The 70350-nt window shown below is 40.8% G+C and overlaps 5 protein-coding genes across 10 annotated transcripts in view; 3 read left to right on the top strand and 2 right to left on the bottom strand.

Annotated features, from left to right (window-relative positions):
- LOC307018689 (diacylglycerol O-acyltransferase 2-like) overlaps positions 1 to 5082 on the top strand; it is a 7011-nt gene extending 1929 nt beyond the window's left edge. The window contains exons 3-8 of the mRNA XM_079649045.1: positions 19 to 126; positions 646 to 716; positions 3221 to 3425; positions 3980 to 4154; positions 4383 to 4567; positions 4640 to 5082. Coding sequence (XP_079505171.1) covers positions 19 to 126; positions 646 to 716; positions 3221 to 3425; positions 3980 to 4154; positions 4383 to 4567; positions 4640 to 4794 — 899 coding nt within the window. The 3' untranslated portion in view covers positions 4795 to 5082. The remainder of the gene's footprint in view (positions 1 to 18; positions 127 to 645; positions 717 to 3220; positions 3426 to 3979; positions 4155 to 4382; positions 4568 to 4639) is intronic.
- Positions 5083 to 12516: 7434 nt separating this feature from the next.
- Positions 12517 to 21223, top strand: LOC307018687 (diacylglycerol O-acyltransferase 2-like). 2 transcript variants are annotated; one of them, XM_079649040.1, is made up of 8 exons: positions 12517 to 12663; positions 14063 to 14146; positions 14462 to 14569; positions 15561 to 15631; positions 16383 to 16587; positions 17073 to 17247; positions 20526 to 20710; positions 20783 to 21223. In XM_079649040.1, exons 1-8 carry the CDS (start codon positions 12636 to 12638, stop codon positions 20935 to 20937), a joined length of 1011 nt encoding a protein of 336 aa, XP_079505166.1. In that variant the 5' UTR covers positions 12517 to 12635; the 3' UTR covers positions 20938 to 21223. The 2 variants fall into 2 exon arrangements, with proteins under 2 accessions (XP_079505166.1, XP_079505167.1); XM_079649041.1 differs by lacking the exon at positions 12517 to 12663 and adding an exon at positions 13603 to 13938.
- A 7062-nt stretch (positions 21224 to 28285) lies between these two features.
- On the top strand, positions 28286 to 32577 carry LOC307018686 (diacylglycerol O-acyltransferase 2-like). 2 transcript variants are annotated; one of them, XM_079649038.1, is made up of 8 exons: positions 28286 to 28579; positions 29143 to 29226; positions 29375 to 29482; positions 29901 to 29971; positions 30140 to 30407; positions 30969 to 31143; positions 31937 to 32121; positions 32197 to 32577. In XM_079649038.1, the coding sequence occupies exons 2-8, from the start codon at positions 29145 to 29147 to the stop codon at positions 32349 to 32351; spliced, it is 1044 nt and encodes a 347-aa protein (XP_079505164.1). In that variant the 5' UTR covers positions 28286 to 28579; positions 29143 to 29144; the 3' UTR covers positions 32352 to 32577. The 2 variants fall into 2 exon arrangements, with proteins under 2 accessions (XP_079505164.1, XP_079505165.1); XM_079649039.1 differs by having other exon boundaries at positions 28300 to 28579; positions 30203 to 30407.
- Positions 32578 to 34395: 1818 nt separating this feature from the next.
- On the bottom strand, positions 34396 to 53206 carry srrt (serrate RNA effector molecule homolog (Arabidopsis)). Of its 2 annotated transcripts, none has more exons than XM_079652271.1 (20): positions 53056 to 53206; positions 51977 to 52095; positions 51614 to 51742; positions 51023 to 51220; positions 50327 to 50515; positions 48091 to 48260; positions 46365 to 46615; positions 45102 to 45212; positions 44372 to 44561; positions 43418 to 43581; positions 43267 to 43328; positions 42402 to 42480; positions 40342 to 40539; positions 38860 to 39030; positions 37944 to 38097; positions 37601 to 37794; positions 36953 to 37103; positions 36753 to 36845; positions 34769 to 34879; positions 34396 to 34657 (listed from the first exon to the last, which is right to left on the bottom strand). In XM_079652271.1, the coding sequence occupies exons 2-19, from the start codon at positions 52093 to 52095 to the stop codon at positions 34776 to 34778; spliced, it is 2727 nt and encodes a 908-aa protein (XP_079508397.1). In that variant the 5' UTR covers positions 53056 to 53206; the 3' UTR covers positions 34396 to 34657; positions 34769 to 34775. The 2 variants fall into 2 exon arrangements, with proteins under 2 accessions (XP_079508397.1, XP_079508396.1); XM_079652270.1 differs by having other exon boundaries at positions 34780 to 34879.
- A 4088-nt stretch (positions 53207 to 57294) lies between these two features.
- Positions 57295 to 65454, bottom strand: rnf167 (ring finger protein 167). 3 transcript variants are annotated; one of them, XM_079649291.1, is made up of 11 exons: positions 65314 to 65454; positions 65024 to 65081; positions 63148 to 63270; positions 62984 to 63064; positions 62758 to 62895; positions 62467 to 62554; positions 62284 to 62374; positions 62082 to 62187; positions 61149 to 61242; positions 60858 to 60938; positions 57295 to 59661 (listed from the first exon to the last, which is right to left on the bottom strand). In XM_079649291.1, exons 3-11 carry the CDS (start codon positions 63247 to 63249, stop codon positions 59237 to 59239), a joined length of 1206 nt encoding a protein of 401 aa, XP_079505417.1. In that variant the 5' UTR covers positions 63250 to 63270; positions 65024 to 65081; positions 65314 to 65454; the 3' UTR covers positions 57295 to 59236. The 3 variants fall into 3 exon arrangements, with proteins under 3 accessions (XP_079505417.1, XP_079505416.1, XP_079505418.1); XM_079649290.1 differs by having other exon boundaries at positions 65024 to 65142; positions 65314 to 65453; XM_079649292.1 differs by lacking the exon at positions 65024 to 65081 and having other exon boundaries at positions 65314 to 65453.
- Positions 65455 to 70350: the final 4896 nt, after the last annotated feature.

Here is a 70350-nt window from a genome sequence, read left to right as displayed (position 1 = left end):
TGGACTATGCCTCTCCAGGAGTGGCCTGCAGCCTCTTGATGTTTTACCTCATGTTCACCTCTCTGTGGCCGATCCCCACGCTGTACTTCGTCTGGCAGGTGGTGGACTGGCACACCCCTGAGAGAGGTAAAGGAAATAAAACTATTCAACACCCACGGACATGAAAGTTTAGTTTATTTGCTTATAGTGTCGTGGACAGTCCCCATTGATCAACTGTCACAAAAAACAGTGCAGCTTTAGCCGACATTGCTAATTTCCAGCTGTTGTCCCCGGCCAGATGATAATCGACACCTTTTTAAAATCACAATACATCAACGGCATTAGTTATAAAGAAAGGATGAAAGACAAGTAGATAAGAGGCGAAAGGATAAGAGAGAACAATAAAATGCAAACAACACACGTTACTACATACACATACACATCGCATCACATGACAGTAACGAGGGGTACATGATCAAAGTACCCTCTTCGTTAGCTGTTCCTCAATGTCATACGTATAACAAGGATATTTTATAATAAAGGAGTGACAAAATAAAGCAGATATAATAATAAGACTAACATAATATTGCAGTTTAATTGTATTAATAATAAATATATTGTTTACAGTTAGTGTGTATTATTGAAATGACACACTCTGTCCACCAGGGGGCAGGGAAACATCATTTGTGAGGAACTGGAAGGCCTGGTATCACCTCAGGGACTTTTTCCCAATCAAAGTAAGTTTATATTCATATAAATCTGATTTGATTACAATATGTTGGACATGACAGTGAATCCATGTGTCCCACCAGTAGCATTACTATTTCCAAACAAAAGCCTCCTTGACCTTTAAAGTTAATATTGTAATTGTCTGCTTTGATTCTTTATATATTACATTATATTTCACAAGAGCAATTAACCATAAAGACACAAATTCAGAACAAGTAAATAAGCCATTTATTGTAAGTGTTGGTGCATTAGTTTCAAATGAGCATTCATGACTCTTTAAGTGCTATTTTTGTGACATACATCTATAAGACAAGATCAAAATCATTTTTATTGAGCAATTGCTTTTTAAATCTCTAATTCAGGTTCAGGATTCAAGATCGAAGGCTTTATTTTCATAAAACTGAAGTCACAGGCTCCTCCAACAGTGCAACATGAATATATAATCAGACACAAAACAAATAAAACAGATCAAATAGTGCAAGAGAATGTTTTGAGATGTGCAAGGAAATACAAAGGAAGGTTGTATTTGTGTTTGGTTTTAAAGATCCCCTATTATAATGTTTTTCATCAATATATTATAGGTCTCAGATATATCCAAAACATGTCTCTGAAGTGTTTGACTTGAAACACCAAACAGATCATAGCAGCATCCCATAATCCCCTCGGTTTCAGCCCTGTTTCCAAAGTGCTGATTCTCTGTGTGTTACTTTAGATGAAAATAAGGAGCCACTCCCCACGCCCCTCTGAGAGAGATTTGGTTAAAAAGAACACAAGAGGCGCTTTCACACCAAGTACTTTGCCGTACTTAGTTCATCAGAACTCTTTAATTCTGATTAACTAAAGAGCAGATCGCGTTCACACCGGAATAAGTTCCTGGGGAAGGATTAGGCAAATGAAGTCGCTGACGTCACTTCTTCTTCTTCTGTTTTGGGTTTACTGGCAGGCCGCAAACAACTTCATGGCATATACTGCCACCCGAAGTCAGACTAACATTGATTTCCTCAATTTATAAATTGGCAGGCTCTGTAATTATACCATAACCTTTTCTCCTCTATCACTTAACTCGTCTTTCTATACAGATTTACTTACTTACTATCTGCTCTAGTCATGTCAGGATTAAAGAACAATTATTTTCAGGATTGAATGTTCAAACCAAGGCCTAAAACCTGGCATTTCATAAGAAAGTGTCTAATAAACCAAATGTAATAATGGATAAAATACTACACCAAATGGACAGACACAGATTAAAAATACAAATAAAGTCCCCTGGTTTGTCTCTAGAGTCTAACTGCCATGAGAAAAATCAAATCAATGTTCCAAAATCCTCCACTAGATGTCGCTCATTGTACCAATGCGGTGTATATAATACACAACATATTATTATTCTACTAAAAGGGCTCGCTTTGGCAAAAACCTGATCCATACAGGCAGCCCTAAATAATAACAAGTAACCATCATGTGTGGTGCTATCTGTAGTTGTCTGTCTTATTTTTTGTTGATTTCATATTGTTTTCACAGATTTGTGAAAATGAATGTCCCCCTGCGGACAATACATCTAAACGAATGTAATATTCAATCCCACACATGACGATTGAGAACATAAATTCGTAATTTACCTCGTTTAAAGCACTTTTGTTGTAATACTATGGATTTAGTTGACAGTATTAGCTAGAGTTTCTTTTGTCCAATATCTCGCGGGAAGGTACATTGAATTAGAAGAAGAAGAAGTAGGTAGAAGAAGAAGTAGTAGAAGAAGAAGAAATACGCTAACGCTGCAAGAGGCACAACACTGTTACTCTGTTTTTACTGACGTGTAACATTTTATTTCACCTTGCTCTATGTTTTTTTAACGCACATTCAAAAACGGGAACATTTTCGGGAGTTTCAACCGGATATCGGTCACCGAAAACGGGGACTTTGCCTGGAAAACGGGGAGGTTTTGGTCACCCATCGAGACTGTGTTTACAGCTAAGCACACACGCTAACATTAAGACTACAAGCTCACTTGGGGTTGAGTTTTTTTTACACGTTGCTTGACTGCCTGCCCACATATCTGATCTAAACATAGTAACGTGTATTGGGGAAAATAATTATTTAAAGTTATTATTTAATAATTGTGACATTTATTGTACTTTTTGATGGATGAATGATGCTCAAGGTGAGGGGGCAAAGAATACAACTGAGGGGGCAATGCCCCCTTTTGCCCCCTCGTGGCGCCGGGCCCATCATGAACTAAGTTCTAGTCCCGGATTTGTTAGGTGTGAACGCACATTTGCGGAACTATAATGGAACTATAGTGGGAAAAGTACTCCGGTGTGAAAGCGATCTAGGAGGAGATTCAGGTGATAAAGTGGGGGGTTATGCCAAAATCTGATCAGCTCATTTTCAGACAGGTTTTTATATAAATGGATCAGGACAAAAAAAGTTAATCTTTCAGAATCTCTTTACACAGACTATTTTGCATAATAGGTGACCTTTAAAGTCTCTGTTCATCCTAACTTTTCTTGCTCAGTTGGTGAAGACAGCCGAGCTGAATCCAAACAAGAACTACATTGTTGGTATTCACCCGCACGGCATCATGGGTGTCGGGGCGTTCACCTGCTTCAGCACCGAGAGCTGCGGCTTCAAGGAGCTGTTTCCTGGGCTGAGATCTAACCTGTTGGTGCTGGTCGGCCTTTTTAGGCTTCCACTCTTCAGGGAATATGTTATGTCTACAGGTATTTATGTTCAACTATAGGAGATTTTTGAGACTGCAGTGCCATTGGCGGTTCTAGACCAATTGTACTGGGGGGGTGGGGGGAGGCAGGCCAGTTATTTCATGAGAGGGGGCACTATAAAAGCAGGTTAAAAGACAAAGACAGTAAAGTAATTTTGTAAAATAAACATAAAATACAGTAATTGGCATTTGTTTTTGTAAAGGTATTTGTTTTGGTAAATTTAAGTTACACTGCTTTTGTTTCAGTATTTGTTTTCATTTAGAGTATTTGTTTTAGTAACTTTAAGTGACAATTTAATTAAAAAACATAAATAGTATGCTTTTATAAGGTAATGAACAGGTTAATCTCCACTGTACATCCGGGTCTCTGATTTGACTTAGTTCCAATAAATCGTAATATTGTAACCTTTGTTTTGGAGGGGGGCCACAGGGGGGTCCCTGGTCAGTGTTACGGGGGCACTGGCCTCTATTGGTCCCCCTCCTAGAACCGCCCCTGGACTGCACACAGAAAGGAAGAACATCCATAGTTATTACTGTCTTACTTTGTGTGATCAGGTCTTCTTCCAGTCAGCAAGAAGAGCCTCACGCACCTCCTCACCAACAGGGGGAAGGGGAACGCAGCGGTGATCGTGATCGGAGGCGCTGCGGAGTCGCTGGCCTCGGCTCCTGGAGTCAACATCGTGGTGATGAGGAAGAGGAAGGGCTTCGTCAGGGTGGCCCTGGAGTTTGGGTGAGAGAAAACACACATTAAATACCAGCAGTGGTGGTTCTGAAACAATTTACAACACGGCCAACGACTGGAACTAGGTCGACAGCTTCCTAACTTAAAATGGCGGCAGCACTTATCAAGGTTTTCTGTTACTGTCCACGTCTCTTCTCATTTTCACTCATTAACCAACATGAAGAGACAATACAGTCACAGTTTGACAGTGATATTACCTCTGATGATCTTCCACAGGGCTGATCTGGTGCCAGCTTACGCATTTGGGGAGAACGAGCTCTTTAAGCAGGTGGTTTTCTCAGAAGGCAGCCTCGGGCGGAGGTTACAGGACCTGTTTAAAAAGATCATGGGTTTCGCCCCATGTGTATTCGTTGGAGAGCACATGGGTATCCTGCCCTACAGGAATCCTATCACTACTGTTGGTGAGTGTTTCATCTTTCTGTTCATTAACATGGTGGTGTTTTTTTTTATTCTAACGCTCTGGCTTCTTTCAGTGGGAAGTCCAATCTTAGTGCCGAAGCAAATCAAAGTCACCGAGGAGGAGGTGGACCACTTTCATAAACTTTACATGGAGGCCCTCTCCAAGTTATTCCACGAAAACAAGGTCAGCTGTGGACTCTCTGAAAACCACGAGCTTCGGATCATCTAGAAAATGAACTTTTAAATGTAATAGCTGTTTTTATTTGCTGCTTTTGTGTGGAACCGACACTCCTAAACAACATTGATCCTGCAGGTGTTTTTGTTCATACTGTGAATGTATGACTGTAACTTTTGAAGATATCTCATGTGAATATGTGCCTTTGATTATTCAAATGTAAAGTCCATTAAGGACTGCAGATGGAAATTAGCTAAAATCTGGTATAATTCATCTCTTTTCTGAGATTAATGTATTTGTATGCATGGTCCGTCCTTGTTGAAATAAATACATAATATCTGATTAAGCATGTTCAGAAAGTTGTGTAAACATTGATGTCTTCATGAGACATATTAGAAAAACACGTACATTTCTAATGTTAGGACACAATATCAGGTCTTATACCAACAATCAATTAAAAGAAAACAACATGTTTAAATTACGGCTGTCAAACGATTACGTTTTTTAATCAGATTAATCACAGCTTAAAAATGAATTAATCATGATTAATCACCATTCGAACTATGTCCAAAATATGCCATTTCTTTATGTGTATTGTTGTGGGAATGGAAAGATAAATGAAAGAAGGCGGATATATCCATTTAACATACAGTATGTATGATTATTATAACATTGTTCTGTGTGTCAAAATGAAAGACAGACGACACACCTATCGATCATCAAACCGTGGGGTCTTAATTCATTACGTGTTGATTTCTATCAACGGGGGAGTACTTCAGGAAAGTCGACGGGGGGGGACTAGTGGAGTACTTCGTGACCACAGAGTGTGAACGTTGTGATCAGCTGTTTTAGCGCAGTTCTCCAGTGAAGGGAGGGAGTCTCCCTCCGCAGCCGGTTGGCGTTTTGGCACAATTCCGTTGTACAGACCGACGTTAACAGCAGCCCTGTCTGTGCACATGGAGACCAACTCTGTCGTCCGGTGATCTAACCGCCTTCTGGAAAAGCTTCACAAGTAGGCTACGTCGGTACGCAAATGCGCTTTGTGACACTAGTGACGGTACGCATTTCAGATTACGCACATAACCTGCGTACCAGTTATGTGCACCCCTGTACTACAGCAAAAGTATTCTCCGTCGGGACTTCCTGCAACAACACCACGCCGTTATCTTGATTCTGATTGACCGGAAGATATTATAAAAGAATCTCTATTGAGAAGACGATCACTACGTGACAAAAGTTTTCAAAACCGTTTCTGGTCTTCGGTATTTCCAGACAATTGGCTACTGAAATCAATCTTAGCCTACAAACTGCTGTCTGTGCAATTCTCGGCGCAAGTTGGCGGACTATATTTTGCTTAATTTAACATCATTTCTCATGGTGGGGCTAAGCCATTTCTTGGTATGGGTGTAGCCTACCCCAGCCATACCCTGGCGCTGCCACTGGTGGGATGTATGGGGCGGGCCATTCTGCACATGCGTTAAATGCGTTAAATATTTTAACGCAATTAATTCAAAAAATTAATTACCACCGTTAACGCGATAATTTTGACAGCAATAGTTTAAATAATTACTAAAAGTGAACATCCTGGTATATTTCATGTATTTTGTAGATAACACTGTGCTGCAATTCATACCTGTGACTTACACATAGTTCAATCTGCTGAATGAGCACTTCATAAATGGCCATATTCAATGCTGAATATTTCTCGCACCACTGCAAGGCCTTTGTAGTTTTCTATTTAGCAGCTGTGTGAAGAGAAAGGCCAGCATGCATGAAGTTCAAAGGTTCTGCCAGCAGAGCGCGATCATCTGCTTCACTTTTGCCCCTTTCACACCAACGCGGTTCCAGATCCGGTTCGTAGCTAGAGTCTGATAAGCACCGGTTTCTCCTGTTCACACCGCAGCGGAGCCGGCTCTTTCTTCGTTTATTTAGATGACATCCTCGTCGCCAGCTCCTCCTCTGAAGAGCACCAGGCACATCTCCGAGACCTTTTTACGAGGCTCAACCAACACGGCCTGATTATCAACCCAGCGAAGTGTGAGCTCGGGTTGTCGTCCATCCACTTCCTCAGACATCTCATCAACAAAGATGGAGCCGTCCCCCTCTCGTCGAAAGTGGAGGCCGTGTCCGCCGTTCCCCGACCGCCCACAGCTCGGGCGCTCCGAGAGTTCCTCGGGATGGTGACGTTTTATCACCGGTTCATCCGCCGGGCTGCCCACACCATGCGCCCGCTGTACGAGGCCCTCAAAGATAAGTCCCCCGGCCAGGGTATAGACTGGACGGCCGAAAGGGAGAACGCTTTAGACGCCACCATGTTGGCTCACCCGTCTGACTACGCCGTGGGCGCAGTGCATGAACAATGGGTCGACGACACCTGGCAACCGCTCACCTTTTTCAGTCGCCAGTTAACCCCCAGAGAGTGCAAGTACAGTGCGTTCGACAGGGAACTCCTTGGCCTCTGGTTGGCGATTCGCCACTTCCGTTTCCTGCTGGAAGGCCGTGAGTTCGCCCGCCAGCAACGCCAGCTTCCATACATATGTGGGGATGCCCTCGCCCTCATTGGCACCCTTGTCTTTGCCTGCGACCCCGCCCTACTCGGCCTCTGTGGTCCTTACGCGCCGCGGTCGGGTGATCCTTCCTCCCGGCGCGAGGATTTTGACTATGGGTGAATTCTGGGGGGGCTTGTGTGGTGGGTTTACATAATTCACCCACGGAACTATGGGTGGGGGTATTGCTCCGCACGGACATTTGAGTTAACAGGACTTCCTGTTTTAGCTGGTTAGTTTTCCCGGGCTTGTGTTTGTTTACATGCTGTTTTCATGTGGAATAAACTACCAGCTTTGTCCTTTGACACACCGCCTCCGACTCACGTCTCTCAGCACTACAAGGGAACGATCTTTGTTCAACTAAAAACCGAGACTATATTACCAGTATGCACAAAAACATAAAGTTTCATTTATGAGAATATTACAGAATCTGTGTAGGATGTCATGGAAGATAAAATACTATAAAGTATAAAATCAGCTCGCCATAAACCCGTAATCCCATGGCTGTCACAGAAAAGTAGGCTAAACTGCCAGATGAATATTGGTGTGACATTTTGATTGGACTGTAACTTAAATACCAATTAAATTCAATAAATAAACTAAGACCTGACTGAGAGAGCCTTCACTTATATTGGCTTTATAATGCAGTTTCTTTTTATGAATAGGAGTATGGGAAATATACATGGGCATAGAAATGTGGTGTTTTTTAGCCAACACATGGTCTGTGTGAGGCAGACACGCCCCCTAAAATCCATGGGCTGTTTGAGGACAGTTAAGCTTAAATTTAAGCAAGAGATTAAAGGTGCTTCCTTCTGTAAAAAATCAATCGCTTTATCATGTAAGGGTTATCAGTAACATCGTTGGACTTGTAGCTCCAATAAATACGGGGGACATCAGTGTGTACGGGTCAAAGTATGTCTGCCAGGGGTCATCGCCTTGTACATCTGTGTCCACACACCTATCAGTGATTGATTCAACTGTATTCACAATGGTCAAAGTAATTTGAACTTAATTCCTACAATGGAAGACACACTCAGAGCATTTATTTAAAAAGGACATATTAAGCTCATTTTCAGGTGTATATCAGTATGTAGTGTCTCTACTGTGACATGTCTCCATGCTTTAATGTTCAAAAAGCTCTTTATGTTTCTCATACTGCCTGTGCTGCAGCACCTCTTTTCACCCTCTGTCTGAAACCAGAGCCCAGTCTACTCTGATTGGTTAGCTGACCAGCTCTGTTGTGATTGGTCAACCGCTTAGAGATGTCCCACCCCTTAGCCTATCACTAAATGTGTTAGAGGGCGAGCCAATAGAAGCACGAGTGTGGCCCCTTTAAGTGTCCCAGTAATAGCCCTATCAGTGAGCATGCACACAACCATTGAGATTGTGAAATCTTACAAATACCTGGGTGTTCATCTGAACAATAAACTGGACTGGACTGATAATTCTGCTGCTCTGTACAAGAAGAGACTCTTTCTGCTGAGGAGACTGAGGTCTTTCGGGGTGCAGGGGGCACTCCTTCAGACTTTTTACGACTCTGTTGTGGCATCAGCCATTTTCTATTTTGCTGTCCTCCCTGCTGGACAATATGTCCCACCCCCTCCAGGAGGACACCATGTCCTCACTGTGCAGCTCCTTCAGCGACAGGCTGCTGCTAACCCTGCTGTCTCACGGAGAGATACCGCAGGTCCTTCCTTCCTGCAGCGGTTAGACTGTACAACCAGCACAGCCCCTAGTTGACCCTCCCTCCCCTACACACACCACAACACAGACTATATCACCCCTTGCTGCTAAATACCAATCAACTATGTGCAATATGTGCAATTTATATATGCCGTTAATAACTGTGTAATTTATACCTGGCTGCTAAATCCTTAGAAACGTTACAAGGTGTGTTTTTTGTATTTTGTATTTTGTAAATTGTGTAACTTGCTGCTGTTAAATACCATCAAACTATGTGCAATATGTGCTATATGTGCAATATATACATTATTATATACATATGCCATTAATAACTGTGTACGCATCTCTGCTTCTCTAGCGGACATCTCTCAGTGGATGTCTGCTCACCACCTCAAGCTGCTTTTCCTTCCGGGAAAAGATTGTCCCACTCTTGACCTAACAATCAACATCGGCACCTCTATTGTTTCCCTGACTCAGACTGCAAGGAATCTGGGTGTGACCCTAGATAACAAACTGTCCTTCACTGCAAACATGGCTGCTACAACCCGCTGCTGCAGATACACACTTTACAACATCAGGAGGATACGTCCCCTCCTGACCCAGAAAGCGAGGCAGCTTCTGGTCCAGGCTCTCGTCATCTCACGCCTAGACTACTGCAACTCCCTCCTGGCTGGTCTACCTGCATGTGCCATCCGACCTCTGCAGCTCATCCAGAATGCAGCGGCTCGTCTGGTCTTCAACCTTCCTAAATGTTCCCACACCACGCCGCTCCTCCGCTCCCTTCACTGGCTTCCAGTAACTGCTAGAATCTACTCCAAGACACTGGTACTTGCGTACCATGCTGTGAATGGATCTGGCCCTTCCTACATCCAGGACATGGTTAAACCGTACACCCCAGCACGTGCACTCCGCTCTGCATCGGCCAAACAGCTCGCTGCACCCGCACTGCGAGGGGGACCCAAGTTCCCATCAGCAAAAACACGTGGGTTTGCTATCTTGGATCCAAAATGGTGGAATGAGCTCCCCATTGAAATCAGGACAGCAGGAAGCTTACATATCTTCCGGAGCAGACTGAAAGCTCATCTCTTTCGAATCCACTTCAAGCGATAGAATTACTAACAAAGCACTTATATACTAATAAAGGACTGGCTTATCTAAAGCCAGTTGAGTAGCACTTGAAATGTTTGTCTCTATGAAACCTGATGTACTTAAATGATTCTGTTTTCTTCAAGTTTGTATCTTGTTGGTCGAACGCACTTATTGTAAGTTGCTTTGGATAAAAGCGTCAGCTAAATGAAATGTTATATATACCTGGCTGCTAAATCCTAAGAACTGTTACAGGATTTGTATTTTGAAAAGTATTTTTTAATTTTTTTATTATATTTTTTATTTTATCATAACTTAGTACTTTTTTTTTAACATATGTAACATTAACCCTTGTGTTATGTTCACGTTTCGCACCCTTTGGCAATGTTCGGGTCAAATTGACCCGGGACATATTCCAGGGTTTAAAAACAATACAGAACTAAATTCAACACGCACAATTCCTTATATATATTGTCTTTAACTCATTCCCCAACAATATAAATGAAATATATGATTAGTTTTTGATCAAATTTAACAATGGAAGTGTCCATCGTTTTTTGTGATAAAAATATAATTTATGTTAAAAAAAATACACTGTAATAAAAACTAGGTTCACATTTTGCTCATGCTTTTCTAGGACAAATGTAAATGAAATTTTTTTTCATTAATGTTTATTATTTTTAATCTGTCATATAATAATCAAAGCCCTGATGGAAATACATTTAACAGCAATTGAAACACAAGAACCACACATCCAAAAGTATTTGGCTGTGAAATATATAGAGATGATGAAATCCATATAAATGACATAGAACAGATATAAACACAAAGCAAATAAAAAACGAAAAATATATTGATGAAGTGACGCTGCAGAACATCATGTGAGTCAATGGGCAAGTCCATTTAGGAAACACATGATCTACAGAACTTCTTCGTGTGTATAGCACAGATGTACTTGTTTCAGTTGCTGCATGTAGTCTGTGGCTGGCTGTTGGGGTCCTTGAGCAGCTGGCTGTGGGGGTCTTCCAGCAGGTGGTTCTGAGTCAAAGTCATCTTCCAATTCGCTGTCAAATTCTGAGTTTACCTCCACATTATCCTCATCTTCAGAAATATGTTCTTTTACATTACATGTCACTTTTTATCCAAAGCGACTTATATACTTAATACTGTGGGCAATCCCCACAGAAGCAATTTGGGGTGTCTTGCCCAGGGACACACCGACATGCTAACTGCAGTGGGGTTTGAACCTGTGACCCCCTGATCCGAACACCAACACACAACCCACTGCACCACACGCCTCCCCTGTTCTTCTAATGCATTCCACTCACTCTCATCCATTATTAGCTCCAAGGCTCACTATCTTTTGGCCATTTTGCTGGTAGATAATTGTAGTTCTGCACTATACACTGTAATGTGAGGTTATGTCTCTGTTTAGTCCCTCCTCCGGCGTGCAGGTGCGAGGGGGACAGTGCGAGAAAATGTAAAATGTTTATACATTTCTGGAAGATCTAAAATATTTATAATGTTCTAGGATAGTTGTGTGTACACACTACAAAGAATAAAGATCAAGGGAAAACAGGATCAGACAGCTTCTCTATGCATACAATTGTGTGTGTGTGTGTGTGTGTGTGTGTGTGTGTGTGTGTGTGTGTGTGTTTTTCTCTGTCTGTCTGTCCTGGTATTTTATCCGGGTCAGATTGACCTGAACCTCTTATGAAGGACATAAATGCAGGTGGGCATTTTTTCATAAGTGAAAAAAAATAAAAACAATTCCACATGTCCTTCACAATAAATAAGCCCCGGCCATTGAGTTTCAGGTTGAAAGAAAATATGCTTATATTTTTTTTTATTCATTGAAAATGGAAATCGGGTCAATTTGACCTGAACACCACACAAGGGGCTGTCTGTGGCTCTTTCCTGATGTAACGATGCACATTTCCCCTCTGTGGGACTAATAAAGGTATTCTGATTCTGAACCAACATTCTATAGCATTCCTCCAAGTTATGCTGTACTTAGTTACATTCGGTCATATTTCTTTGTACAAATGTTAAAAGAACCCCATATTTTTTCATGTAGCCATGTTTTGTTTGTATGCCGGTATAAACGTAATAACACAAAATAAAAATGCCTTTCACTGGTTCAAAGTGCCGAATCCCTTCACTTGAATTGGGAAATATCTGCAGGTAGCTATTTGTCAACCAGAAGTAGGTTGACAAAGGGAAGGCACGTGGAAATGATAGATAAGGAGGATAGGTTTATAAGGAGAGAAATAGAGAGTTCTACTTTTGCTGTTTGCTTTTCTGTTATGAAGTTGAATAATACACTTAGATACGGTTTACAGGTTACCACTAAGGCCACTAAAGTGACCAACAACAAAAGAGCCTAAAATGAAACTGTTATATCCCAGCACAGATCTGATATACAAGTATCCAACTATCAGACTTTTTATCTCTTACCTTGCTTGCTTGTGTGTCAAAGTATCGGGGAGTGGATGTTTTATCAGCTGTTTTACATGATCTGGGCAAAGTGCATCCTGCATGTTGTGCATTTTCACAAACGGCTGAACTGCATCCATTCAAATGAAATCTGGAATAGACTCTAATAAAGGTAATTTTTTACATTTCACGCTCAGCAGTGTTGGTCGATAATGTTGTTCCTAGTATGATTTAGAGTTGGTGAGACTCCAGGTGTTCTGCAGTAGTCCACAAGTTTGGTTTATATGCCCTGAGCCTGTTTCTCAGGTCTCAGGCTCGAAAATGACATTCCCAAAACAAATGACTATATCTTCACTTCTAAAAAGGGGTAAATGCATAATCTTTTTTCTCAAAGCAATGATAAACCTGTGAGTTGGATGTAGAAAAGTCAGAATCAATATAGATTTTTTTTATTTTAAAGTCAATTCAGATTGAACATTGTAAAAACATTTTTATTATAGTGTCTGTCAAAAAACAACAACATTACTGATAGTGAAAACCACTCTTGAATGATGCTGCAACATGTCCTCCAACTCATACGACCAAATGGGCCGATTGTTCAGGCCCAATTATTACAACCAAATATGTCGTTTGTTCAAGCGCTTAATAAAATATCTATCAAACAATAGATCCTACACATCCACTGGACATGGATTCTAAAAGTACAATATACACTTCTCGCTAGAAATCTAATCAAAAAGCATTTGAATGGCCAAACTATTCTACAATTTAGGCGGTTTTAGGTATAAAAAATCTCTGGCGGTTCTAGTGTTAATGTGGGAAGAAGGGGGGCGGCAACTCTTGCGCCCCTATGGGCCGGCCGCCACTTGTCATACTATCATTTAGATTTGGTGAGAGTCCAGGTGATTTGAAGCCGTCCACAAGTTTGGCTTTTATGTTTTTATATGTGATCAAATTGAAACTGTCTAGTTCAGCCAGTCAACTTGTTCCTGAGTAAGTTATTTGTGCCTGCATTGTGAGTTTTTAAGCGTATGACCTATACGTTAAAGAAGATTAAAAGCTAAAGTGCTCATTACTGAAGCTGTCAGGGTTGAGCGAAGCAGGCTGGACCCAAACGGAGATTTAACAGGAAATACCTTTATTTAAAGGCTACAAGAAAAATACAGAGCTCTTCCCCGTGAACACAGTCAAAAACAAACAAGGATCTCACAAAGACTAACAGAAAACGCAGAACCTAAATGGACACAGGACTAATGAAACAAACAAGACACAGGTGAGGAGGGAGGAGAAAACACAGGGGCACAAGGTGAACACAATCAGGTAATCAGGTAGGAGGGAACACACAGACAGGAAACCAAAGACAGATCTAGACAAGACACAACACAGACAGATTGTGACAGAAGCAATCTGATCTCTATCATAAACAAGACTATCATAAATGTCTCAGGTAATCTTTGTTACATCTAAAGGCGTAAAGTCCATGATGTATAGACCCATGACCTTAACTGAATGAAAGCACAGTTTTAAATGTCTTTAACAAATTGATGGTATGTATGGCCTCCTGGTTGCAGGGATGATGAAAGGAAAGACTGAGTGGAAGGTGTTTTTGGAGGTTGTAAGTACTCTGCAAGCGGTATCAACCTTTCTCTTCTTAGGTAAGATCCCACCACACAAACACTTTGTATCAAATGAAACTGGAAAGTTTGTCAAACGTATTAGATTATGTTAATTCACGAGGGTCTCACTGCATTTGTAAAGTACACTCATATATCAATATTCCAATTACTAGACTATTCTGCACTGTTTCTATTATATTCTATATACTTGTACTATTTTATCTGTTTTATTGTGTTGGAGGAGCATAAGCACACTGTAGCTATGTACACATGACAATAAAAGCCTTGAAACTTGAAACCACTGCTAATCTATGAATGTCTTGTACCTCCAACATGTGGACGATGCCTCTCCAGGAGTGGCCTGCAGCCTCTTGATGTTTTACCTCATGTTCACCTCTCTGTGGCCGATCCCCACGCTGTACTTCGTCTGGCAGGTGATGGACTGGCACACGCCTGAGAGAGGTAAAGGAAATAAAACCGTTCAACACCCACGGACATGAAAGTTTAGTTTATTTGTCTATAGGGGTACTCAAACTTTTTTGTTAAAGGTCCACTTGTGAATTTTATACAAGGTCAATGGTCCGGATCAATGCCAGTAAAGTAAAAAAAACCTCTTTTCCTCCGTACCCAAATCTTTTAAAAACAGGGGTACAGCGAGCGGATACAGATTTGCTGCCGATCTGACGTCAAATCGGCGGCGGACCCACAGAAAATTGCTATCAGAAACAATGCCTGACGTGTTTTGGACGTAATCTCGTCTTTGTTTACATTAGCAAGCCTCGCTAACACTCAGAGCTACTTTAGTTTACATCAGAATCAGAAATTCTTTTTTTTTAAATTTTATATATCATTTTTTTTTTTTTATATATAATGGGACACAGGGTTCGGTCCTGATTGATTTGCAGTTCGGTCCGGATCCGGACCTTGGTCCAGAGTTTGAGAAGCCCTGGTGTATAGTGTCGTGGACAGTCCCCATTGATCAACTGTCACAAAGAGCAGTAAATGGGGCAGCTTTAGCCAACATTGCTAATTTCCAGCTGTTGTCCCCGGCCAGATGATAATAGACTTAAAATCACAATACATCAACAGCATTAGTTATAAAGAAAGGATGAAAGACAAGTAGATAGAGGCGAAATGATAAAAGAGAACAATAAAATGCAAACAACAAATGTTACTACATACTACTATAGCACTATAGCACATCACATCACATGACAGAAACGAGGGGTACATGATCAAAGTACCCTCTTTGTTAGTTGTTCCTCAATGTCATACTTATAACAAGGATATTTTATAATAAAGGAGTGACAAAATAAAGCAGATATAATAATAATAATAAGACTAACATAATAATGCAGTTTAATTGTATTGTAGAATAAATATATTGTTTACAGTTAGAGTGTAGTATTGAAATGTCACACTCTGTCTCTGAGATTTCTAATGTCTCTACCAGGGGGAAGGAAAACAACATTTTTGAGGAACTGGAGGGCCTGGGATCACCTCAGGGACTTTTTCCCAATCAAAGTAAGTTTATATTCATATAAATCTGATTTGATTACAATATGTTGGACGTGACAGTGAATCCATGTGTCCCACCAGTAGCATTACTATTTCCAAACAAAAGCCTCCTTGACCTTAAAGTTAATATTGGAATTGTCTGCTTTGATTGAACGGTGCAACATGAATATATAATTGGACACAAAACAAATAAATCGGACCAAATAGTGCAAGAGAATGTTTTGAGATGTGTAAGAAAATACAAATGAAGGTTGTATTTGTGTTTGGTTTTAAAGGTCCCCTATTATACTATTTTTCATCAATATATTATAGGTCTCAGATATATCCAAGTTGTGTCTCTGAAGTGTTTGGCTTGAAACACCAAACAGATCATTGCAGCATCCCATAATACCCCCTCTATCAGGGACCGAAAAGGGGGTGAAAAGGTTCTCATGAACTAAGTTCTAGTCCCGGATTTGTTTGGTGTGAACGTACATTTTCGGAACTATATCGGAACTATAGTGGGAAAAGTAGTCCGGTGTAAAAGCGATCTAGGAGGGGATTCAGGTGATAAGGTGGGGGGTTATGACATCATAAAGTGGCCAAAATCTGATCAGCTCATTTTCAGACAGGTTTTTATCTAAATGGATCAGGACAAAAAAAGAGAGAATCTTTTTTCCTGAAACTTTCAGAATCTCTTTACACAGACATGAAAAAGTGGATTTTGCGTAATAGGTGACCTTTAAAGTCTCTGTTCATCCTAACTTTTCTTGCTCAGTTGGTGAAGACAGCCGAGCTGAATCCAAACAAGAACTACATTGTTGGTATTCACCCGCACGGCATCATGGGTCTCGGAGCGTTCACCTGCTTCAGCACCGAGAGCTGCGGCTTCAAGGAGATGTTTCCTGGGCTGAGATCTAACCTGTTGGTGCTGGCCGGCCTTTTTAGGCTTCCACTCTTCAGGGAATATGCCATGTTTCTAGGTATTTATGTTCAACTAAAGGTGATTTTTGAGACTGCAGTGGCGGTTAAGGACCAATTGTACTGACAAAGACAGTATAAAGTAATTTTTTTAAATGAACATAAAATACAGCAATTGGCATTTGTTTTTGTAAAAGTATTTGTTTTGGTAAATTGAACTTACATTCCTTTGTTTCAGTAGTTTTTTTCATTTAGAGTATTTGTTTCAGTAACTTTAAATGACAATTGAGTTAAAAAACTTAAACAGTATTTGCTTTTATAAGGTAATGAACAGGCTAATCTCCACTTTACATACGGGTCTCTGATTTGACTTAGTTCCAATAAATCGTAATATTTTAACCTTTTTGTTGGAGGGGGGCCACAGGGGGGTCCCTGGTCAGTGTTACGGGCACTGGCTCCTGTTGGCCCCCCTCCTAGAACCGCCCCTGGACTGCACACAGAAAGGAAAAACATCCATATTTATTACTGTCTTACTTTGTGTGATCAGGTCTTCTTCCAGTCAGCAAGAAGAGCCTCACGCACCTCCTCACCAACAGGGGGAAGGGGAACGCAGTGTTGATCTTGATCGGAGGCGCTGCGGAGTCGCTGTTCTCGGCTCCTGGAGTCAACACCCTGGTGATGAGGCAGAGGAAGGGCTTCGTCAGGGTGGCCCTGGAGATTGGGTGAGAGGAAACACACTTTTAAATACCAGCAGTGGTGGTTCTGAAACAATTTACAACACGGCCAACGACTGCTACCTAACTTAAAGGTCACCTATTATGTGAAATCCAGTTTTTCATGTCTTGTATACATAAACATGTGTCCCCTCTGAGTAAAGAGATTCTGAACGTTTCAGGGAGAAAGATTCTCTCTCTTTTTGTCCTGATCCATTTATATAAAAACCTGTCTGAAATGAGCCGATCAGATTTTGGCCATTTTATGATGTCATAACGATTTTTTGGCTTGTGTAACCATTAGCCAATCACCAACCAAGGTAACCCCCCCCACCTTATCACCTGAATCTCCTCCTAGAGCACCAATAGCCGCTTTCACACCAAGTACTTTGCCGTACTTAGTTCCCAGCACTTACTTCCCAGCACTTAGTACCCCAATGGAGCCGATCGCGTTTACACTTCCCTGAGGGAAGATTACGCAAATGATGTTTTTTTTTGTGTTGCCGTTAGTTATTATCTCTCCGTTGGTGCGCGGGGCTAATAATGCTAATGCAAGCAAATACAATGGCGGCTTCAAAAACCTTTCAGTTTTACGGGGCGTGGTTTGCAATCCGCCCAGCCAATCACAAATTGGAACTTTTTTCTGCCCTGGAAAATACCACCTCTCGCACTAAAAAGGGGGTAAAAGTTCTCATGAACTAAGTTCTCTTTTTGGTGTGAACGCAAAATCCCAGGAACTATCGGAACTAAACGGGAAAAGTACGGGGAAAAGTACTCTGATGTGAAAGCGCCTATTGTGTTCTTTTTAACCAAATATTTCTCAGAGGGGCGTGGTGAGGGGCTCCTTATTTTCATCTAAAGTAACAGACAGAGAATCAACACTTTTGAAACAGGGCTGACACAGAGGGGTTTATGGGATGCTGCAATGATCTGTTTGGTGTTTGGAGCCAAACACTTCAGAGACATGTTTTGGATATATCTGAGACTATAATATATTGGTGAAAAACAGTGTAATAGGGGACCTTTAATACCAGCACTGGTGGTTCTGAAACAATTTACTACACCGCCAACGACTGAAACTAGGTCGACAGCTTCCTAACTTAAAATGGCGGCAGCACTTATCAATGTTTTCTGTTACTGTCCAAGTCTGTTCTCATTTTCACTCATTAACCCAACAAGTCCTCCAACTCATAAGACCAAATGGGCCAATTGTTCAGGCCCTTATTACGAACAAATATGTTGTTTGTTCAAGCGCTTAATACGTCCTATAATTACGTTTTAAAGTTTTCGCCCCCTAGTGCTCCCGTTGAATGCTAGCGTTACAGATGGTTGTTTATTCACAAATAACCCTCTCTGTAAAATCCTAAATTGTAGGATAGTTTGGCCATTAAAACGCTTTTTGATTAGATTTCTAGCGAGAAGTGTTGTTGTACTTTTAGAATCCACGTACAGTCGATATGTAGGATCTATAGTTTGATAGCTATTACGAAGATGATTTGAGGTATGCGGCAGCCTCCAAGTAAAGTTACGGGTTGAAAACAGTATTTCCGGTCTCGACGTTTTCATAATAAAACCAATTATCAAATGATTTAACAGTGATATCTGCAGTACTCATCAACTAAAAAACATCAGTTTATCCTATGCATTTCGGGATATGGTGTTTTTGCGATATGAAATCGGAAAAACATTTTTTTTAAATAAAATACTTTATTCTGAGTGTTCTTGCTTTTCTCTTTGGAAGTCATCACATAACGGCATTGTAATACACGGTTCGGCTGCATTAAATATGACATATCTGCCGTAGATATTTATTTATTTATAGAGCCCTGATCAGAAGACCTTTTGACAAACTGTAAGAAATGCCGCCAAAACTGAATATGTGACGTGGATCATAAATATATCAACAATTAAACAACATCTTCCATTTCTTTTCACACAATACGTCTCTTCGCAGTATCAACACTAATTCGGCTGACTTTTATATTTGATCCAATTGGTATATAGGTTATATTTACACCATAATGGTGCACAGCTGATAGAAAATAATTTGTTTGTAGTTTTTAAAGATATTATTTACCGAACTACCTTTCCAACTCCTCATGCTGCTGGCTGATACAGGTTCATGGTACAATGCATAAACTTCAAATCGAGAGACTGAAACTGTATTTTCCTTTACCGTTCTGTTTTAATTTCACAATAAAGTTAATAGTCTTATGTTTGATTAACTACACCACTGGTCTTTTAACCCGCACCGCCTAGTCGTTAAAGCACGTTATTGCATTTTGTTGTTGAATACGTTTTATTTGATGAACACATCGACCTTTGGACCCGTCCAATTCCAGTTTTGGAAAGTCTGCCGTGTTTCCATTCCATTTCATAGAGCTGTGTTTGACGCTCAGCTTAACCTTGTCGCACTGCCACTCCAACATCCAATCACAGGGCTTGATAACTAATCACGGGGTTTGTAAAGCAAGGCGGATGTTGTAGTCCCAAACGATAGCTGGGGATTCTGGGTAGTGTAGTGTCTTCGGGAACTGTAGTGTCTAAACTCAGAAAAAACTATTTGTTTCTCTGAATCGAAGGTTAAAAACACAAAAGCATTGGACACAATTTAAGCCAATCAATATTGTTTAATTAACAAGGATAAACTGATGTTTTTCAATGGATGAGTAATGCAGATATCACTGTGTAATCATTTGACAGTGAGAGGAATATATCCGGTTTTATTATGAAAACTTTGAGACCGGAAAAACTGTTTTCACCCACGCTAACTTTACACGTTATCCTGGCGAGAACTCAAATCACCTTCGTAATATCTATCAAACTATAGATCCTACAAATCGACTGGACGTGGATTCTAAGAGTACAATATATACTTCTCGCCAGAAATCAAATCAAAAAGCATTAATGGCCAAACTATTCCACTATTTAGAATTTTCCAGAGAGAGTTATTTTTGAATAAACGCCCCTCCGGAGCGTTTGCAATGAACGGGCAGGGAGCATGTTGTTTCTTACACGATCACTAGAGCACCTCTAGTGGTCGTGTAAGAAACAACATACACTTTAAAACGTGTCTCTGGGTCGTAATAAGGGCATGAACAATCTGCCTATATGGTCGTTTTTTGTAGGAGGACAGGCTGCATTAACCAGTCCTTAAACATGAAGAGACAATACCGTGTTCCTGTTAGTGTTTACTTCCTCTGTCTTCTTCTATTTATATATCTGACGTCCAGCACACATTTTTCTCACAGTTTGACAGTAATGTGACCTCTGATGATCTTCCACAGGGCTGATCTGGTGCCAGCTTATGCATTTGGGGAGAACGAGCTCTTTAAGCAGGTGGTTTTCCCAGAAGGCAGCCTCAGGCGGAGGTTACAGGAACTGTTTAAAAAGATCATGGGTTTTGCCCCCTGTCTATTCGTTGGAGAGCACATGGGTATCCTGCCCTACAGGATTCCCATCACAGCTGTTGGTGAGTGTTTCATCTTTCTGTTCATAAACATGGTGGTTGTTTTTTTTATTCTAACGCTCTGGCTTCTTTCAGTGGGAACTCCAATCTCAGTGCCAAAGCACATCAAAGCCACCGAGGAGGAGGTGGACCACTTTCATAAGCTTTACATGGAGGCCCTCTCCAAGTTATTCCACGAAAACAAGGTCAGCTGTGGACTCTCTGAAAACCACGAGCTTCGGATCATCTAGAAAATGAACTTTGAAATGTAATAGCTGTTTTTATTTGCTGCTTTTGTGTGGAATCGACACTCTTAAACAACATTGATCCTGCAGATGTTTTTGTTCAAACTGTGAATATGGCTGTAGCTTTTGAAGATATCTCATGTGAATATGTGCCTTTGATTATTCAAATGTGAAGTCCATTAAGGACTGCAGGTGGAAATTAGCTAAAATCTGGCATAATTCATCTCTTTTTTGAGATTAATGTATTTGTATGCATGGTCCGTCCTTGTTGAAATAAATACATAATATCTGATTAAGCATGTTCAGAAAGTTGTGTAAACATTGATGTCTTCATGAGACATATTTGAAAAACACGTACATTTCTAATGTTAGGACACAATATCAGGTCTTATACCAACAATCAATTAAAAGAAAACATGTTTAAATGCTTGCTAAAAGTGAACTTCCTGGTATATTTCATGTATGTTGTAGATTACACTGTGCTGCAGTTCGTATCTGTGACTTACCAACACATTCTCACTCCCAACTCGGCCTATGTTGACGTTATGTCAGGGTCCCTGGCTGTCGTCACTTTCCAACGCAAGGGAGGGCCCTTTAGCGTCGAGTTCCAACTATCAGGGAGTCCCATTGACTTGCATAGAGCTCCCTTAACGTTGGTAATAGACGAGTTGGGATCGCGATCCATTCTCGCAGCGTTTATCAACCTTTTTCTTACTCAATATCAAGCCAGTCATGACCGAAAGAACGAGATTGCGGATATAAGCGGCCGAGATGTTTTTTCTCCGCAGGGTGGCTGGTGTCTCACTTAGGGATAAGGTGAGAAGTTCAGGCATCCGGGAGGGACTCAGAGTTGAACCGCTCCCCCTTCGTGTCGAAAGGAGCCAGTTGAGGTGGTTCAGGCACCTAGTTAGGATGCCACCTGGGCGCGTCCCTAGGTTGGTGTTCCAGGCACGTCCAGCTGGGAAGAGACCAAGGGGTAGACCTTGGACCAGGTGGAGGGATTATATCTCTTCTCTGGCCTGGGAGCGCCTTGGGATCCCCCAGTCAGAGCTGCTTGATGTGGCCAGGGAAAGGAAAGTTTGGGGCTCTCTGCTGGAACTGCTACCCCCGCGACCCGACCACGGATAAGCGGGAGAAGATGGATGGATGGAATATCAAGCCACACTTATTGTGTTTAGTTCTTTATTTTAATTGAATAATTTCGGAATTTTGTTGCAGTCAGACTCAGTTATGGGGAGAGTAGGGGCTCAGAATACTGAAATCTGTATTGTTTCATCGTTTTTTCCTTCTAATTTTGTATTTTTTTCTAAACCACACACTGTTATTTACTCAACAATAAGACACAATTATCCTTGTGTTTATTTATTTGTTGGATTGTATAATGTCGGACTTTTGGAGTCCGTCAGGACCGACAGGCGGAGCAGCTCATTCGAACACAGGAAGCTGTATTTTCAAAATAAGAGTTCATTTTAATATTATGTTTGATAATATATTTTGTATTAACTAGACCGCTGGGTCATGTTAAGACCATCTTTTCTGTCGGTTTGGTGTAACAAATATCAAAACAATATATGTGTGGATAAAAAAATACATCCATCATAAACTAAACTGGAAACAGCAGTATAGTGGTTAAAGCACGTTATTGAATTTGTGTGTTGATGATGCGTTATATGATGAAAACATAAAAATATTAAGAGTACATACTTTCATAGGGGGAAAGTAGAAGGTCAATGATAGAAATATAGAATATACAATATCAAGAAGATACTGTAAGTGATCTCTACAATAAAACAGTTTAGTGCCCGTTGTCCAAATATATTAATAGGAGGATGTGCAAAACATACAAACTAATTAGGCTTTGTTCAAACATTAAAGAATACTTTAGGTTAAGGTCTTCTTTTGAATAACAAAAAAGCTTTGGGGGTATCAACAGATAAATATTAAGCCTGACAAAGTACTTAACGTCTAATATATTGCATAATTTGTTTTGGCACTTGACAATCAACTTTCCTGCTATGTTAACTATGTTGAAGCACTTATTTTAACTGGTATTATACATATTTATTAAACTCTTATAAGATGTATGTAGATAGTATAAGAAATGTGCAGAATATGACAGTTTAATGGTGGAGTATACACACATATTGATAGATGTCTTGTAATGCACTGTTGAGGAACCTGCGACCCAAGTTTTTCCTCTCCGGCCTTGTCAGGTATTGAACATTCAATAAATAATGAACACAGAATTATTAAATATAAAACACAGAATTTGTGTGATTATACTAAATGATTTACAAATAAACACCACTGCATATTTCCAACTGTTACACATGCTGCTGTAACAAAACATTTCCAACTTGGCATCAATAAAGTATATCTTATCTTAAGATGATTGATGGCTACTGCCATATTTACAAAATGTGCCTCTGAACCTTGACAAGTGCATGTTTCAAGGCTTATCAATTAACAACAGGAGGGTTCACAGACATAAGACCAGCTGTTAAATAAAGCTCTTCTGACCTTAGCTGTCATGTGGTTATATATTAATGCTGCCCATTATGGACACAAGCGATTTTCACCCAATTATTAATTATATGTTTTAAATGTGAGTGTTTCCTATCCCCTAAACCTCCAGGGATGTACACAGTTGAATATTGGCAACTTCTTATTATGGAAAACACGAAAACGTCTTTTAAAACTACGATTCCCAGTAGAGACGTGCCATAGAACATGTTGCGAAACACACAATAGTCAGCATGTGTAGTTCTGGGGACGGGGTGGGGGAGGGGGGTGTTGGATGGACCCGTTCAAATCCAGTTTTGAATAGTCTGCCGTGGTTCCATCCCATTTCAAAGTGCTGTTTGACTCTCGGCGTAACCCTCGGCGAACTGCCACTCAAACATCCAATCACAGAGCTTGAGGACCAATCACGGGGTTTGTCGGTTTTTTCAAGTAAAGCGGAGAGAATACTTACTTCCGGGCGTAAAATTCTCTAAAGCAACTACTATGAGCTGCTCCAACCCTCGGTCCTGTCGGACTCCAACTTGTGTTTATTAATCAAACAAATAAATAAACACAAGGATAATTGTGTCTTATTGTTGAGTAAATAACAGTGTGTGGTTTAGAAAAGAATACAAAATCAGAAGGAAAAAACGATGAAACAATACAGATTTCAGTATTCTGAGCCCAAACTCTCCCCATAACTGACAGCAACAAAAGTCAGAAATTATTCAATTAAAATAAAGAAGTAAACACAATAAGTCCGGCTTGATATTGAATAAGAAAAAGGTTGATAAACGCTGTGAGAATGGATCTGCGGAGAGCATTTCGCCGCGATCCCAACTCGTCTATTACCAACGTTCAGGGAGCTCTATGCAAGTCAATGGGACTCCCTGATAGTTGAAACTCGACGCTAAAGGGCCCCCCCTTGCGTTGGAAAGTGACGACAGGGACCCTGACATAACGTCAACATAGGCCGAGTTGGGAGTGAGAATGTGTTGGACTTACACATAGTTCAACCAGGACCCACTGCAGAATGAGCACTTCATAAATGGTCATATTGAATACTGAATATTTCTCGCACCACTACAAGGCCTTTGTAGTTTTCTATTTAGCAGCTGTGTGAAGAGAAAGGCCAGCTTGCATGTAGTTCAAAGGTTCTGTCAGCAGAGCGCGATCATCTGCTTCACTAACGCGGTTCCAGGGCCGGTTCGGAGCTTGAGCCTGATAGCACCAGTTTTTCCTGTTCACACCGCAGCGGAGCCGACTCTTTTCCCCGAAAACTGGTTCTTACCAAGCTCCAAAAAATGGATGGTCTAGAAGCAAGAACCGCATACGTCACGCTTACGATGGAGACAGGAGCGGGATCAACCTGAGCAAGTTTATGGCGACTACGGCAAATAAAAGTTGTAACAAGCAGTAGCGCTGAGCAAAGTGAATACAACGCAACCACACACTTATATAGAACACACTTTATAAAGTCAGGCAACACTAACCAGGCTTCGTGTGATTCTGTTTATTTGTACCTTACTTTGACCATCTGTTCGCTGTCATTGATCATTGTGGAGAACAGGCAGACGTTTTCTCTTGTATTATAGCAGCTATCGGATGGAATCAATAGCTACATGGGCAGCACAGGATGTCATGTCCGACTATCACAAGTAGAATCATAATGAAAAATACGCCGGTAAAATGTGCCTGTAGAAAACGGCTTTCTCCGTATGCCGTTTGGACTTAAGAATGCAGCTCAGTCCTTTCAGCGGCTGATGAATTCAGCGCTCAGAGACCAGCTCCTCCTCTGAGGAGCACCAGGCACATCTCTGAGACCTTTTTACGAGGCTCAACCAACACGGCCTGATTATCAACCCGGCGAAGTGTCAGTTCGGGTTGTCCTCCATCCACTTCCTCAGACATCTCATCAACAAAGATGGAGCCACCCCTCTCCCGTCGAAAGTGGAGGCTGTGTCCGCCATTCGACCGCCCACAGCTCGGGCGCTCCGAGAGTTCTTCGGGATGGTGACGTTTTATCACCGCCTTTTTCAGTCGCCAGTCAACCCCCAGGGAGCTCAAGTACAGTGCGTTCGACAGGGAACTCCTTGGCCTCTGGTTGGCAATTCACCACTTCCGTTTCCTGCTGGAAGGCCGTGAGTTCGCCCGCCAGCAACGCCAGCTCTCATACATATCCGAGTACACCACGGACATCCAGCACATCGCTGGTAACGCTAATGTGGTCGCGGACTGCCTCTCCAGAGCATTCATCGGAGCCGTGCAGCTGGGCCTCGATTACCTCCGCATGAGCACGGACCAGGCCTCTGACCACGGGGTCCAGACCCTCAAGGCCTCGGACACAGGATTACGCCTGGAGGAGGTCACGGTCGGCGACTCGGGCGCAAAGCTGTGGTGTGACTTCTCCACGGGCCAGCCTCGACCGCTGGTCCCTGCGAACTGGCGCCGACCCGTTTCACAACCTTTCCCCCCCCAGCAGGAAACCGTCCCTGAAGTTGGTGTCGCAGAAGTTTGTTTGGCAAGGGCTTAAGAAGGACATGAAGACCTGGGTCGACTCATGCGTGGCCTGTCAACGGGCTAAAGTGCCAGACATACTAGAGCACCTTCTGAACTTTTTGCGGTTCCTGAGAGGACGTTTGACCATGCATGTCAATGTTGACCCCGTAGGTCCGCTGTCCCCCTCTCACGGTTTCACCTACCTCTTCACGATGGTGGACAGGACGGCCCGCTGGCCCGAGGCCGTTCCCCTCATCTCGACGGCATCTTCTGACCTGGCCCGCGCGTTCATCGGCACGTGAGTGGCGCATTTCGGGATGCCATCTGACCTCTCCTCTGACCGCGGCTCTAAGTTCACCTGAGCTCTTGAACGCTGTTGCCGAAGGTTTGGGGGTCAAGCTGCACCGCACCACCGCACCACAGCACTGCACCACCGCACCACACCGCACCACCGCACCACAGCAACGCACCACCGCACACCCCCAGGCTAGCGTTTTCACCGATCCCTGCGTGCCGGCTTGACTGATGGCAGCTGGGTAGATAAGCTCCCGTTGGTTATGCTTGGCTTCAGGTGCGCCCCCAAAGAAGACCTGCAATCCACGTCGGCGGAGCTCGTGTATGGCCAGACGCTACGAGTCCCCGGGGAATTCAATCCGGCCGCCACTATACCCTGGTCTGCGGCCTGGCAGCACTCCTCCCTGCTGGAGACCACCGGGACATTCACGCCCATCCCCACGTCGCAGCACAGCAACCCAGCTTGACTACGGTCGGCGGATTTTGTCTTCATTTGGCACGACGCCCGTTCATGGTCATACAACACGGGGACAAGAGCCTGGTGGTGGACGTTGGTGGCAGACCTGAGACCGTGTCCGTTGATAGGATTAAGCCTGGTCATGTGGACGTTTCCAGGCCGTTGGAGTTGGCTCTGGCCCCACGTCGGGCCGTCCTCCCATGACCCGCCCCCCACCCCCTGTGGGGATGCCCTTGCCCTCATTGGCACCCTTGTCCTCGCCTGCAACCCCGCCCTACTCTGCCTCTGTGGTCCTTACGCGCGGGTTGGGTGGTCCTTACACGCGGGTCGGGTGGTCATTCCTCCCCGACGCGAGGATTTTGACTATGGGTGAATTCTCGGGGGGCTTGTGTGGTGGGTTTAGATAATTCACCCACGGAACTATGGGTGGGGGTATTGCTCTGCACGGACATTTGAATTAACAGGACTTCCTGTTTTAGCTGGTTAGTTTTCCCGGGCTTGTGTTTGTTTACATGCTGTTTTCATGTGGAATAAACTACTAGCTTTGTCCTTTGACACACCGCCTCCGACTCACGTCTCTCAGCACTACAAGGGAACGATCTTTGTTCAACTAAAAACCGAGACTATATTACCAGTATGCACAAAAACATAACAAAGTGTCATTTATGAGAATATTACAGAATCTTTGTAGGATGTCATGGAAAATACTATAAAGTATAAAATCAGCTCGACATAAACCCGTAATCCCATGGCTGTCACAGAAAAGTAGGCTAAACTGCCAGATGAATATTGGTGTGACATTTTGATTGGACTGTAACTTAAATACCAATTAAAATCAAAAAATAAACTAAGACCTGACTGAGAGAGCCTTCACTTATAGTATTGGCTTATAATGTAGTTTATTTGTTTGCATAGGGGGTATGGGAAATATACATAGGCATAGAAATTTAGTTTTTTTAGGGGGGGTGGGGGTGGGAGTGTCACATGACCAACTTGCCAACACATGGTCTGTGTGAGGCAGACACGCCCCCTAAAGTCCATGGGGGTTTGAGTACAGTTCAAGTTGAATTTAGATAAGATATTCCTCGTGTAAAATCAATCCCTTTATCATGTAATAAATCATTATAATAATGGATAGCGCTGTAGAGCGACGTGTACGGGTCAAAGTATGTCTGTGAGGGGTCATCGCCTTAGACACCTGGAGAAAGTCCACACAGCTATCAGTGATTGATTCAACTCTATTCACAATAGTCAAAGGAATTTAACCTGATTTCCTACAAGCAGTGGTGAAAGACACAGAGTTTTTATTTAACAGGACATATTAGTCTCATTTTCAGGTCCATATCAGTATGTTGTGTCTCTACTGGGACATGTCTCCATGCTTTAATTTTGAAAAAGCTCTTTATTTTTCTCATACTGCCTGTGCTGCAGCACCTCTTTCCCCCCTCTGTCTGAAACCAGAGCCCAGTCTGCTCTGTTGTGATTGGTCAACTGCTTACAGATGTCCCGCCCCTTAGTCTATCACGTACAATGTGTTGAAAAAAATACGTGTGTCAGTTTATAAAGGAGAAAAATAGATAATTCTACTTTTGTTGTTTGCTTTTCTTTTATGAAGTTGAATAATACGGTTTAAACGTTAGCATTAAGGCCACTAAAGTAACCAACAACAAAAGAGACTAAAATTAAACTATGTTATATCCAAGCACAGATCTGATATACAAGTATCCAACTATCAGACTTTTTTATCTCTTTCCTTGCTTGCTAGTGTGTCAAAGTATCGGGGGAGTCGATATGTTATCAGCTGTTTTACATGATCTGGGCAAAGTGCATCCTGCATTTTCACAAACGGCTGATCTGCATCCATTCAAATTAACTCTGGAATAGACTCTAATACAGGTAAAGTTTTACATTTCACGCTCAGCAGTTTGGTCTTTAATGTTGTTCCTAGTATAATTTAGAGTTGGTGAGAGTCCAGGTGTTCTGCAGTAGCCCACAAGTGTGGCTTATATGTTTGTATGTGATCCAATTGAAACAGTCTAGTTTAGCCTGTCAGCTTGTTCCTGAGTTACCTGTGAGTTTTTAAGCATATGACCTATACCTTAAAGAAGATTAATAATAATAATAATAGCTTAGATTTATATAGCGCCTTTCATGGGACCCAAGGTCGCTTTACAAGGAAGAACAGGGCAAAACAAACATAACAAAACAAAAGGTTATCAGACAACCAGTCAGACAGACTAAAACAACAAAGAGTTAAAAAAGTGCTCATGACTGAATCAATCTGATCTCTATCATAAAAAAGACTATCATAAATGTCATTATTATCTCAGATAAAGCCATCTTTGTTACATCTACAGTCGTAAAGTTCACGATTTATAGACCCATGACCTTAACTGAATGAAAGCACAGTTTTAAACGTCTTTAACAAATTGATGGTATGTATGGCCTCCTGGTTGCAGGGATGACGAAAGGAAAGACTAAGTGGAAGGTGTTTTTAGAGGTCGTAAGTACTCTGCAATGGGTAGCATCCTTTCTCTTCTTAGGTAAGATCCCACCACACAAACACTTTGTATAAAATGACACTGGATGTTAATTCACAAGGGTCTCAATGCATTTGTAAAGCACCTCTGTTTTCACACTGCTAATCTATGAATGTCTTGTACCTCCAACATGTGGACGATGCCTCTCCAGGAGTGGCCTGCACCCTCTTGATGTTTTACCTCATGTTCACCTCTCTGTGGCCGATCCCCACGCTGTACTTCGTCTGGCTGGTGGTGGACTGGCACACGCCTGAGAGAGGTAAAGGAATCAAAACTATTCAACACCTACGAAAATGTAAGTTTAGTTTATTTGTTTATAGTGTCGTGGACAGACTCCATTGATCAACTGTCACAAAAAACAGTAAATGGGGCAGCTTTAGCCGACATTGCTAATTTCCAGATGATAATAGACTTAAAATCACAATACATCAACAGCATTAGTTATAAAGAAAGGACAAGTAGATAGAGGCGAAAGGATAAAAGAGAACAATACATGACAGAAACGAGGGGTCCATGATCAAAGTACCCTCCTTAACAAGGATATTGTATACAAAGGAGTGACAAAATAAAGCAGTAATAATAATAATACTAATGTAATATTTATGTTTGATTGTATAATTGTATTGTATAATAAATATATTGTTTACAGTATTGAAATGACACACTCTGTCCACCAGGAGGCAAGAAAACAACATTTGTGAGGAACTGGAGGGTCTGGGATCACCTCAGGGACTTTTTCCCAATCAAAGTAAGTTTGTATTTCACCCCTCTGTCAGATGTTCTGTTCCCATCTGATTTGATGAATCCATGTGTCATTAGTAGCATTACTATTTTCCAAACAAAAGCATCCATGACCTTAAAAAATTGTTATGACATCATAAAGTGACCAAAATCTGATCAGCTCATTTTCAGACAGGTTTTTATATCAATGGATCAGGACAAAAAGAAGTCTCTGTTCATCCTAACTTTTCTTGCTCAGTTGGTGAAGACAGCCGAGCTGAATCCAAACAAGAACTACATTCTTGGTGTTCACCCGCACGGCATCATGTGTGCCGGGGCGTTCGCCTGCTTCAGCACCGAGAGCTGCGGCTTCAAGGAGCTGTTTCCTGGGCTGAGATCTAACCTGGTGACGCTGGCCGGCGTTTTTAGGTTTCCACTCTTCAGGGAATATGCCATGTTTGCAGGTATTTATGTTCAACTATAGGAGGTTTTTGAGACTGCAGTGCCAGTGGCGATTCCAGACCAATTTTACTTGGGGGGGGGGGGGGGGGGGGGGCCAGGCTGGGGCCAGTTATTTCATGAGAGGGGGCACTATAAAAGCAGGTTAACAGTAAAAAAGTAATTTTTGTAAAATAAACATAAAATACAGTAATTGCCATTTGTTTTTGTTAAGGTATTTGTTTTGGTAAATTTAAGTTACATTCCTTTGTTTTAGTATTTTTTTTCATTTAGAGTATTTGTTTTAGCAATTTTAAGTGACAATTAAGTTAAAAAAAACTTAAATAGTATTTGCTTTTATAAGGTAATGAACAGGCTAATCTCCACTTTACATCCGGGTCTCTGATTTGACTTAGTTCCAATAAATCGTAATATTTTAACCTTTTTGTTGGAGGGGGGCCACAGGGGGCTCCCTGGTCAGTATTACGGGCACTGGCTCCGGTTAGCCCCCTCCTAGAACCGCCCCTGGACTGCACACAGAAAGGAAGAACATCCATAGTTATTACTGTCTTACTTTGTGTGATCAGGTCTTCTTCCAGTCAGCAAGAAGAGCCTCACGCACCTCCTCACCAACAGGGGGAAGGGGAACGCAGCAGTGATCGCGATCGGAGGCGCTGCGGAGTCGCTGGCCTCGGCTCCTGGAGTCAACATCTTGGTGATGAGGCAGAGGAAGGGCTTCGTCAGGGTGGCCCTGGAGTTTGGGTGAGAGAAAACACACATTAAAGGTCCCCTATTAAACGTTTTTTCATCAATATATTATAGGTCTCAGATATATACAAAACATGTCTCTGAAGTGTTTGGCTCCAAATACCAAACAGATCATTGCAGCATCCCATAATCCCCTCTGTTTCAGCCCTGTTTCAAAAGTGCTGATTCTCTGTCTGTTACTTTAGATGAAAATAAGTTGCCACTCCCAACGCCCCTCTGAGAGATATTTGGTTAAAAATAACAGAATAGGCGCTTTCACATCGGAGTACTTTTCCCCGTACCTTTCCCCGTACTTTTCCCTCTCTAGGAGGAGATTCTGGTGATAAGGGGGGGGGTTACTTTGGTTGGTGATTGGCTAATGGTTACACAAGCCAAAAAATCGTTATGACATCATTAAGTAGCCAAAATCGGATCAGCTCATTTTCAGACAGATTTTTATATAAATGGATGAGGACAAAAAGTGAGAGAATCTTTTTTCCTGAAACTTTCAGAGTCTCTTTACACAGAGGGGACACATGTTGATGTAGAAGAGACAGGAAGAAGAGGGGACACACGTTGATGTAGAAAATACATGAATAAGTGGAATTTGCATTATAGGTGACCTTTAAATACCAGCAGTGGTGAATCTGAAACATTTTACTCTGCCAACGACTGAAACTAGGACAGCTGTCGACCTAGTGTGTACTGTGTATTGGCCCCCTGGCCTGACAACCGCCCATGAATAGTTATCAGTATCATTCTTCTCACAGTTTGTCACAGTGATATTACCTCTGATGATCTTCCACAGGGCTGATCTGGTGCCAGTTTACGCATTTGGGGAAAACGATATCTTTAGGCAGGTGATTCTCTCAGAAGGCAGCCTCGGGCGGAGGTTACAGGAACTTTTTAAAAAGATCATGGGTTTCGCCCCGTGTCTATTCGTTGGAGAGCACATGGGTATCCTGCCCTACAGGAATCCCATCACTACTGTTGGTGAGTGTTTCATCTTTGTGTTCATTAACATGGTGGTAGTTTTTTTTTTTATTCTAACGCTCTGGCTTCTTTCAGTGGGAAGTCCAATCTCAGTGCCGAAGCACATCAAAGTCACCGAGAAGGAGGTGGACCACTTTCATAAGCTTTACATGGAGGCCCTCTCCAAGTTATTCCATGAACACAAGGTCAGCTGTGGACTCTCTGAAAGTCACGAGCTCCGGATCATCTAGACCAGTGGCTCTCAACTGGTGGGTCGCGACCCTGTTTCGAGTGGGTCGCAGATGTGAGGGGTTTTCTTTCGGAAAAAAGTCAAACTTTTATTTTGAAGGACCGATTTTCTAACGCTGTGCGTTATGCTGTGCAATGCGTTGGACTGGACGTACCGGAGACCCTAAACGGTTTTGGAAACTTCTGTCACGTAGTGATCATCTTCTCAATAAAACATCTTTGCTGATATTTTTTCGAGTCTTCTTGCCAATCGGAATCAAGATTGTTGCCGGAAGTCCCCACGGGGAATAACTCTGTTGTAGAACTATTCTTTATACATCCATGGGTACAAGTACAACTTCAGATAAAAATGAACATATAATGAAATATGACCCCCGGTTTGATGATCACAGAACAATGGGAGCTATCTACCCTTATCCACAATTTAAAGTAAGTCACACAGACTATCTCCTCTTTGCTCTTCTCTCTGTGTGGAGCAGCAAGCTGTCAGAACAAAGTGAAAAACAAACAATGGCATACAATATTAATATGTCGGGTAGTAACACATCTACTTATTTTCTTCTCAGTGTACCAGAATGCGTAGTTTATATGTTAGTATTTCAAAAATCTCCTGGACCCCAGATCCCCCTGCTGGGGTTGGGTTTTCAGCATGTGTGCCTTTTAATGTTATACAGTTCAGCTTTGATTCCATCATCTCATTAAACCTTATTTAAAAGCATTCTTTAGTTCTGTGAAGGGATATAAGGGATATATATGCACTATACTTCACTTTAATTAATATTGTATGCTGAAAGGCGTATATATTACAGCACGATTTTTTGTTGAATAGATTTTAGTGGTTCAAAATTTCACGTCACGATTTATTGACAAAGGAAAAGGTGGGTCCCGAGGCCTGACCAGTTGAGAACCACTGATCTAAACAATTCACTTTCAAATGTAATAGCTGTTTTTAGTTGCTGCTTTTGTGTGGATCCGATACTCTTAAACAACATTGATCAGGCAGGTGTTTTGGTTCATATTGTGAATGTATGGCTGTAGTTTTTGAAGGTATCTCATGTGAATATGTGCCTTTGATTATTCAAATGTGAAGCCCATTAAGCATGTTCAGAAAGCAGTGTAAACATTGATGTCTTCATGAAAGTACATTTCTAATGTTATGACACAATACCAGGAACTTTGAGTGTGAAACAATGAATTAAATGAATACGTGTTTGCATGCTTGCTAAAGACGAGCATCCTGGTATATTTTATGTATTTTGTAGAACCCAACTAAATGAGACTGTGCTGCAGCTGTGACTTACAAATAGTACAATCAGGACCCACTGCAGAATGGGCCCTTGGCCGTATTGAATACTGAATATTTCTCGCACCACTGCAAGGCATCTGCAGTTATTTAGCAGCTGTGCAGAGAAAAGGGCCAGCATGCATGTAGTTGAAACGTTCGCCCAGCAGAGGGCGACCATTCTTCACATCGTCTTCACTTTCACTACCCAGAAGGCTTTGGGGTCTGGAGACATGCAAGGGAGAAAATCATTTACATCTTGTTGAAATTAGATCAATTGATAACCAAAATGAATGCTTGCAAAATGTAATCATCAGAATATTAAATATTAGCCAATATCAGTGAGCACAGTTTGTATTCATGCTTACCTAGTTTTGAGATCTCATACATTTCATGAGGAATGTTTTCTGTATGCTTTGGTTGCTTTTGCATTTCTCTCTTAGTTATTTGATTCAAAATTAAATACATATTAATTAGGCAGCAGAAGCTCAGTCTGTAGGGACTTCGCTAGGAACTGGAGGGTTGCCGGTTCAAGTCTCAAAAAGACCAAAGTAAGTAGTTTGGACTGGCACTTAAAAGCGGTCCCAGTTCACCTGTGGTGCCCTTGAGCAAGGCACCAAACCCCCACACTGCTACCCTGACGGCGCTGTATGAGAGCTGTTATACTAGGCTGCTAATGCTAATGGTACTCAGATGGGTGTAATGGTTCTGTAAATGCAGAGGTTAGTTTTCAGTGTAGTATACATGTGTGACAATATAGAGGGTTTCATCTTATTAATACTTGAACACAACTTTATTTAGAAGCCAGTTTACAGCAGGAGTTTGTTCTTGTTGCACAATAATTACAAAACAAAATATTAAAAAGGGAAAGGAAAGAATCAAATTGACCACAAAAAGCAACAAGAACACAACACTGGTAACGAGTGAAGACTGGTAACGGAGGGAACATCCTAAAAGAAGTCCATATCATCCGGGGCGTCCAGGTCACGGTATTCAACGATGTTTCGTGGATCACCGCGAGACATCCTGACGAGGGTGAGCCCAGGAAAGAAGAAGAAGAGAAATGAGAATACAACAAGAGGTTCAAAATACTTCCATAACAGCAGGAGAAAAAACAAAAATAAAGATCAGACGTACAGAAGTCTCACCTGAGGTTGCGTGGCTTGCCCAGGTAGCCACCTTGTCCTCTGAAGTTGTCGTAGTTTCCTCTTCCACCGCCGAACTGGTTGGGGGGGTAGGGAGGGGCACCTGGTGAAAATAAACATCGATGGATAAAGTGTTGAGATCCTTTACTGAAGTTAAAAATAATACTACACTGTAAAAATACTCCATTACAAGTCAAAGTATTGCATTAACAGAAAGAACATACTCAAGTAAAGTCCCTCCAATGTGTACTTCAGTGCAGTACCTTGTCGTGTAAAATTATCATATAATCGTTTAAAACATATAGTCTTATACTCGGATTTACTTTTACACCGTTAAATTGTATTCTTAGTCTTCTGTGTGTTTAACAGAGACATATGTTAAGGAGTTACATTTCAGGAGGGCAAAGGAAGTGTGAGAGGGGGATTTGCAAATGATTAAGGACGAGGGAGTTTTATGGATTAATGGTGGGGGATGTTTAGATGATGCCTCAGGGATTTAAGGGTGGGACCAGTTGGCTATTCTCTACGATAGAGTTCCACAGTGACGCATCCAAAAACCCGGAAGTAAACTCCTTCCAGTTCCTTCGACAAAAAACAATGCAATTTCTCCACAGGATTTTGGAAAATAGCTGGAAATAAGGTCTGTGGTTGAGACACACTTAAGAGACGGATCACGTTTTGTTCAACCGGATTACTCAGTGTTTCCCCAACCATTGTCTTGGCGGGGCGCTGCGCCCTGCCAACGGAGCCCCGCCTGAAATTCAAGGTGTTTTTTATTTTTTTATTTAAAAAACAAAATATATATATATATATATATATATATATATATATATATATATTTTATTTAAAAAACAATATATATATAGCACCAAATTGCAACTGAAGTAATCTATCTACGGTGACTTTTCACAATGAACATGTGCTCTTTTATTAAATAAACTAAATGCCTATGTTATTTATCCATGTATGTGCATGTTTCAGTGTCCACTGCCTTGTGTATTCACTTTCTCCCTCCGCTCTGTTTCTGAAGGGCGGGGCTAACAGCGTCTAACAAGTAACATGTAATGTAAATAAGAAGGGAATACAGTTTGAATAAAAGTAATAAAGTACAGTGTAACACTGTACTTTATTACTTTTTAATGTACAAATACTTTGTTACTGTACGATATCAATAACAATAATCCACAGCTCCTCTCTCTGCTCCAGAGGATAAAAAAAATAAAATTGGCAGCACCCTGCCAAGGCAGTAAACCTAGGGGGAACACTGCTACTTTTATCATTTTCAATCGCCAGAAGCAAAATGCTAACGTTATGCTATAAAGGAACTACATCATGAAAGACCTCAAGCAGAACAGGGCAAACAAACTTAGAGGAGTGTTTACGTGTTCGGTGTAATGACGTACAACGGCCTCGACAACTTCTGTCGTCCTATTCAGCCACTTGGTAACAACCATCGTTTTTCAGACACGTAAACTCTTCAGAAATCCCCAGAGGGTTCACTGCTGATGGATTTAATGTCGTAGAACAAAACGTGATCCGTCTCTTAAAATGTGTCTCAACCACAGACCTTATTTCCAGCTATTTTCCTAAATCCTATGGAGAAATTGCGTTGCTTTTTGGCGAAGGAACCGGAAAAATGCTAACTTACTTCCGGGTTTTAGGACACGTCACTGTGGCACTCTATAGTAAGCTGGGTTCTGGGTGCAAAGCCATTTTTTCCTTTGAGGATGAAGTCGCTCTGTTCCTGCATTTAAGATCGATTTCACTTGTATATTGACTTTCTGTATTACTTTATTAAATATAACAAAAGACAAACTTTTTCCATTAATCATTTATCAGTTTCTCTTAAGAATTTCCTCCACATACTTGAGTACATTAACTTAATAACTTTCCACTGAGAATAAGGTTTAAAAAGTAATCTAAAAAAGCAGTGGTTTTATTGACAGACATGCCCACTATACTGAAAAAGCACATACCACCATAGCCCATCAGTGGAGGACGAGGCTGACCGAAGCCCATCGGACCCTGAGGACCTTGAGGAGGGAAAGGCATGCTGGGAGAAAGCAAACCTGTAGGACAACAAGAGGAGAAAAGGTTCAAATAGTTGTGGACAAAATATGATATCCTTGATCAAGAGTATCTGATTTGTTGCTTAGATTGAAATGGTTGTGTCTACCTGGGCCTGGAAGAGGCGGAAGCTTCATCTCTGGCAGCGACGGTCTCTTAGCATCCATCAGGAAGTTGTTGAAGAACACCACTTCCTTTTTCACTTCTTCAATTTTGTCCCCGTGTTTGTTCAGGATGTGCTTTCGTACAAACTCGGGGCCCTGGAAAGGAATTTTGCAAAAGGTCTTAGTGTCCCATGCAATGAAAATGCAGCATAGAAACATGCCAAACCTTTGCAGATTAATGCCCTAGCCACACGGAGACGAAACGGGTCGTATCCGTTACAGTTCTCTATCATACAGACGGTTCGGCCAAACGAGGCCGACAGGGAAACGCAGATAACGATAGCGGGTCCCAAGGTGGGCAGATCTGCGGACGCAATGCTCTGGGGGGCCAAACTGCTCTGTGGTTACGCTCTATACGATCATTTCCTGATAACGAAAATACTGACTAGTACAGCGCCACTTACATGCCCGGCATATGTACTACAGCGTCTCCAGCGGTCTCGTGGGGACGGACACGTTTCTGGTGCCGATTGCGCGTGGACGGAAGACTTTTTTGATATCGAAATCGGTTCGTTACCGTCTCCGTGTGGCTCGGGTCTAAGTCAAAACAACGTCAAATGCTGTCCTGATTATTTTGTTTTACAAGCACTCACCTTGAATTTCTTTCCACTCAGTGGGCAGAGCCACTTGTCCTTCCCCAGCTCCTGAGTGTTGGCGTTCACAAACTTCTCCACCTCCTCCTCAGGGTTCTTGCGTCCCATCTTCCCGGCCTCATCCTCAGACAGGATTTCTTTTGAACCGACCAAAGGACTCAGCTTCTCCTCCATCATCTTCTGCCACTGTTGAACTGTGGGATGTTGAAGTAGTTAGTAAACGGCGGGAAAGATAATGTGGAAACAAAACGGTCTTCCAAACATAGCTAATATTAAGCTAGTGAAATAATTTGTGTTTCAAAGCCAACAGAATCACAAATGTGTGCAAAGAGGTGACACTGACCTTCTCCTTGTGTGACGCGGTTGGGAGGGATGGGTCCTCGAACATGGATCATGCCACAGCGGTTGGGCATTTCGTCCTCACTGGGGTACTCACAGGTGTTGTAGTAGTCGATTGAATGCACAATACGAAGATACAAGACCAGACGATCCAACACCTGGAACAAGGGAGATGTCAAAGTTACAGCTCAAAGACTGAATGCTAAGTTAGCCCGTTTTAGTCGGCCTTCTGAACGATAGATATCAAGTTACAAAATCATCTGCTTTCAATCGAGTGGTGAAGGAAGAAGTCTTAAAACCTGGAAATGAGTTAGCATTTTACAACTTCCGAATCCCTCTTCTTGAAGTCACAATTGTTTTGGTTTGTGTTTAGAAACCTGACTTCAGGTCTGTGATGAACACAAGCTGAAAAAGATTGTACTACACAGAATCACACTACCCACCTACGCAATGATTACATTCAGGCAGACTGTAGAATACAACCTCTTTGGACAATTTATATACTTATTGGAAACAAGCTACAAAATGTAATACCTTGGAAAATGCCGCCTAACATTTTTTAATAGCCTTAATTTATACATATTTATCAACTTTTAAGACCCCGCGGACACCCTGTAAATGACCCTACTTTTATAATGTTCTAATCATAAATCTTATCGATTTGAAAATGATAAAAGTAGGGTAGACATGTGGATATTATCCGGCTGAACAAAACGAGCATTTATCAAACAGATGTTTTCCACAGATCTTATTTTTTACAATATTTCAAAAATCCTACGGAGAATTCCAGTTGCTTTTCTGTCGAGGGAACCCATACGCATCTTACTTCGGGGTCAGCCTACAGAAATACGTCATCACTGCAGCACTCTATAAAGGGATAGGGGTTGGAATAAAAGTAAGTTAATAACTGCGAGTCAAACCTTGGCTAGCTTGTCGTCCCTCTCCACGGTGGTCTCTGCAGGGTTTCCCTCCTTGCTACTCTCCTCTGACTCCATCCCACTGCCGGAGCCCAGCAGCTCCTCCTCCTCCGCGCTCACCTCCTCGATCAGGTAGTCTGTGATGTTCTTCAGGATGGGGTTCTGGGCCGCCAACTATCAGAACCACAAACCAAACATAAGTTTATAATTCAGTTAGGGAGAGATTGTGTAATCTGTTTACATAAATCATGTGTTTCAAGCCACGCTAGTAAGTATCAATTTAGTTTCAAAAGGAGGCATACCTATTTCTGTAGCAAAGACTTCTCTAGTCAAAGTCAACTGTATGGTCAATCTTCCAGTTTCAATATTTTGAGAATGTGCATTAGTGCCTCTAAATAAGGTGTTAGCGGAGAAAAGTGTCATGGAACCTGATTGTTTAAAGACCAAGGAGACAGAAAATGCAATACAATATTGTGTCAGGTCAGAGTTCAACTACGCATTTAGTTTTGAGCTGCATATAAGCTCTGAGATTCCCTTAGGCTCAAGGTAGGCATGTCCCGATCACCTTTTTTTGCTCCCGATCCGATTGCGATCATTTGATTTTGACAATTTGCCGATACCGATTTTTCCCGATCCGATCTTTATGCAATGCATTAAGAGAAAAAAAAGAAAAAAAGCATTCAAGTTGTCCCTTAAGGTTATTTTTTTTATTTAAATTGGATATTCTATCCAACATGGATATAGCTTCTTTCTTTCACAGCAGCATTGGATCAGTTCAGTTGTGCAGCATTGGATCAAAACTAAATAAAGCTTATCAGTACTCGTTAGCTTACTGCTACAATTAGACACTGCGCCCACTCTGTTGCCAGATTTGAGAGAAATAAGCAACCAGGTCTCTGAAAACAAGCCCCAAACAAGCAACACATACATGATGTTGTGTAATTTGAAACCAAAACTAAGGTCTCAGGATGACTTTAAGACTTGAACATGGTCATTTTTGTTTTGTAACATTGAATAAAAAATGTAAAAAAAGTATTTAAAAAAAAAAAAAAAAAAAATCCAGATCCCGGATTTTTTTCTCCCGATTCCGATCTTTTGAAAATCACGTGATCGGCTCCGATCCCCAATCACGTGATCGGATCGGGACATCTCTAGCTCAAGGGACATTACGCTATAGACTGCTTTGTCAAGAGATAATGTGTCTCTTATAATGAGTCTTTAAATGAGTGTTTGTAAATGCTATTTTATAATATGTTTCCTAATGTCTTTCATTTTTGTAAAGCCCTTTGAATTGCCTTGTGTTGAAAGGTATATTTAAACGTGCCTTATAATGCTGTACAGCAATATCATACGTGACTTCAGCAATCTGTGTTCTATCGATTCCTCTTAGTTTTATTCTTTAATGTTGCGAGTGTTACATCGGATCCACGACAAGATCATTTGGGAACGATGTGTTTGAATTGTAACGTAGGATGAGTGCTGCACCTCTGCGCTCTCTCTGTGCCTCTCCTCCTGAGACTTGATGCTCCACAGGTCTCCCTTCTCGTCCAGGGAGTGAATGAGCTTGGCGGCGAGCTTGATGTCGTTGCGCAGCACCTGTTTGTGCTGAGTGATGCCGTTCACATTACGCACCCGACGGGCCAGGTCCCTGTTCACCCCCGGGGCGAGTTCACAGTCCCGCACCTGTGAAGGGAAGAGAGTGAAGCAGAGTTTAAACAACCTCTCCTGCTATTGAGGAGATACCACACTACAGAAAAGGTAAGACCTAAGAAAAAACTATAATGACAACTCTCAAAGATCAGGGTCTATGCAGGAATCCTGAAGTCAAATGTAAGACCTTTTTTAAGACCCTTCCCATACATTTTAAGACCTCATCTCCACTTTGAGTTCTGACCGTTACCTTAGCAACACACTTTACCTCACATTTACTATATACAGTATTGATTGTCCTTCCTCCTTATCTTCCAACCATTTGGACGCAGACTTGCATTTCCCCATAACAATGTTGCTTAGCAACCGGCGTAAACGGACCTTCGCGCGCTATCAAGCAGTGAGCGTGCGATGTCCTGTTCAGATGACGTCAAATCCAACGGGATGCCATAAATAAACTACACAGAATCACACTACACACCTACGCAATGATTACATTCAGGCAGACTGTAGAATACAACCTCTTTGGACAATTTATATACTTATTGAAAACAAGCTACAAAATGTAATACCTTGGAAAATGCTGTTTAATAGACTTCATTTTCGCTAAATTGATTTAACAACTTTTAATACTTTTTAAGACCCCGCGGACACCCTGAAGATACGTTTAAATGAGGATTTCTTAATTTAAAAAAATTACTGTATCCGCACAAAAACCACCACTCAGGGACAGTTTTATCCCAGAGGCCATAAGACTGCTAATCACATGAACTCTCTTAAGCGCCCCGATAAACATTCCTGTTGTCATCTTGCAATATACTAATTTATATAAATAGTTATCAACGCAATAAACGGTATTTAATTTGGTCTTAATTTACATTATTTAATTTCATATTCTGTTCTTGTACATATCCCATATTCTATTGACATGTTTATAGAGAGGTGAAGTCCCGCCCATCTACTTCCGATCCATGGGACCTTATTTCGGAAATTTTTTGTATTGAAGTCAATGGGGAGAGAAAGATTATCTTTCGATCCCGTTTGAATTGTGCCATGAATTACACATATGATGTTTATCAATCTTAAAAAATAATTTCCACGTTAAAAAAGTCAGTTTGTCGTAAAACTGTTGAAATATAAGACTATGAAAAATATGCAACTAGAAAGACTACAAATCCCAGAGTCCCGGTCCCGCATGCTGGCTCTAATGAACCGACTAACTCCCCTTGTGTGTGTGTACAGCTCTCAACATGCCCAGACTTGGAGTGATTTTCACCTCTTTTAATACTTTTCGTCTCATTCTGAAAGAAAGAAGTGAAATGTGCCAACGTGAGGCCGTCTTGGTGTGTGGTGCGAGACGGGAGATGTAGTTCATTGAGCGGTTTCACACAAAAAAAGTGTTACTTCACAGTTTTACGACACATTTTAATTTGTTTGACTTGCAAAATTATCTTTTAAATTGACAAACATCATATGTGTAATTCGTGGCACAATTCAAACGGGATCCAAAGATAATCTTTCTCTCTCCTTTGACTTCAATAAATACTTTTTCCGAAATAAGGTCCCATGGAGGTCCCCCGGAGAGGGAGGGACTTCGCCTCTCTATAGACTTTTTGCACTACTTTTTATTTTGTATTTTATTATATATGTTGGATTGTTGGAGGAGCTCAGGTCAGAAGATTTCCATTGTCATTTCTTCACTGCAGCTTTGTGCGTATGACAATAAAACCTTTGAATTTGAATACAGCCCTGATTCACTCACAAAAACCCTAAAACAGGGACATACAGATAATGAAACTGCAAATCATTCAAAAGAAATGAAAAAGAAACCCTGTATGGAGAGCTCTAACACATACTATGCTGCATATTGTATATAAGTAACGTGGAACACTTACTCGAATATTCTGCAGGTTCCAGCAAACCTCTTTGATGTTGACGCTGCGGTCAAAAGTCACCCAGCAACGTCTGAAAAACCTGCAATGGCACAGAGTTCATTTAGATACTTGTATGTAATAACCTGAAGTCTGTTGCTTCAGACAATGTGTGATAAACAAGTCATTTAAAGTAAGAAATAATAAAGAAAGTAGAATGTGTAAATATGTGCATTTACATTTAATTTATTCGACCCAATAGCTCATTGTTGGGGACTAATTGACCCTGCATGTCCTCCTGCGCCCTCGGACGCAGCTGACCAACATTTGACAGCCTTTATCTGCCTTAAGGAGGGGCTGCCCTAGCATGTTGTTCTTGTTACCAGTTTATGACCGGGCAACTGTCGGTCAGAGATAGTTATTGTTGTGGGACACCTGGAACACATCCTTCTCGGGGTGTAGATGACCCCGAGCCATAATCAAATGTGTTTCAGTGTCCTCAGCTGTTTAGTCTCTCTTTTGAAGAATGTTGATTATTACACTCTGAACTAGTTAAAACCTGGAGCTGCAGGAGGGCTCTTCAGAATTGATTGTGGCTTCTCAACCCTGTGGTCAGATCGTGGCTCGTGACATGTCTGGTGAACTCTCCGGCCGAAGCTCCAAATAAACCGTCAGTGTTTGCGATCAAAGCTCCAGCTCTCCTCGCGTCTCTGAGTCCTGACTCAGATTGCTTCAGAAGTTTTCCCCACAATAATCAAGCTGCTACTACTGCTGCGTTTTCCCTGCGTTTATGTGGTTGTCCCTATTATTTTTACTGCATTGAGAGAAGCCTCAAACTTTTGTTATACCCAAGGATGATGACAATAAACAATATGTTCTTGTGACCAACCTGCGCTCTGGATGAGGGTCGGACAAGCAAACGCGCAGAAAGCCAGGGTAACGCCGGCAAAGCTAAGAGAAGAACAGGAAAGAATATGGAGTTTAAACAAAAAGGTACAAAATAAGTTGGTGATTCCACATCCACCGGGTCACTAACTCACAGCGATGATCTCAGCCTTGGAGATGGTGGGAGCGATGCTCCTCATGAACAGAGAGCAAGTTCTGTGGAGCGGCCGCGGCCTCGGAGAGTCGTCTTTGGGTTTCTTTTCCTCCTTGTTGTCCTCGTCAGCGTTCTCTTTTTTCTCCTTCTTCTCCGGTTTCTCCTCTTCATCATTAGCCGGGAGAGAGAAAATCAGTTTGAACAAATACTGAGAACATCTTTCCAATCCAGACGAGATCTCTCTCTCCTGTCTGTGTGCGAGGGGGCGGGGCAGTTTACACACACGCAGCTGCTACATGCGGCAACACACACACACGGAGGGGATGGCGGTGAGAACGCGCTCCGAGGTGTGGTTAAACTTTACCCGTCTCGATGAGGACAATGCTCGTTACCTAAAGTGCAATAAGAGTTTAGCATGTACGGCGGTAACACGAGCAATTTGTCTAAACATTTAGCAAAAGTGCACCACATCCAGACGGAGGGATGCACAGGGTTCGATTGTCTTTCTAGTAGCTCTGTAGCTTCCCCATCCACGAGTAACGTTTCCCCGTCAGGTGTTATGTATGCTAGCAGCAACACACAGAGTTAACTACATTATACAAACATAGTTATTTATTTTTAAAGTTTCAGCTATTCTGTTTACAATTCTGTCATCAGATTATTTAATATGATTTGTTAAAACATTGCTTTTTCTTTTGATGTAAAATATTATGAATTATAATTATTATTATTATAAAATAAAAAGCAATGTTAGTTTTGTTCACAATTTTTTTTTGTTAATTTACCTTTTTTTCTTCCGTTAAAACCTTAACGATACCCATCCCTACTCTTAAGGATACTGACGAGAGGCGAAGCTAATCCTTATACGGTAAGGCATCCAAGGCCATATAACATTAAGGCAAGGACAGAAGTGGAGAATGAATACAGACTAGTTAGATAATTCTCTATCACTCACCTTCACCCTCCTCTTCCTCTTCCTCCTCCTCATCCTTTTCCTCTGCCTCCTCCTCCTCCTCCTCCTCCTCCTTCTTCTTCACAGGTTTATCAGAGCAGTTGGAGTTAGAGTCTGAATCGGAGTCAGAGTCGCTGTCCGAGGCGGTGCCTTCGTCGTCGCTGTCTCCGCTGCGCTTCCTCTTTCTTCTTGGCTGATGAATGGAAAGGACAGCAGTCAAGTTTCATTCGGTTCATTTCCGTCTCGTTATTAAATTCAGTTGTGGAAGTGTAACGGAGGTGATCTCTGGGGCCATAGATCTCGGCCTCCGTCACAGATTGTGTAGCTTTGTTGGTGGCGAAATGTATGTAGTGTGTGCGTGCATCTGTCGGTGTTTTAGTTTGTCTGTCTCTGTTTGCTGGTTTGTTTTGAAAAGTGTTTCCCTTTCCCCATGTTACTGCTGCTGATTGTGTGCACCGGGTGCCCTGTGTTGTCTCCTCCCCCCCACCTGTGTCTAATTGCTGATTAGTGTGTGTATTTAGGCTGTTTCCCTGTCTGTTAGAGGCAGGTAGTGGGTGTGAGACCCTGGTGGCTGCAGGCTGTGCTCAGGGAAACAACAGCAGGATTGAGGCTGTGTGTCATTGTGTTGATCATTAAATAAATGCCCACACCGGGTTATATTTGAACTCTCCGCCTCTGCCTCCTTGCTCGGTCGGGCCGCTCAATTGTCAGCTTCACAGGAAGCAACACTCACTTTCTTGGGTTCAGGTGTTTCCTCTTTGGCTGCTTCTTTCTCTGCCTCCTCTTTCACTTCCACCCCTTCGGCTGCAGCTGCTCGCTCTGTGCTGGCGGAGTCGTTCTCCTCCTGTAGCGCACAAAGTCATCAACACAGCACCACTTAACCTCTAGGGCTGGATACCAAAACCCAAGACTCTGGGCTGCAATATTAAAGATGGTGGTATCAATAAGCTCAAAGGTTATCGGTCTTGCTACTGGAGAATTGGAGAAAATTGATTTCGTATTTATTATAGCTGCATAAACGTTATCTTGCTCCTTTTTCTCTCATTTAATCAGTTTCTAAATTTGCAATAGGGTTAAAACTAGGGATGCTCCGATCGATCGGCCGATACTCACTCTCTGCCGATCGATCGGTGCTGTCTATGAAGGTCGATCAGGAGAGCTGATCACATGACGTAAAATACATGACACTTTTCTCTGTGCGCGGCAAAACAAACTCGCCAAGATGGCTTCACCGGTCTGGCAGTATTTTAAGGTGTCCGAAAAAGACTGCGGTATGCAACGAGTGTTACCGCAGAAATCCTGCAGCTCCGCCCGCTGTGACGGACCGGTGAGCAAAACACACACTAAGAGTTAGACCTAAAACACTTAGCTATTTTATCTACATCTGGAACAAGCTAAAGTAGGTATAAATATGTTTATTCTTCACTGTCTGGTCACTCATTACTGGATCAGTGAGCTGCATGAGATACTGACAGGCTGTCAGGAGAGGGGGGGAGAGAGAGAGAGAGAGAGAGAGAGAGAGAGAGAGAGAGAGGGAGAGGGAGAGAGGAAAAGAGAGCGCTTTCTCCCGTCTTATTATCAAAAGTTAATGTAAACTTGAATAATGTACTTAATTTGAATGTAATAATTATGTTGGTTGATGTTTCTGGAAGCGCCAGTGAATGGGCTCCATTAACTGAGTTTTAAACATCACTTTAAATGGAAGATCCCCATAGGCCCCGCCCACTCGATCGGAATCGGCCGATACTGATTCCGCCGATCGGAGCATCCCTGTACAACATTTGTTTATCCGAAAGTGACATGTGTCATTTTTGCTAAATTGATTTATCAACTTTTAATACTTTTTAAGACCCCGCGGATACCCTGTAAGATTACCGTTAAGGTACCAGAATGATAAGCTCCATCACGTAGAGAAGCAGTACCATTAACATCTTAGAAATACCCATCCCGAGGAAACTCTACTGTGTGGTGAAGACTGTCAAAGAATACAAATTACCTTCTCATTTTTGTCTTTCTCCACGGAGAGTTTACGGTCACCGTCCGATGTTTTGAGGTCTTCTTTCTTGGGAGGTTCGCCTCCACCTGAGACAGAGGCAGACTTCTCCCTTTCCTTCTCCCTCTCCTTCTCCCTTTCCTTCTCCCTTTCCTTCTCCTTCTCCCTCTCCCTCTCCCTCTCCTCCTCCTCTTCAGCCGGAAGGTCCAGGATACGCAGGTCATGATCCGTGCCTCCCTCCATCTTTATCACAGCTGGGGGCAAGAAAGAGGGTTTGGAGGGTCACTTAAAACATGTATTCCCCATCAATCACTAGTTACCTGTAAAAGATTAAATGAGTAACATCATCTGAGTCACACAATATAAAAAGTTAATGTAACCGGATAACTTTGTTACTTTTGGATTACCTCAAATGCAAAAAAACAAATAAGAAAAACTGATATATTAATAAAGATGTTTTTACTCAAGTGTATTCTGTAAGACAACAGAACATAGTCACCTTAGAAATAAAGATATTTAGAAACAAAAATGTGTCCTCTTCTCAGAGATTTTATTGATAGGAAGACCTGCCTTTCGTCAATCATATTCAGGCATTAGCCTACACACCAGGGGTCGGCAAGTAAGTTTGGCGTTTGGCCAAAACATTTCTGAGCCACTAGATGGCGGGCCAGCTAGTGAATGGTTAACTGGGGGGGGTGGGTATTTTTGATATTTTTGAATGAATGGCTCATTGTAATTATTATCCCTAATGTAGTGTGTTTGCTCTGTCGTTTCAGGAGCATATGCACCACCACTCCTCGCCCTCCATGATCAAGCGGCTTCTCCAATTTTGTTGTCAATGTTTTGCCTGAACTTTGTTACTGTTCACATATAAGTCAACATTACGTTTGAATGATTTAGTGAGCTGGTGTTATTTTTTTCAAACCACACACCGAATGTTGGCTATTTCAGCACCGCGCGCTATCCACCTATTGATCCACTATCAGCGCCCCGCAGCCTGATTGTGCCTGTGCTGTGTGTCATTCACTCTCAACATGGATAAAGTACAATAAGCATTCTTCAGGTGTAGGTAGATTCTCTATTCGGACATTATAGCCTATAGGTGCGACTGTTGGTCCGATGTTGTAAAAAAAAAAAAAAAAAAACTCAAAATATTTTTTTATTTTTTATTCTCAAGATTACGGGCCAAATATTATTTCTGGCGGGACAACAATGGCCGCCTGTAGCCGACCCATGCTATACACAAACAATGAAACACATGAGCGCATACTACAGTTTAAAAAAGCAGAAATGAAATCTGAGCTGACAGGAAATGCTCCGTTTTAGTTCAGTACACACAGTTAAGTTCTCACACACTCTTTTATGAACATATAGTTTCACCTACTGAATTATAAACAGAACAAATGAAGCAAAGAAAGTGAAAACCATAAAGCAGATTCAGGCAGTAGGCGTATAGATTCACACTTAAAGTATTAGCCCACAGAACAGTACAGCTAACAAAGGAGAAATAACATATGATCCTTTTACAACACCATATGCTTCTTTTTTTAATTTTGTGTGACCTTGTAACTCTGCTAGAAATGTAACAGCAATCTGATGTCTTTTATTATTGCAACTGTAAGGGAAGAGTTACTTTTTCTGTATCATGATTAAATAATCGTTTTTTTCCCAAGCCTGCTTACAACTAATGGCACAGGCAGTTGGTGCGACACAGTAACTACAGTCTTACCTGCATCCAGAACCTTGATGATGGTGGGGGTCTGTTCGATGTCCAGGGAGACGTTATCAAACCAGCTGTTCTCCATCAGGAACATGAAGACGTTCACTCGGTTGTGCAGCGCGCTCTGGGCCTCGGCTTTTAGTAGACTGGCTTCATCCGGATGATACTTGGACCTGAACCTGTGTCCAGAGTCGGGGTCCACAAAAAAGTTGGGAGGGAATGATGGGGATTGGGATGAACATGGAAAAAGTTAGAAAACAGATGCATAATATGGATCTTTTTTGCAACTTTAGTGCACATTTAAAAACAAAAATGTGAAATCCAGATGGTTTGTTGTAAATCTAAACAGACCATCATATTTAAGATTTCTACAGCCTAGCCCTGTCACTCAGAGTATACATGACTTTATGATTACAAAAGCTAAACATTATTTGAAAGCTTGAGATAAACTCACCAAAACTAAGGAAAAAACACAACAGAGACGTTATGAAAATGAAGCATTGACATTCAGAATTTCACATTAAAAATGTTGATCATTGAGTGGACTACAGTTACCTTTTTTTCTGCCAGTTTATTTACAAATAAATACAGAGAGGGGGGGTCTCTTCTGTGAAAATGTGCTCCACTTCACCCCAATGGTGCGTCTGTATACACACAAATTCGGTTTTGGGTTTTGATCCGAACATAAAAAGCGTAGAAAAAGCATAAAGGAAAAAAAAAAATCTTGGTGCACGAAAGAGACTATTTTCTGTCTATCTGAGATCCCTGGTACTGTGTCTGAGAGCGACTGCATTGTGCGCAGTGCGGACCCTTGCTGTCTAACAACCGATGCGTGCTGATGAGCTCCACTTTTTCTCATCTTCAAAAAACGTCGTCAACTTTGTAGTGGGAGGGGAAGAAAAAGTGGTTATGGCAAAACAGAACAATTGTGCATTATACCCGTGAAACAAGTGTCATAGGCATTAACAGACATTATACAACTGTACATCTTGCAAAAGGGAAATCAACCCAAATAATGAATATGGACTAACGAAATACATTTCACTAATCTGTCTGTCAGCTCTGTGATTGTGTATAGTCAGCGTTTCCGCCAGGGGGGCGTCTTGCCGTTATTTGACGCTCTTATTCAGCTCGGAACGCCCTGAACTCGAGCCGAGGGCGCCCAAAAACAAATTGAGAGAAGATCGAGACTTTTTATCGCTTGAGATGATGAAACGGAAAAAGGACAAGGACATCCCTCTGTTTTTGGGCAAAGGAGTCTGGTGGGATTATTTTCGCTGCCAGCAAGGACCACGCCAGGAGGGGTGTCCCTGTCGGCAGGGAGACGTTAAGAGATACTATAGAGAACCGCAGTGACGCGTCCTAAAACCCGGAAGTAAACTTCTTCTGGTTCCTTCGACAAAACCAATGCAATCTCTCCATAGGATTTTGGAAAATAGCTTGAAATAAGGTCCGTCTCTTAAATGTGTGTCAACCACAGACCTTATTTCAAGCTATTTTCCAAAATCCTATGGAGAAGTTGCATTGGTTTTGTCGAAGGAACCAGAAGAAGTTTACTTCCGGGTTTTAGGACGCGTCACTGCGGTTCTCTATAAGGGACGGCTCAATTCAAAATTGGGTGGACGCCCTCTCAGCCCTGGTCTGGCGGAAACACTGTGTATAGTCATTTTGAAAAGGATTTATAGATCAACTGCACACCATGTTGATTAACACATGTTTTATCAATACCTAAGGATTCATCCGTCCAACTTCACATTTCTATTCAAAGTAAGTTAGAATATGTGTTAGGGCTGCTCAATTAATCGTATTTGAATCGCAATTACGATTATGGCTTGCAACGATTACAAAAACAACATAATCAAAAAAAAAAAAAAAATTGTTATTACTTTTTTTGTTTTGCAGTTGAATTATACTTAAAGTTCAGGGTAATCAACTGTTAAAAACATACTGTTCAAATTTTTTTCTCCAATAAATGGATGTTTTCAAAGATTTAATAATCGCAATTACAATTATTGACCCAAATAATCGAGATTATGATTTTTGCCATAATCGAGCAGCCCTAATATGTGCTATAAAAGGATTCATTTGGGTTGATTTTCTTCTTTAATAAACGTCAAGGGAGACAGAGTCAATAAAAATAACTATACAGAGCCTGGTCCTAGTACAAGGGTGAACTGTCCTTTGTTTTACTCGTAGGTTTTACGACATTAGTTTTCATTATAAGTAAAGGCAACTGATTTCGTACCACTCTTCATCTTTATGAGCCAAAAAGAAGTCCTGCATCTGCTGCCGGCGGAAGTCGATCTTGTAGTCGTTGTAACGTTTGACCGCCTCCGTCTCCTCCACAGAATCATCCAGAGACAACAGGAACTCCTTAAAGGTCTTCATTATGGGAGGGGGGGGACCCAGATCCATGTCATGGAGGTTACCCAGTCTGAAGGAAGAGAGTTGGAGGAGTTTTGAGAAAGCTGGAGGGTACATTTGGGATTATAACCTTTGCAGACCATTCACATGCACAGAAACATGTTTAACAGACTACAGGAAAGAAGGAACAAGGTATATTTAAGACATTTAAAGTAACATTTATATTAGGGCTGCTCAATTCATCGTATTTTAATCGCAATTACGATTTTGTGTTGCAACGATTATGAAAACAACATAATCAAAATAAAACAATTTTTTTTTTTTTTTCTTTTTTAAAGCTCAGGTTAATCAACTGTTAAAAACTTACTGTTCACATTTTTTTTCTCAACAAATGGATGTTTTCAAAATAAATGGATAATCGTTTTTAATAATCGTGATATCAATTATTGACCCAAATAATATAATAATATTTGTATTTGGGATTGTGGGAAACCTTATTTCGATCTCTCTGTCTGTACACAGAAACTGAAAGATTGACAATAAAGTTCACTTTGACTCGAACATTTAACTTTCTCACCTCGCCTGGATAGGGATGCCGTGATGAGGCTGCATGAGGTGTAGGTCCGGGTGGCCCCAATGCTGCGGTGGGCCATAGCTTGGACCCCCGCCTCCTCCTCCGCCGCCGCCTCCTCCTCCGCCGCCGCCGCCTCCTCCACCCCCACCCCCATAGCCCAGGTCGTACCCCCCGCGGTAAGGATCTCCACCATGGTCATCCCTGCCATGGACAGATGAAAGAGCATAAGTGTGATGGAAACTTCTGAAGCAATGGAGACTCAGAGCTTCAGACGGATAATTCACAAGACATGTGCTGAGCCACGAGGTGACACAGCTGTTGCCAAACCAATTCTGAAGATGTCTACCCCCAGACCCGTGTAGTTGGTTCTGAGAGAATATTCAACAAAGTGCATAACAAGATAACGCACCATAACCCCTCTATCAGCCAACAGGCAGGAATAGGGAACAATGAGACCAAGGTTGTGCTCAGTGAGGGCAAACTGATCAACTGGGTCTAAGTTATGGGCCTAGGAAAATATTTCCCCAACAGTTTATAAGCACCAGCAGCTTGTAGTTGCAAAAGGTGTGTGTTTGTGACGGCAGATAATCTCACCAGTCTCTCCTCATGCGTTTCTGCTGAGGACTCATGTCGTGTCTGGGCGGCGTGAATCTCTCTCTCCGACCTCGGTCATAATCCCGGTATTCTCCACGGCTTCGTCGTTCCCTGCCCCGGTCCCACTCTCTGGAATATTGATTTCAGGAGACATTATTATTAAAGAAACATTCAAATTAAACAAATGTTATCACTAATTGGATGCACGTTGTTGGCCTGCCAGAGACTTTATTTACACGTTGTTCGCATGCACAGTATGTTTTGTGTTATGCTGCTGTGCCACAGCTATGTTTAAAATGTGGTCATGCCAATAAAGCCCCTTTGTATTATATTGACTTTAGCTTTTATACATCTTATTCTTACCGGTCGTTCCAGTCATCCCTGCGCCTGTCGTCTCTCTCTCTCGAACGGTCGTAGTCACTTCTCTCCCGTCTGAATTTGTCCCTTCTCCTGCGATCGTACTCATCATCACTGTCTCCCATCTCCAGGAAAATAGAAAAGGGCACATGTTAGGATAACAGTTAACCTCGATGTGCGTTAAGAAGCAGAAAACAAAAGATAGTTAAATTACGACCTAAACTTTTCATGACTGTATTTTACTAGGAACCTGTTTGTAACCAAGGTTGGCAAAAAAACGTCTAAAAAACGAAAACATTAGTCAGCCAGTATTATGGGATTCAAATGTGATTTTTTTCATTCACAATTATCATTTATCTTGGATCTTATAATTCATACGCGTGTGAATAAAGAAAAGACAACAACCAAAAGCCTGGTGAATCACAGCCACTTTAAAATGGATATCCCCATAAAAGGTCTGTCAACTCTGTCCACACTTCTGAAATCCAATTAATTCCAGATTTAAAATGTTCACAACAAATATTGAGGTCTAAGAGCAAATCAGAGCTGTACTTATTTTTAACTTATTGTACTGTACATTAACTAAGTGTATTAAGGGAAGTAGATATAAACTCTACGTGCAGCGAACCCGTTTCATGCCCTGTATTTGAACTATGCTAAATTGTATTATCCCCTATCAATTAATAAACGAACATGTGGGGGAAAGTATGGAAAATACGATGAGAACACAAGGACACTGAGACGGCCTTCAAGACAGGCAGCTATAGCGCACACTTGTGTAAAAGTGTTTCAACAACAATGCTACTGATAACGTAAACCTTGGATATCCATATTATCAAAGAACTAGAAATAAGAAGTTGTAACACGTGTGGGAATAAAGGCTCCAAGTGAAACAAAGAGGAGAGTTGTTGATGTAGCATGTTAGCTAACGTTAGCTAGCATGCTACATTAGCTAGTTAGAAAGTCATCGTTTTCCTCCATTATCCGCAATACGCCTTTCATTTATCCGATGTATTAACTAGAGAACTGTAGCTGTTTTGTTGGTTTAACCACTATTGAGACACTATTAGCTAGCACATTAATACCTTAGAAATGAGTTGAACGTATGATGGTCTGGTTCTTCTTCTGCTCCACAACTTCAGCTTACTTCTTCTTCAGTTGGCGGTGAAAGGAAAGCAATAAAATGGCGCATCACCGCCGCCAACTGGAGAGAAACATCCTTTTCCATTGATATCCTTTTCCTCTTTGGATTTCCCATCTTTAAAGTCCGGTCACGAGCTCGTTATCTAACCTTTAGACCTCAATTGCCCCGAGTTTATATCAGGTTTATATCCTATGTAAATACTATGTTTAATTAGTGTATTAAAGCCTCTTTGTATTGCATTGTATTGTAATGTACATTTAAACCATAAACCCAATGAGGTTTCCATGGAAGCACCATTTCTTAAAATACAAACAGTGCAGATCTGCCGTTTGTTCCTCGGGACAGGCGGGAGAAGAACTCAGATCATGTACTTGAGTAAAAGTAGAAGTACCAGAGTGTAGGAATACTCTGTTACAAGTTAAAAAAAACTTGCATTCAAAACGTTACTCAAGTAAAGGTACACAAGTATTAGCATCAGAATATATAGTAGGCCTACCCAAAGTAAAAGGACTCATTGTGCAGATTGGTCCATTTCAGAATAATATATATGATATGTTTTACAATGATTGATCATTAAAGTGTTATCCAAGCTGGGAAAGGTGCAGCTAGTTTTGATGACTTTGTATACTGCAGGGTAGCTTGTGAATTTACTCCAGGTGGAACTAAAGTCTGATTTAAGAGTTGATTATATTTCACATCATTCATCAAAATCTCTAAAGTAACTCAAGGTATGAAAATAGTGGAGTAAAAGTACACAAGTTACCTCTGAATGGTAGTGAAGTACCACGTAGCATACAATGGAAATACTGAAGTAAATTATAAGTATCTCAACATTTTATAATATTATACAGTACATACTTAGTTACTTCCCAACTCTGCTCACAGGAAAAAAAGTAAAATATTGTTTTTCCTCTGAGAAAAAGTGCTGGAGCATCCATGCAGCTCTATAGACATTTAAAAGAAAACATCTCTTGCTAATATATTATTATAGTAATACATTATAATTTGAAGTCTAACAGAATAACCCGGCCAGAAAGAGATCATTAAAATGTACAATTCAAGCACTAACATCAATTAAACCTAATAGTAATGATTCATTTGCACAGTTGCAGTCTTTTTATTCAGTATTAAGAGCAGCGTTTAAGAGCAAAAGTGTGACATTGTGGAAAAAATAAGCAATGAGGGTTTGTATTCAAATAATATTTTAATAGATTTAACTCTTATACAATCTTATTTACTTTCACAATCCAATGAACTTCTAAGTACATCCTTTCTCGGTGCATTTCTTTGTCCTTCCTTTGAACCTTAACGGGTGCCTCATGGGTGTTGCTTGTGGCCACAAATGAGTATTCAGCTCTTCGTCCTCCATGATAAATGCAGACTCCACTTGTTGTGTGAAGGAACGGTCGTCTCTGGATCCAAACACAAAGTCTCCTCCGGGTCCACCATTGCCGTTCAAAGGACTGGAGATAAGGTGGGGTTGGTAAGTGGTTTTCAAAAAACCCTATGAATATGTAAACAATATTTATTGTCTCTTGATTTCTGCACAATATAATTGATATATATATATATCATACATATACAGCATATTCAAATAATTGTTCCAAAAAATGACAAATTAATGTTGACATACAAGGAAAATACATTTAAAAAGGTCACATTTCATATATCAGGAAGATAAATGTGTATGTTACCTTCCTGTAGTCTTCTGGAGCCTCTCTGGAGTCAAGCAGCACAAATGAAGATACAGTGAAGAACAGCAAGAAAGACACTGTGAGAAAAGACAAGCATGACGACAGTGATCCAGGCATCTTTTCTTACAGTTGCATGTGTCTGTACCCAGGAAAAAGTCCAATGTCTTTAATGCTTTTCAAAGCAGCACAATCTACAAATGCCTTGTGTATTTATTTCTGAGCTTGCATGGACCACACCATCTCATTTATAGTCCCACATGCCATAATCCAGCCAATGGCTAACACAGCGCTGAAGGTTCATTTAGCTCACACTTTCTTTAAAGCAGCAGGTGACATGACTAAAAGCACATAAAATAATACAAAAATGAAAAGACTTGAAGATTATGGGAAGCATTGATGGTGACGCATTCATCATCAACTGTAGGAATTCTTAATTAATCGACACCCAGAGGCAGGAAACTCATTTCAGGCCATGTCTGCTAATCTGCCTTGAAAAGACAAAAACATTTACGTTCTATTAGAGCTCTTTTTTCCCAATTGATTAATTTTCTCCCTTTTGAAGTGAACAAAACAGGAAACAGGGGATAAATGTGGTTATTTTATAATAGGTATGAAAAAAGAGTTGCTCCACAAGACATTAACCAAAATTAGATTTGTATTTCAGCTTTGTGTGCTTCACCCTGCTGACCCACGACTGTACACCCACCTACCTAACCTACATATCTAAACAAATTCGTCAAGTTTTGCGGATGAAACAACAGGAAGGAGGTGAATCAGCTGGCCACGTAGTGCTAGCCCCGTGAATAACATTTGTTTTCACCACAATGGAGTTTTTAGATTTTCATTTTATATTTGTGGAAAACACAAAACCCTGGATTGAGGATTGCGAAACTTTCTCCAGTAAAGTTTAAAGACGGTTAAATGGAAAAGAAAATGTAAACAGACTTGGACAGTTACAGAAAACTAGATCTGTGCTGCCGTAATTTCAAGTAACATTGCTGTCGCCACAGATCCAGGTCTTTGTCGAGTTGCAACAAACTTTTTCTTAGCTGAAGCAATATATTCTTATTTAAAGGTCACATATTATGCAAAATCCACTCATTCATGTCTTTTATACATAAACACGTGTAAAGAGATTCTGAAAGTTTCAGAAAAATGATTCTCTCTCTTCTTGTCCTGATCCATTTATATAAAAACTGATCAGATTTCGGCCACTTGGTGATGTCATAATGTTTTTTGAGGTTGTGCAACCATTAGCCAAAAACGCCGGCTTTTTGTTGTTGTTCAGTAGTTGATCCCGCCCCTGCCTCGACGTAAGCGTGACGTATGTGGTGCTTTTGCTCTCGCCGGACAATTTTTTGGTGCTTGAAACAAACCGGATCCGGAACTAAGACGCTGCTCCGCTGCGGTGTGAACAGGAAAACCAGCTCCGAACCGGCTCTGAAACACCGTTGGTGTGAATGAGGTAAGAGTAGTGTTTTGTATATCTAAGAAATATAATATATTGTTTAAAAAAAAAAAGACTATAATAGGGGACCTTTAAATTATTAACATAACAGATTTATGCAATTTGTGTAGCCGTGTAAAAAGCGGGATACTGTGCAGCGAGGCGGTCTTTAATGAAAAATGAACGCCAACAGGGTGATCAGGATCCTTTAGACCCCTTTCGCACCAACGCGGTTCCCGGGCCGGTTCGGAGCTAGACCCTGATAAGCACCAGTTTTTCCTGTTTGATTGAAAAGTTTATTAACAGCTTGTATATTGGGTACAGTACAGTACAAAACATACAATTGTTAAGCGGATGCAGACCAGAGAAAGACTTTCGTCTTGTTTACATCAGGGTCCCCCTAATGTTCACACCGCAGCGGAGCCGCCTCTAAGCTCCGAAAACCGGTTCTTACCAAGCTCCAAAAAATTGTCGGTTTAGAAACAAGAACCACATACGTCATGCTTACGTCGGAGGCGGGATCAACCTGAGCATTAACAGTTTAGGCGAGTACGGCAAATAAAAGTTGCAACAAGCAGTAGCGCTGAGCAAAGTGACTAGAACGCAACCACACACTTGTAAAAAAAATAACACCCTTTATAAAGTCAGGCAACACTAAGCCGTTATTGTCCTTTAGGCTACATTGATTAAAGTAAAAGAACATGAAAGAGTACCCTCAGCAGGGGGTCCCGCTCTGGGCTCATTAGTGACATGCTAATCAGTTCAAATACCTGAAATACATAACCAGAACATTTCTTTGTGAGCCATGCTTTAACAAAAATTGCCTTTTCCTTTCATTTTTAATAAAAATATACCACCTGTAACGCTTTGACATATGTACAGTGGGGGTGTGAAGATGTAGGTATAGCAGTCTGCATTATTATTAAACTATATTAATTTTGGGATTAATATCTATTTATAAATATTTTTAAAAATGCTAATAATTGGTAACTTATAATGGCTTCTTTCTTTTGGTAAGTTAACAAAAGAGGCAACACAGTCCCGTTTCAATACCATTTAATCTTCCACAAACCACACATTAAATGCAGATTTCCACAGACTGTGTTTAGACATCCTACATATTTTCAAACCTGGCAGCTTTATACATGAAAATTATAATTGACACTGTACATCTATTTTTGTTTGTGTGTGATAAACTAGGAACACAGACGTTTCAGTTAACAGTCTCTTATATCAAGACATTAAAAGCAACACAAAAAAACTAAACACAGTACAGATTCATTTGATACTGGAAATAGGAGAAAAACGGTTCCATTTTACAATACAGACTATTGCCAAAAAGTCCCAATCAAAGTGTCTTTTAATCATCAGTAGAATATAAAGGAGGAATGTTATAATTTCTGATTCCCGTTTAATAAACAAAACACATCCTTTGACAGAGCGCTTCGGAATCATTAACAGTGTGTTATAAAGTAGTTGTGGTGTTTTAGGGGGTTTTGTTCTGCCCCCCGTCTGACGTGGTAGTTGAGATTACATAGCAGGATTTATTTGGATTAGGATTAAGGTGGAAGAGAACATTTATACCAAAAATGACAGTCACCTTAAATTACATTTCAGTTTTCAGTCAAAAATGTCCACACCCATACATTACAAACTAAAATTCCAGTTATAAATGCAGTAACACCACATCATCTTTTACGTTTCTACTGTTCTGTATATCATTTGGCAGTACACAACTAATCCAGGTCCTTTTATAAAACAGAGAAATAAATCATTCGTGGTTTGACAGTCTCTGAGATTGTCCAAATGTTCGGGTGCAAATCAAGCAGTTTGGGTTTTGCTAGCACAAAGCATGGCTGTCTCTTTCGTATTTTTCACTATAAAAACCTGTGATATACATCGGTATCAAGGGGGGTTAAATCATCGTTTTCTTACCATCAGTATTACATAAGTATTGCCGTTTTGAGTCAAGGGGGGGGGGGGGGGGGGGGAGTGTTAATCCAGTTCCTTCATTTCCCAAGTATTTAGCGGACACATGAACATAGAGGCAATGCTCTTATTCCTAAAAACACCTCCAGGGTCCCACAGTCAAACAAATGATCATTTTTTTCGTATATAAAAATGGAAAAAACATCCATTGAAACCTATATTTCGTTAAAAGCTAAAACGTACACATTATAAGACCTACTGTTGTTGAATCTCACTGTTATTCATTTAGTGACTGACCTCTTATCTGTTGCTAAAACCTGAGTTTGTTCAACGTGACAAACTACATACAGCTACAAATATTTTCCTCAAACTGACCACAGAGTAATTTAGAAGAACAATGTAAAAGCAGCAGAAATGTATAACATTTTTGCAATATTCTATTAAAGCGTGACTTACTGTGGAAATTTAGCACGGAAAAAAACGGACATTTCAAAGAACTGAAATATAGCTTTAACAATGTGAAAAGAGAGTTGAGCGGAGTAAGAGATAAAATGGAGACAAACATTTTCCCTTCACATGCACATTCATGTTAGGACGAAAACTAAAAGTTGGTAAAAAAAAAGGGCTGCAGATATAAAGCAATTAGGGTTAATATTGAGTGTCTCAAACTAACACTAACTTACTCGAAGAAACCACAATTTTTTCTATTTATCAACTGAGGCTTTACCTATTTGAGTCACGCTCTTATTTTGACAGCACAGTTGATTTAAGTGGCCCAGTATTTATGTGCAGCACTAGTGGTTAGGTCACGCAAGTTATGATTAAAACATGCATTTAAAAAGGAGGTCCACAGACAAATATAGGGGTCCTGGAGTGAAAGTGTGTGAAAAACTGGGTCGATGCTCACTGGCGGATGTGGGTAAAACTCATCAAGTGCTTCCTGTGCTTTGACACTAACACGTAGACCTCCCGTGGGTAAGACATTATGTTAAGATAAATATCTAGCTGACCACAAACTATCTTTAAAGTACGACGTGAGAGCACACAGACCCTCAGACCTCCACTGTGTCCCTGTCGATGAGCCGGGTGGTGTCGTCCTCAGAGTGGTGGAGGTCCTCCGCTGCGTCCTCACTCTCTGAATCCGAGTCCTCCAGGGTGGAGTGGTAGCCCTCGTACACCAGGATGGGGGAGTCGCAGTGGGCAGGGGAGGCGAGGCACTGGGCGGTGGTGGTGGTGGTGGTGGCTGAGTAGACCCCTGGACTCCCTGAGGGGGACCCCGGGTTGGAAGGTCGCAGTAGAGGAGTGCGCTCAGAGTCTCCCTCGCCCTCGGCCCCTTCCTCCTCCCTCCGACCTCCTGTCTCCTCCTCAGACTCGGACTCGGAGTGCTCCGTGGGGCTGTGAGTGACGCGCTGTTTGCACACGGGACAGGTCTTCTTGGTCTGTGTGAGCCACGGGTCCACACACTTACAGTGATAGGCTGAGGGGCAGAGAGAGGGGAGTGAGAGGGGAGTGAGTAATGCTGCACAATATATTGTTTACTTATGATCATTGTGGTAAAGGCCTGATATATGTTTTTTTATTGATATTTTAATTCAACTTTTTACATTTTATTTGACTTCCCTTTTATCACCACCATCCTTCCTTTTATTAGTTTTAAAGATATATAGAAATAGACCAATAGCAGAGCATGAGGGATAAGCAATGTTCACCTTTGGAGGAAAGGGGATTATGTTGCTTTATACAAATATGGATCACTAGGTAGGGGTACAAATATTAACTTTCTAGTACGGGTACATTCATGTACTTAGGATCATCGCGATAAAAGCCTATTATGTTGTTTTATTGATCTGGTCATTAGAACAGATATTGACTTAGATTTAAGATATCAAGATGGCTTAGGTGTTGTCTTTTATGGTTTTAAAGGCTGCATTAAATGATATTACATTACATGTGACTTGTTAGACGCTTTTATTCAAAGCAACTTACATACTCAACACTGTGGACAATCCCCACAGGAGCAATTTGAGGTGAAGTGTCTCAGGGACACAACGACATGCTGACTGCAGTGGAGTTTGAACCTGTCCGAACAACAATGTACAACGCACAACCCACTGCGCCACTACTTCCCAAATATATATATATTAGGGATGCCAGTGATTATTCGATTATTCGAATATTCGTTACAGTCTCCATAATCGAATATTATTTTTAAAAATCGATTTTATTTATATATTTTTTTATTATTATTTATGTTTTTTTTTGGCTTAGTTTCAACCAAAATATAGACTAATGCTAATAATAGTAATAGTATTAATAATTGTAAATGGCCATTGGTCATTAATCGATTCGCCAGGGCTGCCGAATAATCGATTTTGATCATGGTCAGTTTCTGGCAACCCTAATATATAGAAATAGATCGATAGCAGGGCATGAGGAATTGGCAATTTCCACCTTTGGGGAAAAGGGGATAATGTTGCTTTATAAACACTTTGATCACCTGGACTACCATATTGTACTATTGAGGACGCACTAGTTAGGGGTACAAATATTAATTTTCTAATACGGGTACTTGTGTTTCAATAGTACCAAAAGCTTGTAGATGTAAGTAAGGTAGCTCTGCAATCTGTGTTTCATAATAACATACATTTATATAACAAAATAACGAAAAGTTACCATGTGAACAGGGTAGAACTCGCAGTTTGTCTCCTTCTTCATAGTCGTCCAGGCAGATCGCACACAGATCGTAGTCGTCCCCTGAAAGACAAGAGAGAACATTTTGAGATATTTTTTCAATTCTTGTTTCAAGTTTCAGGAAAACAAGCTGTTCTGAAAGTTAAAAGCTGCAGGAAATGATTCGAATAAAGACTTTATATTCTCATTCTAGAATTTGATCATTGCAATTAGGTCTGACTTTCTTAAAAACAACACACGACACTTACAGTGAAAAAGATGTCATCTTCTTACCTTTAGTGAACTTGTGGATTGGAATCTTCTTCAGTTGTTCCTTGGACAAACGATTTTTCCTCATCCTTTTTCGGTACTGTACACATCGTATAATCTGAACAACAAAGAGATACGAGGTGACTGATTGCTTTGTGAGAATAAACCGAGACCCAACCGGCTAATTTTCATTCAAGATGATGTTTGTTTTGTCACAGCAGTTACATGGCATTACACAACATCCACATACACACAGTAGAAAAGACATCCATCAATAGAGCAGTAAAGATTAACCTTGAGGACTAATATAGACTAAAAACAGAACAGTATAGACTAGTGTTGTCACGATACCAACATTTTGGTTTTGATACCAAGTCAAGAATTGCGATTCCGATTCTTTTTCAATACTTTTCTTAAAAAAAGGGAAACCGTCTTAAATGTAATTATTGTGCTTTATTTTCACACCAGAACCAGAACACAAAGGAGGACCTTCGAGCGTGCACGAGAGGGGAGGGACTGCAGGCACGGCTGCAGTGCAGGGAGTGGAAGCAGAGCGCTGAACACACACGGCTCTTATTAAAACGGTGCTTTCTCACCGGAGTACTTTCCCCCGTCATTCTTAAAGTACCGATACTAATGAAACGGAAGAATCGTAACTTTTTTAACGGCAGGGTATCGCGGTACCTTTCAAGTATCGGTACACCGTCCAACACTAGTATAGACATTGGGTACTACTGTATATATATTAGAAATTGTGCAAAGTAGCTGTTTTTTTATTACAATTGATATCTAAATGTATCTTTGGAAACTGGATGACAGAACACATATTATATGTAAATAGTTGCACAATTACAATTCTACCCATTTTAAACGTTCAAATCTGAAAAGGGTATTAAAAAAAAGATGATACATTCTGAATGAACACTCAGCAAGGAATGGCATCACACGCATACTCACCAAGACGACACACATCACAAGAATAATCATGCCAACGACTCCAGTGAAGGGGATAAGGTAGTACGAGAGCGGGAACGCAAACTCTGGCTTGAGGATCACATAGGCCCTGCAGACACAAACATTATTTGTGTTGGTCTGTGCTAATGGGTGTGAGAGGCTGGTTTGGTCAAGTGTTTTTATTTCTGAAAGTGTTTTCATTTACCCTTGTTCTGGAATTATGAAATTCCTGAGAATTTGGGAGGCATAGTAGCTGGTGAACACAGAGGGGATGTCAATAGCTTCGGCCACAGTCTCTGGAGAATAAGGACAAAACAAGACAAGATTCACTTTATTGCCATTTTACTAAGATGGTGTAAAGTTTGTACATTTTAGACGAGAGAATTACCATTGCTGTAGTTCATGTTGAGCAGAGTGTCAGAGTACAGGTTGTGGACGATCACTGCACTGTATCCAGCCAGCTGTGCGTTCAAGACCTGAAACCACAGTTCCACACATTAGACCTGTTTTCTTCACAGACACTAACACGCATACATGTCAGTCAATGTACTGACCTTAATAATAATAATACATTTCATTTATATAGCACACTTTAAAAGCAACATCCTCTCCAGGTGCTTCACAATGCCATGAGGGGGAAATAAAATAGAAAGTGATCTAAGAAGCATATTGAATATACCTTAGTGTCAAAAGTGCAGTCATAGCGCCGGATAAGCGCGATGAATTTGGTAGTGTTGGCATCATACATTGGTGGCAATGTAGGCGGAGGGTCTATTATTGAACAGCCATTTAGAGGATGGGTCACAGTCAGAACTCCCTTTAACACAAAGAAAGAAAAGTAATTGATTAGTGAAGGACTTGTACTTTTATGTATGCACGCTTTTCCTCGAATACTCTGCTCTCACCATTATTCCATCCTTAGGAAGTGGGGAGCCAAACAAGGCCGGGAGGTCCTCGAACAACATGGAGGTCGAGTTGCTATAATGCTGCAAAAACAACATAAGACCTGAAATTATCTCCAGAAGAATTTGAGGAATCTTATTTATAGCTTAAGTTAAATGATACTTACAGCATAGATATAGGCATGTGCTGGTAAGGGTACCATTACGCAGCAAAAGAACAACACGAGGACACTCAGAGGAGCGCCCGCTGACACACCGAGGCGAGCCATCGCTGCTCCCCCACAGCTGAACTGTAAACAAAATGAAACAACACATTTTAGTCAACTGTAAAAAATGAGTCCCAACAGAGGAAATGCTTTGGGTCAGGTAGAAGCTGATCTAGCAGTTTGAATACAGCCTGGCATTAGCATACCAATGGAAATAGACAATGCAGGTGATAAAACCGGTGTAAACAAAACCAAAGTTATGCAAACAAGGAGCAGTGTTACTGGCTCACCGGCTCTTTTGTCATTCAGTAGCAGAGACAAACTAAGCCCGGCACTTTATAAACCTGATTCTGTTTCTTTGTCAGATTTTAAAGTATCCTCTGATTACTAGGCTTTTACAAAACAAAGGACACATCAGGCATAACACACTAAGTGACTTTACCTGCAGACACTTTATCAATTCACTGCAAAGCAATTCCTATAATGTAGTCCTTTCAAATAGAACTTAAACAAATAAAACATATTTTTGTTTAACATCTTGCCATTAAATCTGTTTATGTTCAAATTACACCTCACCTTTAGAGGACTGCTGTTTTGGTTTCAAGTGTATTTTTGGTCCTTGTATTTCTGAATTTCTAATCTGGATTATAGTTAGCCCTGGGCTTGTGGTGGAGAAGATCTAGAGATTGTCACACAGAACTGGCAGTCTCCTCGTCTTACAATTTGATTTGTAATGTATGACAAAACATTTAGAAAGGGGGTCTTTGTGCAGTTTTGCATAAGGAAATTACAAACACCAGGGTTCATACACTTTTTCACCAATGACTTCTCCATGACCGTTACCTAATTTTCCATGACCAAAAAAATTACTCTTTCTCAGCGGTACCACTGAAAAATTTTTATTTAACAAGGAACAGGAAAATAAGGTCTGCATATGAAACATGTTGTGCCTATCTAAAACAAATCAAATAGGCTTACTAGCTTCTAGACGCTAAAGCAACTCAAAGCTCTCACCAGCAAAATACCTCGACAGTTTACGTTTCATTACTATACGATACAGTATTTATTATCATTATAGTATTATTATTTCGGCGATTAGCTAAAATATAAATTATGTTTGATGGAACCTTAGTTACCTTTTCATGAGTTTTCCAAAACTTTGCGAAAAATATTGTTTTCCATAACTTTTCTTGGGCCTGGAATTTGCATTTTGAATTTCCATGACTTTTCCAGGTTTTTAATGACCGTAAGAACCCTGAAACACATTTATGTCACATCTGCTTCTTTAGGACTGCCGTTTCTATTTACATTCAACAGTAACTAAATTCTTTAGAGAAAATCATATTCAAGAGGAAGACTGCATTAGGCTTCAGTTAAGTGCGATGCTCATGTTGTTTGTGCTTGTAGGCAAGACAAAAAAAAAACCATGGACGTGTTCACGTGTGCTGGGGCCTATTCTGTATGTAGGCTTCCACAAGAGATTAGCAAACACCAACTCTTCCCGTATGTTTAATCAACGTCACACATATGTTTTTTGCACTAATACAGCGACTGAATACATGTGCTGCTGCTATGTACCTTAAGTCAATAATAAACCTGTTACTTATGTGGCTAACTATTGTATCCTCACCACGTCCTGACACATTACTTAGCTACTGCTTGGAGGCGATTAGCTATAATTAGTTAGGTTAAAGTAGACTGACCTGCTGAACTGTCGTAAACCTACAGTATTATTGTTAACTTCAATATCATAGTCCCATTCGAAAAATACAGGAAACTATCAAAGTCATCGCGGTAATAGTTAACGTTATTGTGCGTATTTTAGTTAGCCACATACCTTAGTATCCTGCTAATATCGCCACCGTAAATGTTGTGATGTAATCCCCGTCGTCTCACTTGGGTTTGTCACCGTGTAAAAAAAAGTTTTCATATAAATTATCTCCTTTCTCGTCAATCCTATAATTTTACAGAAAACGACAAAGACAGGAAGGATTAACGTTAGCTGTTGTTTGGCTAGTGTTAGCTGATGTTAGTTCCGTGAAAGATACTACAGGTCTTCTTTGTAGTCTTTATACATCCAATCATACACGATAATTATCAATTAAGAAAAATACAATGTTTGTCTACCTGGAAGGAGATGCTTTTCCTGTGTGCTCGGTTTCCCTAAATTGCGTTAAACTAGCGGTTAGGTGTGTTTGTTATTGCTTTTGCTGCCTTGCTCTTCTTCGTGTTGAAACGGTAGATCACCTTCACTCTGAACCACAGCGCCACCAGCGGCCACAGCAACACACTGCATGTTCTTAATAAACAATGCACAGATTCAAGATTCAAAGTTTTTATTGTTATACGCACAAAACTACAATGTAGAAAAGGCAATGAAATGCTTCTGACCTGAGCTCCTCCAACAATTCAACATATATAATAAAATACAAAATAAAAAGTAGTGCAAAAAGTCTGCAAGTCAATAGAACATGTGCAAGAACAGAATATGAAATTAAACAAAATTAAATACAGTTTATTGCGGTGATAACTATGTATAAAAATAAGTATAATGCAAGATGACAACAGGAATGTTTATCGGTGCACTTAACAGAGCTCAGGTGTTAAGCAGTCTTATGGCTGTGGGATAAAACTGTCCCAGTGGGGATCTGTGGCCTTTTTTGGATCTTTGACGTCCAACAACCATGGTTTAAATAAATTCAAGATTCAAGGGTTTTATTGTCATATGCACAGAAGTTACAGACTACAGTGTTGTTATGACAATGACAATCTTAAGTCACAAGCTCCTCCAACAATGCAACATGTATAGGACATAAGACAAATACAAAAGTAAAAATAGTGCAAAATGAAACAGAGTAGGTAGGATATATAATAATACAATAGTGCAGGTTGTGTTGCAAGACAAGTGTGCAAGTAGTGCAGATGAAGTTAGTTAGTTAGTTTTGTACATCTCAGAACAAAAAAAAATACAATAAGCTAAATGATGCAGAGAATGTTGAAAGTGATCAACTAAATGCAAATATCATAGTTGGTGAAAACTCAACGGAGTGAAATAACTTTGAAATGATCTGATTATTTTATCTTACATTTGTGTGATATTAAGGGCATGTTGAAGTTTCACAAGGCTACATTTCATATAAACAGTGGTAGACAGACACTGACAGGTTTCACTGCATTCAAATGAACAGAAAACAATCATGAAGGCAACTGTTTACAGACCAGCATCCACATATCACATAAATGAATTTCCCTCTACTGCACATGTCAGTAGCATGTTATAGGTGCCTTTTAGAATAAATAGAGCACAAATGCATTTCGTGTTTTTGAATGACAATTATTTATTGAATCTTTATTTTCAAGAAAAAACTGACCCCGACGTGATTTGAACACGCAACCTTCTGATCTGGAGTCAGACGCGCTACCGTTGCGCCACGAGGTCCTGCATTCCACACTGTAAAAAATGGGAATTTATACGATATGACTTTAATGAATTTTGTTTTCTAGTCAGTATTGTTTCAGAGTATATACCGGAAAAACAATCAACAACAGACGCATCGTTACTAAATTATAGGGAAAGGCTAAGTGATCCACTGTTCAGAACATGAGGAAGTATGAAGACAGTGAACACGGTAGCACTAACCAAGGACTATCTAACTTGAAATGATCTGTAATCATAATTGGTAGACTGTCAAACAATATATTTGAATCGGTTTCGATGCGAAGTATCCTTCCCTGATGGTCTAGTGGTTAGGATTCGGCGCTCTCACCGCCGCGGCCCGGGTTCGATTCCCGGTCAGGGAACTACACTTTTCTATTTTTAAATTTAAACCTTCATGATTCACTTTTTTTAAATCAATTTGAAAACATGCACACGCATTTTACAACAGTAAACATAAATACCAGGTAAAAAAAAAAGTGCACGGTTTATATAAAGAAAAATATTACATTGTAAAAATATCAACAGTAACACTCTTGTAGTATGTGGACAGCTGAGGAACTAGTCATCTGATCATTGATCAATCATTAATACAGGACAGATTGGTGTGTAGTGTGTACTGTTTCTGCTGTGTATCTTCCTTTCTCTGCAGAGCGATTGCGTGTCTTGGCTGCTGCAGAAAATTCGGTCAAGTTAAAAGAAACAAGTAGAACAGACACGGATATCAGGTAATCATCTCTACCCTTCAAAATAAAATATACAAGTAATCAGAAACAGGTATATTGCCAAGTAGGTTAACACATGAGGAATTTGTTGTTTTTGGTGCATACGTAAAAATAAACCAAAAATTAAAACACTGATAAAAAACTATTTTAAGAAAACTATAATAACATTACAAATATAGAAATATTTACACCTAATATGGTTGAAATACAAGTATACCTGTACAAATAAAATACGAATAAAATACAGTATGTGCTGTTACAACGTGCAAACACACATATATATATATTATATGTATAATATGTCACTTCTAAAATCAATCTTTTTTACCTAGAGCCAGTGGTGGAAGAAATACTCAGATCTTCATGAGTTAAAGTAATACACTTCAACTGCCCCGGATAAACATCTGGCAATTTCAAAAGTCTCAAGATGCCTGGAACACATACACTTGAGGAGCAATAACTCCCGATACTAAATAGCAGCAAATCAGAGGCCATTCTGATTGGAACAACACATCAAATGCAAAAAGTTTCACACCTAGGCTCGTTACAAGTGGGGAGAGGGAAATGGAGTGGCCATAGGCGCTTTCACACCGGAGTACTTTTCCCAGGAATAGTTCCAATAGTTCCTGGGATTTTGCATTCACACCAAATAGATCTGGAACTAAAATGTAAACCGATATTTTACAAAAGTGTTTATTTAATATATCTGGCTAGCTATAGCTATTTGCTAATGGTTTAGCTTACCCCCGCGATTCAAAGTAACGTCAAGGTAGCTGTAATTTATGCTTTGCTTACATGTTCGTATAATTTGGAAGTTTACTGACATTTAGATACCTTGTTTACCTGGCTCAAGTGGTGGCTCTGGGGTTGTTGTGTGAGCCACCACTTGAGAATTGTCGTATTTTTTAAGAAAATGTTTTCTTATGTCCATCTTCAAAAACTCTGAGTCCGGCTGACAGTTTATTGTAAACATTGTCACAGCTCACAGGATAAGTACCTGTCAGCCAATAAGATAGATGTTTATTTCCATTCAACTCTCTGGTTGGTCTTGTTTCTTGCCTCTGTTGCATTCACTGAACACGGGAAATTACAATCCTGCAGTCCTCTCTTGTGTCATGATCAGTGTGGGGACTAACGCGTTACAAACTAACGCGTTACTGTAACACAACTACCATTTGCGGTAACTAATAGCGTTACTAGTTACCTATCCCCATTCGGTAACGCCGTTATAGTTACTGTGATTTAAATGGGTGCGTTACTGCGTTACATTATTATGTGATCCAACTGAACCGAATCTCCCTGCGGATGTAATTTACAGGCGAATACAGTGATGTCCTCTCACAGTACAATGGAAAAGTGAAAGTGACGAGAGAGGAGTGATGATTGGTTAACGCGGGGTAACATTTCAGGGTAAGCCAATCAGAGACAGAGTTGGGCGGGTCTTGCCTTATGGGGAAAATACACACACGAACACTTGCTAACACACACACACACACACACACACACACACACACACACACACACACACACACACACACACACACACACACACACACACACACACACACACACACACACACACACACACACACACACACACACACACACACACACACACACCACCAGCACACACACACACAATGGCAGATGCAAGTATCAGCGAGATCAGCAGCGGTTACTTTTTTGAGAGCAGTAACTACTAAGTTACTTTTTAAAAGTAACTTGCCCAACACTGGTCATGATGAGGTTCAGGTAAAGCACGGTTAATGTATTATATTATTGACTCAATAATATAATACATGACTTTGAGAGTAGGCAATCTAGGCATATTAACACAATTAATGACGGTGTACTGAGATTTATGTAAATAATAAATACAAAAAGAAAAATAGTTTAAAAAAGTGAAATAGTGCAATAAGACTCTATATGCAAGTTATTGGAATGATATATTAGAGAAATAGATAAATAATTACAGCAGATGAATGTTATGGATGTTGTTTCAGCAGTTCAGTTGTTTAACTTGTGACATTCTCACTGAAGAGCCTTGCAATTATTTGCCCCAGACTTCTTCTTTCAGACGTAGCTAATTATGAAGTTATTACCCTATCTGATAAAAATCCAATGCAGAGGCAATAATGTAATATAATACATTATTTTACATATTTATATATGTATTCTTATATAGTCTTAAAGTTACAACCGGACCTTTGAGTGCAGCCATAATGCTGATGTGGCCCGCGATTACATTTAGTTTGACACCCCTGATGTAGAAGGTCCCATGTGTAGACATGTCAACAATTGACCTTTCGCAAAGCCACGCCCCCCCTTGGTTACTGTTGCTAGTCCGACAAGCTGAGAGCCAGATGCGTTAAACATAGGCATAATGGAGGGTCTCCGTAACGTCGGAGTCGCCTTAACAGACTCATTTTGGAGCAATAACGCAGCAATTTCCTCCAGGTCCCGACAAAAGGGGCTACAATACGCTACGGAGGGTTATATCCACAGTATAAACATTAGAAAACAGGGAGGCACAACATCAATAGAGGCACTTGCATACAGGTCGCAGTGCAAGAGTGAAAAACCACATGAGCTGTATGTCAAATTCGACGGAATTATTATTATTTTGGAATAAAACAATACAATCACAAGAGGCATTAAATGTTGTAGTTTGTCTAAAGTTAACTAACGTTTCCTTGGTGGCTTTCTGCATCCACCTTGTTGTTCCTTTGTGGGGGTCGGGGTGCCCACTTGTGCAGCAGGATTAGGGAAGTCGGCAGTAGGCTTTCCATTAACAAAATGCTACAAAGATTAAAGCAAAATATAAATGAATGATTGCCTGTTGGCTTTCTTGTTTGCACTTTGACCACAGGTAGACTAATAACGGAGCTCAGCTGTTCAGACATTATTATGCATCAAGTGATATACATGGTCAAAACGACCTAGAAGCACACAGCTTACAGCTGTAGTCGTGTGACTTTAGCTAACGTTAGTTAGTGAAATTAG

The sequence above is a fragment of the Notothenia rossii genome, assembly GCF_949606895.1.
Source record: "Notothenia rossii genome assembly, chromosome: 9".
In the NCBI taxonomy this organism is placed as follows: Eukaryota; Metazoa; Chordata; class Actinopteri; order Perciformes; family Nototheniidae; genus Notothenia; species Notothenia rossii.
The sequence above is the reverse complement of the archived record's forward strand: the minus strand, read 5'-3'. Positions and strand labels throughout refer to the sequence as shown.

Excerpts from the sequence above, each read along its gene's own strand:
- LOC307018686 (XM_079649038.1), top strand. The coding sequence starts at position 29,145 with ATGACGAAAGGAAAGACTAAGTGGAAGGTGTTTTTAGAGGTCGTAAGT. Across the intron at positions 29,227-29,374 it reads AGCATCCTTTCTCTTCTTAG|GAGTGGCCTGCACCCTCTTG; the intron begins GTAAGATCCCAC and ends ATGCCTCTCCAG. Across the intron at positions 29,972-30,139 it reads GGGACTTTTTCCCAATCAAA|GTTTTTATATCAATGGATCA; the intron begins GTAAGTTTGTAT and ends ATTTTCAGACAG.
- rnf167 (XM_079649291.1), bottom strand. The coding sequence starts at position 63,249 with ATGGCTCGCCTCGGTGTGTCAGCGGGCGCTCCTCTGAGTGTCCTCGTG. Across the intron at positions 62,896-62,983 it reads TTCCTAAGGATGGAATAATG|GGAGTTCTGACTGTGACCCA; the intron begins GTGAGAGCAGAG and ends TTTGTGTTAAAG. Across the intron at positions 62,555-62,757 it reads ACTGCACTTTTGACACTAAG|GTCTTGAACGCACAGCTGGC; the intron begins GTATATTCAATA and ends CTGTGGTTTCAG.
- LOC307018687 (XM_079649040.1), top strand. The coding sequence starts at position 12,636 with ATGAAATCTGGAATAGACTCTAATAAAG. Across the intron at positions 12,664-14,062 it reads TGGAATAGACTCTAATAAAG|GGATGATGAAAGGAAAGACT; the intron begins GTAATTTTTTAC and ends TCCTGGTTGCAG. Across the intron at positions 16,588-17,072 it reads GGAATATGCCATGTTTCTAG|GTCTTCTTCCAGTCAGCAAG; the intron begins GTATTTATGTTC and ends TTGTGTGATCAG.
- srrt (XM_079652270.1), bottom strand. The coding sequence starts at position 52,095 with ATGGGAGACAGTGATGATGAGTACGATCGCAGGAGAAGGGACAAATTC. Across the intron at positions 43,329-43,417 it reads CCAAGGCTGAGATCATCGCT|CTTTGCCGGCGTTACCCTGG; the intron begins GTGAGTTAGTGA and ends TTCTTCTCTTAG. Across the intron at positions 42,481-43,266 it reads GACCCTCATCCAGAGCGCAG|GTTTTTCAGACGTTGCTGGG; the intron begins GTTGGTCACAAG and ends GTGCCATTGCAG.